The sequence below is a fragment of the Lathyrus oleraceus genome, chromosome 3 (genome assembly GCF_024323335.1).
Source record: "Lathyrus oleraceus cultivar Zhongwan6 chromosome 3, CAAS_Psat_ZW6_1.0, whole genome shotgun sequence".
NCBI lineage: Eukaryota > Viridiplantae > Streptophyta > Magnoliopsida > Fabales > Fabaceae > Lathyrus > Lathyrus oleraceus.
The window spans coordinates 85543527-85615615 of NC_066581.1; the positions used below are offsets into that span (position 1 = coordinate 85543527).

The window sequence follows — 72089 nt, forward strand, 5'->3', positions numbered from 1 at the left end:
TATTCTTTTCGCAATGCTCAGTTTGTAATAGAATCATGCTTAGTACAGTTAATTATAATTTTAAATGTTGTTAACTTCAGTTTATTATGTGTTTAAATATATATTTTATATTTCATTAGTTATTTAAATTATGTTGAGTAGATGCTTAGTGAATATTATAGATCATCACAACTTATTAACCATACACTTAATGCAATTAATCACGATCTTAAATATTATAAGTATTAGTTGAATCATTATTTTTCTGTTCTATAAAATCTATCTCTTTGTATGTGTGGCTTAAGCTAGTTAGCTTAGGATTAGTTTATGATTGTTTGAAGTTGATTAAGTTGGTTGAAGTTATTGAGTATTTTGTCACAACTCAATTGTATAGCCAAGTTTTGAATGAATAGGAGATTCATGTTAAAGTTTCTTTGAGCTTCAATCGCTTTCGATTCTCTACAATCTATTACCTAGTTCAATCTTCATCTTCTTTGTTATTGATCCTTAATCTAGCTCAATAATGGTGAATATTGAATATTCACCTGTCTCAAAAAATCGATTTTTATCTCATATGATCAATTCTCCTTTTGGAAGCTCATTCTCTTCAAACTCTTTTGGTCCAAAGCACAATTAAGTGTAAGATAACAGTTTCTTGCTAGCAAGTGTGATTTTAAGACACAAACTTCAAAAATATGTCTGTAAATTTGAAATTTTCTCCCATGTACAAGACATATACAAAACGTTTTAATAATGCAATCTCGGAGGAATATGAAATTGTCTAAGATCAATCTTTATTCATATGGATGTTTTCAATAATCTTTGAATTTGTGTTTTCAGGAGTTCTCACATACAAACGATTCTATGAAATTAGGGACAAATTCATAAACTCTTCAATGCAATTATAAAAGGCTTGTGTGTACCAATTGCACAGAGCTCAAATCTATCAAAAAAATTGAATCATTCAAATTTTAAATTTGTCCTTCGAATTATAACTATTGTTGATTCACAACTCTTAGTTGATGGTCTAATTAGTACTTAATAAGATCAAATTGATGTAGTTCTTGATGGAATTCTGAAGGAGTATAGTCCATTTGTTATATATGTGTATAGTCGTCTTTGTGGTAGTGGTTATGATGTGCTTGAATATTGACACATATATGATGAATACTTTGTTTCTCCCTCAAGTTAATCAGGCACATAAGGTGTTTGAGAAAACGCTTGTGACATTGCTTATGACATTGTTAGCTTCCAAGTTAAAGGTGACATTTTTTATGATTTTTCTAAGACCGATCCCTTAATATAATGGTTGCTACCAAAAACCAATATACTGAAGAGTTATCTCGGCCAAATGAGTTAGAGTCTCAATTATGGTTTAATGATTCAAGTGTTTCTCATTACTAATATATATCTTGATTTCTTTTTGTATAATAAAATATCATATCTAAAAAAATTATAAAGTCCCAAAATGCATTGATCAAAGCTTAGTCATTAAATTCATTGATTCCTCACCACTTACTTCACAGTAGGCATCTAACTTCAAATTTGTATTTAAAAAAGTTCTACATGTTCCTACAAGCATCAAACTTGTGCCCATGCACGCGATACTTTTTTGTGGGATGTGATTTTGAACGCGATTTGTTTGTAAACTGATATAAGAATTGAAAGTTAATTTTTTTAAAGAATAATAGTAAATTTAAATTAAAATAATAATAAATATAGAAGATGAAAACTAAATAATAATATCAAGAATAATATAATTAAAAATAAAAACTATTAAAATTTGTATTAAATAAACTATCATTCTATCATTTTAGTTTTTCTTACAAATAAGACATTATTTTATAAGAGATAATACAATTTTTAAATTTCTATTTAATATTTGTTAATAAATTCACTTAATATTTTTTACATATTTGAAAAATATGGTTGATAAAATTCTATTGTATTTTGATCAGTAGTAAAATTATTCACGTTTATAATAATAACATTTTTTCCGTATATAAAATTATTTTAATCAACAATATATTTTTTTTCATATATAAATATCATTTTTATTTTGATATTATTTATAAAAATATTTGAATTAATAGTAAGTTATTTCAGTATATACAAATATTTGAATCAACAATGTATTTTTTTCATATATAAACACTTATTTTTGTTTTAACAATATTTACAGAATATTTAAATCAATAGTAAAGTTGTCCCTGTATATAAAAATATTTGAAATAATAATAAAGTTATTCTAATATATAATTACTAATTTTATTTTGATATTATTTATAATTATTTAAATCAATAGTAAAGTTATTCTCGTATTTAAAAATATTTGAATTAATAATGTATTTTTTTTATATAAACATTATTTTATTTTAATAATATTTACAAAATATTTGAATCAATAGTAAAATTGTTCATGTATATAAAAATATTTGAATTAATAATAAAGTTTTTCTCGTATATAAAATAGTCACATTTAATCTTTTTTTATTAAAAGAAACATTTTTAATTAATTTTTTTCAATTAAAATACTTATCAACTATTATATTTAATATATTTGATAAGAGTTTAATAGTTATGTATTTTCTATTTTCTTATTTGACAAACTGAAATATATTTTATATTATTTTTGTGATAGACACTATAATTTAAAGTTTTCATTTTTTTAGGCACCACCATTTTGGTCTAATTAAAGATAACATTTACTTTTGTATAATATAAAATTTAATTGATTTTTTATAGTAATTTAATATACAAAAAATATTCATTAAAACACATACTAAATATTCATTAAAACACATACTTTATGAAAATTGTGACATAATATTATTATTTATTCTATTCTTAATTATAAAACTTTTTTGAATATATTTTTATTTTTAAATTTAAAACTTTAAAATTTTAAATGTAATTTCTTATTATGTTGTTAAATATATTCTTTTTAATATATTTAATTTGTTTTTAAATATAAAATTTCATTATTAAATATATTTGTGTTCCAAATGATGATTAAGTAATAAATATATCATACATTCGTACACATTAACTACACTATAAAATTATTTAATATATATTAAAAATATCAATATTTTATACTAAAGATACATGATATATATATATATATATATATATATATATATATATATATATATATATATATATATATATATATATATATATATATATATATATATATATATATATATATATATATATATATATATATATATATATATATATATATATATATATATATATATAATGTGATAGTTACAATTTAAACAATATAGATGATCCTGAAATCAATTCCAAAAACAAATTCATTTATCAGATGTGTGCCATGTTTGTATAAACGATTAAAGTAACCATATAAAAAAACCCAATTATAATAAGTAAAGGAAGTCTTACACTAGTTTGAGTCTTGATTTTATTCATGGGATTATTATTGACATCTTTTAAATAAATCAAAACATCTAGCAAATCTTCTTTAATATTCTTTGATCCATCTTTCGAGTTTTTGACTCTCTCTTTAATGAGATAATCATAATACTTGTTTATTATCATCATCTCATTTTTTACCTTGCCCTTATGTCCATCTAAATCAAATAACCTCAATAATGGGATATAATCAGATGCAAAGAAAGCATAAATATGGTTAAGCAATATTGCATGCACATTTCATGTCTGGAAAAGAATAACCGCAACAAATATGCATAAACAATATTTTTATACCCTTAGTACATATTCCATTTTTTCCAATGAAAAGACATATCCATTTTTTCCAATGAAAAGACAGACATTAGATTATAGAATGGAGAATACAAATGTCTTGAAAGTAAGCATTATCCCAGTTTTTTTTATACACATTGATAGTTAGTATAATGCTTTTTAATCTTTTATTCAAAAACTTGACGAATAGTTTTTACAAATCTCAAGGATGTGAGAAAAACATATTATATTTTGATTCATTTAATCACAAGAAAAGCATACTACAAAGAAACCATTAACACAATCATAAATAAGCACATTTGAACAACAACGAAAATGAGAGTTCAACACCGAACGACATTGGTTAGAACCTGAAAAGTCGATGGTGACTATTATAGCCCTTAAATGAACAATATCACACCTCTAATGAAGAAAACTAAGATACTCTTATCACTATTTTCATAATCCTTCATAAAGAAATTAAAAGGATTTTGCGACTTACTTGGGTAGTTTCAATCGATTGAAATAACACTAAAAGGCTTTGATCAAGTACAACAAAAGGAACCAAGATCTACACCTTTCATGTGAGGTCTCATGCCCTAAACACATCACAACATTAATGTCAACATAAACTCTACATACAAAATTTGGTTTGTTGATTGATACCAATAATTCTGCTTGTGTATTGGCAAACGGTAACACTTTTGACCACTAACTTACCTTGCCATTAAGTTGAAGCCATCCTTCATCAACAACAAGAGATTTATGTCCACCTCGTGAAGTACCAAAGATAGTTCTGTTAGGGGGGGGGGGTTACTAGGGAGCATTGAACATTGTGGAACTTCTTATTTTTAGAGCAATACCTTTGTGAGAGACACACCACATATTCATCCAAAACCTTAAGGTTATAAGTGAGTGGGTTCTCTCACGGGATTATTATCCACACTACTCACACTTGATACATTCTCAACACTCCCCCTCAAGTGTGAGTCCACAATGCTCCCCCTCAAGTGAAAGCTCTTCTTACTTCCACAAATTCTTGTACCGCACGGGACATTTCTTATTCACCACATTGGTGCCGTTGACACTCTTCAATTGAACATTTTTTATTCATCATCTTGGCGCCGTTGACTTTCGATACAAGTAACCCGGTCCCTTTCTGAAACCAAAGACTCTAATATCATTTGCTGGGGGAGTTTTTACTAGGGAGCATTGAACATTGTGAGACTTCTTATTTTTAGAGCAATACCTTTGTGAGAGAACATTAACACCATGGAGTTAAAACAATTGTATCCCTTATATCCTTCATTAACATCAAAACATTTTCGTAAACTAACGTAAACCAAATAAAAAATTTATGACAACAAAATTAATGTCATAACATCGATGCACCTCAATTCTGAGAACTTGAGTAACACCATACATATGGTGTAAGCCACAAACTAATTCTCTTATCATAATGTTTAATCCATAGATCTCCACATATAACAATAGAAGCTTTAACTTCATTTGATCAAAAGTACAAATGTACAACTGAATTTCCAATTTCCAAATGCAACAAATAAAAATAAAACATAAAATATATTAATAATTTCATAAATAAATTCATATAGCATAGAAACGTTCCATCTATTCTGGTTCAGTGCGACGAAAATGTGTCTATTTTCTTATTATCATATAAAACAAACACAAATTTAAAAATAAGTTTTCACAAATTCCAAATCACATATTTGAATGTAAGTACCTCTGTAAAAAAGATAGAAGAACATTTGTATACGATATATAAAATGAGATATAAAAATATTCAAAACTCAATATTTCAACTAAAATGAGATATAAAAATATTATTAATTTTAAAAAATGAACTTATTATCACATCAATAACTCATATATGCCTTTTCTTCTTCTTCGTTTGAAATGAAACCACGACCCATAAATAGATCTCCATCTTCTTCGCTTAAAATTGAATTGACAATGCAAAAGCAGATCTCAATCTTTTTGTTCGCTTGAAATCGAAACAAAAATCCATAAACAGATTTATCTGTTGAACTCATAATCCATGTTCTTCTTCTTGTTCCTTGCAATCTGGTTGTGATGTTTTCGATTACGCATGAAACATTTCAAATCCAACCAAAGAGCATAAGAGAGGAGAGAAAGAGAAGAAAGAATAGATTAAAAGAGGAGAGAGAAAAAATGGAAGAAATGAGATGGCAGAAACATGAGAAAGTGAAGGGGAAGAAAAAGGCACCCTTAAAGAAGAGAAGAAATGGGGGAAAGTGACATAAAATAAGATTTTGGAAAGAAAGAAATTGAAATAGAACTATGTGACATCATCAATTGAAATAAATCTAACTAACAAAGGTATAATACAATAAGTATGTAGTTCGAATTGAACAATGTGACATCATTGGTTGCAAAATTTATTATTTGAACACAAAAAGCCCCTAAATTGATGAAGTGACAATTTTTAAGACAAGGGCACAATTGATTTTTCCAGAAAATCAAATTTTCTTATATTATAGACGTTGTTATTTTTTAATTTCATGTTAACATGTGCTTTATGAAATCCCTGGATTCTAAATAAGTTTTACTTGAAGGATTCTTTAATGCCAATGGTTTGTATTGTCTTCCTCACATTTACTTTGAATTCTCAGATGCATATTCCATCCGTCTCATATATAAGAGAATTTGTATAAAAAAAATCATCTTTTAGAAAAAATATATGAATGTATTTAATTTTTATACTCGTTCTAATTTTACCCATAAATTTACCCCTATTTTTTGCTTTGAAAATCGTTAGAAACATATAATGTAAAAAAAAATAGAGATATATTGGAAATAGTGACGTTGAATGTAATAATTATAGATGACTTTCATTTTATTTAAAACCATTGAATTTTTTGTTGTTATTTATATTAGAGATCGGAGGGAGTATGCCTTAGTCTCTCTTGTTTTCAAGAAAAGTATATCTAGTTTTGTTTTTGATAAATGTACATGAAATTATCATTATAACTTAAGTGATTATACCATTTATGGTGATATATGTCTTTGTCATTATATATTAGGTTATATCAACTTTAACACTATTAAAATTATTTTTAATATGCATGATATCAAAGTTTATAATAAGCGTGTACCTAAAATATATAGCTCTTGTTGTTTAGTCAAGTCACATAGATTTAATTTTGAATAGGGGTGTTCATGAGTACGGGTGGATCCGTGAACCTACTGATCCAAATTGAATCAACCAATAAATTATCGAAATCCATTCATTACAAGTATACACAATCCAACTCGTAACAATCCGAACAATTTTGGTTCAGATAGATATCAAGTTTGAGTTTCTCAACCCGTAGATCCATTGATTGAACCCATTGATGTGACATTGATAATTATTTATTTTTTATTATTATTATTATTTTAAATAAAAAAATAAAATTAATATCTCACTAATAATCATAATTTTGCAAAACAAAGTTTTATTCACCATCAATAATACTATTAGACCAATTAGTTTACGTAATTCTAAGATTAAATATTATTTCTTATTTTTTTACGTCATTTTCAACAAATGTTATTTCTTATCAAATGTTATATCGTGTTGATGAATTTTCTTAGATATTATATGATGTGTTTCATCCAATTTGAATTGTTTTAAAAAAATTATATTAAAAAAGAATTATTAAAAATAATTTTTACTTAAAACACAATCCGCGAACCCAATACAACCCAACTCATAAATGAGCGAATTGGTTCATATCGATTTTAAACAGGTTAGATAAACTTCCGTCGAAATGAACCTCTGAACACCCCTCATTTTGGACCTTACACATTTTCTCTCTAATTGTCACTATCAATATTACACTGTCTTTGATGATGCTTGAATAGAGATGCAAGCAAATCATTTAAAACACTATATCAAATAAGAAATCAACGTTGCAAGAGACAAGAGACAAAAAGGTTATTAGAATATTCAATTGCACTCTGACATAAAACGTGCAAGTAAACATTTAATTAAAAAGGCCCGGAAAAAGAAGTATAAGCCACTTTCACTTTATATAAATTTAATGAGAATTTATTTTTCTATTTCAATAGATTGTCCCAAATCTTTGGTTAAAAATAAAAAAATTCTTCAGTTTCTAGAGATACATATCCAGATACACCGTTTTTCCATAAAATAAATATAAATGAGTGAGCGTCCTTCATTTTGTTGTAATTTAATTTAGAGATACATCTTCGCATATGTTTTAGGATGGTCCGCATATGTCTTCAATTTTCAATAAAACATATTCGGACTCACCATTTTTCCACAAAATAAGTATAAATGGGGCATCTCTGAAATAATCCTTATTTTTAAATTAAGAGGATTTTTGAGATATGAATCTCCGAATACGTTTATTATCATTTCACTTTTGCACTATGGATTAAACAATGACAACAAGAACAACTGAATCGTAGGCGATAGGTGCTACTAGTGATAAAGCAATTCAATGAGATATGGATGTCTTTATATATATATATATATATATATATATATTAAATGTTCTTTTTTTTTCATTTATTTCAAAAATATACCTCTCCTTTCTTGCGAATGATATATTTAACTTTGTCAGAATTAAAAAAATGTAGTTTCGGGGACAAGGATTTTAGGAAGGAGATTATCCTTCATGAATTTTTCATCCAGTTAAATTTTAAACATTAATTTATTTTAATATCTCTTAATTGTATTACTAAAATAATAATTGAGGGTAGATATATAGACTGGACTACCTCGCGGGAGTTTTCGGCGGGAGGTAATCCAAACTCGAATTTAACTATAATGTATGTCTCTTTCTGTTGTTTTTCTCAAATTCAAATGGATATGCATAATAACTCAAACTCAAATGGATATGCACAATAAATTAAATTGATTGTGTTGTTCATTAAATATGTCTAAATAATGTATCTCTAAGTAAGTCAAATATATTGTTAGCTTTACTTGCCGTGTATGTCAAAGTAAAAAATATTTTTAAGGATATATATATATATATATATATATATATATATATATATATATATATATATATATATATATATATATATATATATATATATATATATATATATATATATATATATATATATATATATATATATATATATATATATATATATATATATATATATATATGAATATATCCTATAAAATTTCCACAAATACATCTTCAGATCATCTTTTAGCCAAAACGGGGATGTGGTGATATAAGATGTGTTTTAAAATGTATCTTTAAAAATATATGAAGATAGTTTTGGGTTTTCAAAAGTGTAAGACATACTATAAAGGTGATTTTTTTTTTAAATTTATACATATACAGTAATAATTTATAAAAAACACAACTTTTTTTTTATAAATCATAAATAAAAAATATCAATTTGATTTTATTTAAGTATTTTATTTTTAAAATGAAAATTTCAAAATAAAATTAATATAAATTACATTTAATTTATTTTTTATCTCATTTTTCTATAAACAACTAATTGAAATTATATTGACATTTTTCATACTTAATAAGTGTAAAACATTGACCTTTACTTTTAGATCGTCATAGATGAAAAATAATATAACAAATTAAATGTTACAAGTATTATAAACTAATATAATATAAGTGTTATAAACTAACTTTTAGAATATTTTGTATAAAGTGATTTGATGGTAATGTATAATTTTATAACGTATATAAAATGAAATATTCACTCTATCTTCAATTATCATTTTATGTAAAATTTATATTTAGGTTATCTTCACGGATGAAATGGAATGATTTGTAAACTTAAGTTTTATTTATTTAATTAATTAAAAATGAATGAAATGTAGGTGAAGAGGATGATTCTTTTAGAGGTATATATAGGTTGACTTGAATTGAAATTGTCTTGATCTATGGATTGAGTTCGATTGAGTTTGCAGGATTTGTTTAAAATAAAATATATTTTTTGTTAATTTAAATTTTTTTAACACAACTCAATATAATTATACTTATTTATAATATTCAAATTCGATGAAACACATCATATAATATCTAATAAAATTCATCAACATAACATAACACTTGATAATCGTATAGAATTCAACGAGACATATAATTTCAATAAAATATATAAGTTGGAAATTATACAATAGAAAATTAGAAACAATATTTAATCTTAAATTTACGTAAACTCATTTGTATAATATTATTATTGGTGAATAATTATTATATATTTTTTAAATTATAATTATTAGTGAGATATTAATTTTATATTTTTATTTAAAATAATAAATAAAATAATAAGAAAATTACTAAAGTCACATCCATAAATGAACGTTTTCAGATAATTTATGTGTTGGTTTGGCTTGGATCAGCGGATTGGTGGGTCTACCCGCATCCATGAACACCCATACATTCCATTCCATTCAATCATTTTTTGTACTCTTTAATTTGGATAGAATGATAAAATTGTTCATTTAACTTGACACCCTCACTTGAAATGGGCATCCTCCATTTCGTATGAATAAATAATGCTGCCCCTACAATTTTTTTTCACTCATTTTCGAAATTTACATTTGCCAGGCGCAAATTTGATTTCTATGGGGATATCGAAAATTTCAAAATCGAGACATTTTTTTACCGCAAATTACAAAATTTCTGTGATTTTGTACTTGAAATTTCAAAATTTCTTATTTTAATGAAAATATTTTAACTGAAAATTTCAAAATTTCCAATACAAAATCATCTGGAAATTCCCGAAAATTTCAGAATTTTTGATAATTATAAAAACTTGTTTTTTATCAAAAATTTCATAATTTATGATAGTTGATAAAACTGTTTTTTTTATCGAAAATTTTAGAATTTCTGATAGTTAATAAAACTTTGTGTTTTTATCAAGAATTTCTGATAGTTAATAATTTTTATAATTTCTGATAGTTAATAATTCCCCCCCTCTTTTGCAGCGAAATACAGAGACGAAGACGACACTATTGTAGACATGTCGACAGATAGAGTTGCAGACTAGACTAGGGATGCTAAAGTTGAGTCTTCCCGGATACGGGCTGGACGAGTGGTTCGAATCGATTCACACCGGAATTCGTTGGCTGAGCATGATCAGTTCCGTGCATCTCGTTGCGCTCGATCCCGACCATTACGATCAGTTGAATAACCCGGAGATGAAGTGACAAATTAGGTGGTCCAACCAGATACTATTGTTGCAGATGATATTTTAGATCTCCCATTAATGCAACATCAACATAAACTAACATTTGACAATGAATTAAATAACTTAATCATAACTTAAAAAAACGATAATAAATAAGAAAATCTAGACAGTCTCGATAATTCTGGACGTTTCATCATCTTAATTATGTCGTCGTCGAACCTTAAAATCTTGTCATCTAACTCGACCGACAAATTTGCTAATCTAGAGCAAAATGATCTCCACATATCATTCACATCTTCATTGGTCTTCAACTCAATAAAATTGTATTTCACCCTCCCGTCAATATCAATTCAATTTTCACGAAACTCGATCTTTTTCACCTTTTTGTTTTCAATATCAGACAACAATTCATTCAACTTAGACGTCAATGCAGCGATATATATGGCGCCATCCAGAAACAGGAACTCTATGGGAGGTAAATCTATATTGAAATAAACTTTTGCCTTAATAAAAAATTGAGGAAGAAACATTTTTTGAGATGTTTTTATCAAACAACAAGTGTCCCCTATTTATACAACTTTGCATTTACTATAGATCACACAAAAATTATCGGTGCAATTACAGTCATAAAAAATTATCGATAAAATCCCGAGTGTTTAAAATTTCAAACAAATACAATTACCGGAAATTTCACTTATGTTAAAATTTCTGATTTAAAAAGATAAATTTAGAATTTTCGAAATCGTTTGCAACTTTTCAGAAATTTCAAAATTTCTGATACATCAAAAATTTACAATACACTATCGAAAATTTGTTTTGGAAATTTTGATTTTACTTACCAAAAATTTTAAATGGAAATTTTATTCAAATTTTAGTCATACACAATTTTAGCAATTTGAACAATTTGAAACTACGGAGGTATGGAGGTGTGATGTATAAATATGGGCCGACAAGTTAAATCCTCCGTATTAAAATATCTAAATATTAAAATATAATATCTTTCCACCGTGCGTTTGTTTATTTCACTTAAAAAACAATTAATCCATCTAATGTTACGTTGTAAAGCCATCTCGAGAAAAGGACTAGCGTGCCCATTTACACTTCTCACCAAAGCGGTTCAGTGCTCTGATATCTCCAACTTTGCTTCGTTGCTCAGATTATCATTACCAGAATGTCCAATTTCTTCAGCTCGTGGTTATGGCTTTCTCGCTTTCGTTCATCTTCACTCAACCACTCCTTTCACCGCGCTCTCCATAGCATCACCACCGCCACGCCTCACAAAAACGCACCCACCTCCTCCAATTTCTTCAACTCACACAGAACAAACAACCCTTGGACAAATTGGTCAATTCCTCTGGCTCTCGCTCTTTCCGCTGGATCACTTTCTCTTCAACCTCATTCCGATCCTTCTTTCTCCGACTCTCTCGATTCCGATATCAGGTACCGCTTTCTCAATTATGTAATACTGATCGCTTATTTTACCCCAATTTCAACTACTTCCATTTCATTGCTGCTAATCATACCCTAAACGAGGTCATCTTCTGGAAGCTTCTCAGCTAAAATCAGTTATGAATGAAACATACCTGCACCATGCATAAGCTAATTTCAACTTATCAAAGATGCTGTTGCTTAGAAATGTCACAATCATTGCAAGGTTTTTTGTATATATATTATTTGGATTTAATTAACATACACATTAACTGCATAGCAAGGTTTTCGAAAAAGGTCGCGGAGCTTTTGCAATTTCAGTAGGTCGACACTGATTTCTTTAACATAAAAACTGTTAATAACAGGATCGGCACCTGCTGATACTGTTTTGTCGCGGTCCTTTTTGAGGTCGCGGACTGTTTTTTAAAACCTTGGTGCAGAGTTTTTTACACTTTCAATTATAAACGTTTGATTTTAATTACTTTTAAAGTTACATATGTGATTGAGTGTTACTGACCGTGACTGAAAGTATCAAAACCAAACTTTGTTTTTTCTTCCTGGAAGTGCTTTTTGAGAAGCTATGCAAACTAACTTATAGTATTGTTCATCTTTTGTTGTGTGAGATAATGGAGTAGGTTAAGCAATAGTCAAATATGAGATTATACTTGAATTGGAGTTTTTTTTTTCTTTCTCAAGGATATATTATTAGCAACTTGTAAGCAGAAGCTGACCTGATTCTGATACCTTGCATGAAAGTTCTTCTGATAAAAGACGAGAGCTGTTATGTTTTTAATGTTTTTGGCCGTCATTATTTGTGACACAAATCTTAATGTTTAGTTTGAACTACACGTTTAGCTGTATTATCTTAACAAATAAAGTAATGATTTGATAATGATGTGAAATTTCTTATAATGGATGTTAGCGGTGTGAGTATTGGGGGCAAAGGTAGCACACAATATGTTGTTAAGGGATCACAGAAAGAGTTTCCACAAGAGCTTCTCGAGGAGTTGAAAATCATTTGTAAGGTACAAAATCCTAGCTTATATGAATATCTATAGATTTTAAGCAAAGAAAGAAAATCTAGAAAATAAATGCTCGGGCTGGTTCTAATTTGTACACCAATTGCATTTGAAAATTTCTTTTTCTGTTCTTGCTATTTCTTGTTAAGAAGATTTGGTTATTATATAATTTGCTATGTCTTTTTTGTTGATGTTAAGAATTATTTTTCTATTAAATGAGACATTGTGTTGCATCTCAGGCTTCAGCATTGTGTTTATCAGTTCGGATTTTTATAATATTTGATATCCACAGGATAACATATCACTTGATTATGATGAGAGATATTTCCATGGAAAACCACAAAACAGTTTTCACAAGGCTGTCAATATCCCAGATGTGATTGTTTATCCAAGGTGACAAGCTTTGAATCTTTGGCTTAAATTTTTTGTTCATCATTTTTTGCTCATAGTTCCAAAATGCTGCAGTGATTTAGTGTAACCCTTGTAGGTTTCCACTTCATTGCATGTTGGTACTTGCACTTAGTGTAGTCATTTTGCAAATCATATAAGTTTTGAAATGCTTAAATAAAATGTTGTTCTCTTTTTCCATTTCAGCTTTCAAAATAAGACTTTTGAATTTACTCTATTGTGCTATGTGGGCAATGTGTTATTTGTGTTTCCTTTGTGGAGTTGAAAATTGTGATAGTACAACTACTAAAGTGAATCTGCTAGTGGAATAGTTATGATGGTCATCAAAGTGATTTGGTCTAGAATCTAGCTATTTTGTTAGTAAACATTAGCATTGTTCTGAACACCACTTTGATAATATCACGGACTCTCGTAGAGTAATGCTATTGTGGTATTCATTTATACAAATAACTAGTATTTCTTTCATGTTTGACCCCACTGGTGTTTAAAATGGGAAGAGTATTTTTAGTTGATTTCTTTGTAGAAATAAATTTCTAGATAGCATGGTCATTTGTATGCTTATAAAACAAAAAATTAATTCATCTCCATCAGTTCTCTGCATCCTACAGAACCATATTTTTGATGGCCCCCTGTGTTAAGTTTTTTTTACCACATGTCTTATATCTAATATTTAATTTGTTGACAAGAGATAAAATGACTTATTTCATGTGTATTGGAGTATCAAAAGTCCAAATCATGCTCGTACACATACACACACATAGTATCTGACTTTTTTTGACAAACAAAAATGGAACACTCCTAAAAAGCACCTAGAATGGACATGAATGAACACAGGAGAGTAGGAGTGTTAAAACATTGCCGTTATGTTGTAGTGTTAAAACATTGCCGTTATGTTGTAGTGGTAAAGTTAAAGCACCCACTTGTATTTCTTTTCTTGCATTATACTTCTAGTCTCATTTACAGATCAGAAGAGGAGGTCTCGAAGATTGTCAAATTATGCAACATTCATAAGGTTTGAGTTCTCCAACTCATCTAACATTAGTGAATGGTGTGAACATGTTTAAACTAATTGTTTTAAAACCATAATACTTTTAGTGTTATGTTTTTTACACATGTGAATATTAAGAGTCATAAAGCCATTTACTGGTCGTCCCTTGATGATGAATGGTTTTGTTGAAGTGGTTTTTCGAAACCCTATTATTTTGCAAAAAAACTTTATTTTCTACTTTTCGTTCAAGTTTCACAAGGTTAGAAAAGGTTAAAAGATTGTGGTTTTTGAATTGCACGAGGACAACTTTATATTATAAAGTAGTGTGAATCTTGCGTGTAAGGTTATTCTATGTTGTCAATGGCGCGCTATAGCGGAATAACGTAGCGATGGTAGGGTTTGGCCCGAAACTTTTGGTCCACAAGATACTGTCAACTATAGCGGGTGCAGCGACCACTATTTGTGGCCTAAACCATCGTAGCCGCTATTAGGGTTTTTGAGAGAAATTCCTCTAATCTTATTTTAAGCCCTTGTCTTTTTTAAGGGTATAAATTTCAATTCGGACCCTTTTAACACCAAAATCTTGTTTTTCTTTCATTCCGTTATGTTCTTGCTCACAAACAATTGTTTTGCTCTTTCTACTTTTGGTTTAGTTCTATTATGTTTTTGTTCTCTGTTTAAGTTTTATTGCTCTGAGCTTTAGGTTCTTTAATTATTTAAGGTTTCTTTAAATTTGTAAATTTTTCTATTTTTGAATATTTATGTTTATGTTTAATATCTTTTTCCGTCTCGTATCTTGTACTCAGAGTTCATTTGGTCTCATGACTTTAAAATGATCATTTGAGTCCCTATTTTTCAAAATGTGCCACGTTAGTCATTTCCGTCTAATTTGTTAGTCAAAGTCAATGAGATAGTGTACTTGACATTGATGTGGAAGCCAGCGTGCATGCAACTGAAATGCCGCCTTTTAGTGACCAATTTTGTTAATCTTTTGATCGGTTACAAAATTAGATTTCTTTGTGGCATTCCTTAAACACTTTTCTTGCAGACACAATCATATCAAGCTATGGCACTTCCCAAACTCTTCCAAAACTCCTCCATAATCACTCAGACCACATAATAAATCACATTTATTTTCTCAAATTCAATCTTAAGCCACAACACCAAAACGATACAGGTACATACAAACCTGTTGTCTCTAAGATTTTAAGGAAAGATAATTCTTCCATGCCACTATTAGAACGGGTCTCAGCACACCACTTCTTTCTGCATGTCCACAAAAAGCTGTTTCTGGGGAATTGAGGAGTGTACCTCGGAAGCATAAAACGAAGCATCCAATGGCAGAAGATGTTATCATGATGCAAGCAGAGACACATAACTTTCCAAAATTCATACCAGCAAAGTATGATCCTGTTGTTGGCAGATTTTTTTTTCAAATTAAACTTTGTAATGATTTCAACCTACAACACAGCAGTGGATAAAGAAAAGAGATGATCAGGTAATATGGAATAATTTATCTCATCTTGCAGATAATATTATTAAAAAATATTTGTCATTTTAGTATAACAATTTCTAAAAGCTCAAACAGGAAGGTATGCTATGAGAAGACTTGCCAATTTTTTGAGATTAAGGCAACATGTAACAAGATTAAAAAACAGAGATATGACATAAAATGATATATGGGCAATCAGTGTCATGTATAGATGGACACAGATCGCACATTGAAGTGCACAGTAATACAGAGTACAAACTTTGTTCTGATGTTACATATATTGTGATTATAAATAAGAAACTTGATATTGTTGCAGAAAGGATCCGATCTTGCATTTGAATAGAAGAAACAGTGTTATGCTATAGGAAAATGTTTCACCTTTTGTTGTAACTTCTCAATCTAATTAACAAATCAGCACTGAAAAATTGGTCAATCCATAAGATGGCTAACTGAGCTGTGATATCCAAATAATGTTATTCCTGATTTACAGATTTAAAAGAAGATGAATATTTCTGCATAAATCTCATCAAACCCCAAAAACACATTTTAGTGACCAATTATAGTCTCTAAATCGGTTACAAAAGTTCAATCTAACATGTCATTTGCCACGTCAGTAAAAATTGACGTCGTTACTGACATTTAGATGGAAAAGGCTAACATGATACGTTTTGAAAAGTTGAGGAACTTAAATGGTTCTTTTTTAAGTTATGGGACCAAAATGAACTCCGAATACAAGATACATGACGAAAAAGGATATTAAGCCTTATGTTTACTTTGCACACTTACTTTTAGTCTTTGAAATAACACCTATCCCGCTCTCTGTTATATCTAACATTTTAGGGGGTTGGTGCTACGTGATACTATCTGAGATTAACAACATCGAGTTTATCCTAATTATAGTGTTATGGTCTATTCTTGTTTTACTGTACAAGTTTTCAGGATTAATATCCGCTTAACATGCATGTTAAAGAGGAAAAACTGCATATCTTACACCAATCAGCTTTTGAAAAAGTCATAGTTTTCTTTCAATTCATGGATGCATAATATTAACAATATTCTTGAGAAACTGTTAAACTTGGTTTTCATTATTTTTTTTATAACAGATTCCTATTGTACCTTACGGTGGAGCTACATCAATCGAGGGTCACACTTTATCCCCCAATGGAGGGGTTTGTATTGACATGGCATCAATGCAAGTATGTACACGTTCTATTAGAATAATCTGGTTGTCCGTGTATGTACCATTATATAAACAGTATATTTGCCTAGATTTGTTTAAACATGCAGGCTACAGTACACTTGTGCATATAAGCACAGATTGGACTTAGGAAAACTACTTTATCTGTTATACTTACTACACTTCCTACAATTGAATCTTTAGAAAGTGAAAGCATTACATGTTGATGACATGGATGTGGTTGTTGATCCTGGAATTGGGTGGATGGAGCTTAATGAGTATTTGGAACCTTTTGGTCTATTTTTTCCACTTGATCCCGGTTAGTTGATATGTTCTGAGAATATTTCTTATTGTAGATGAACATAAGAGACATGGAAATCTGGAAGAAAGCATTGATTTTTTTAATGCCTGTTCCCTGAACATTGAAGCATTTACTTGTTACAAGCAGGTCCTGGTGCAAGTATTGGAGGGATGTGTGCTACACGCTGTTCTGGATCATTAGCTGTGAGGTGCTTACTTTTCTGTTATATGTTTATTCATCTATTGCTGGCTATCACTGTCACCTGCTAGTTTAAATGTTTAACATCTCTAGGTGTTAAATTGTCAGCCCTTTCAAAGTCTAGTATTTGCTTGCTTCCTGCTTATCAGTTTAGTTAAGATTACTGAACTCAATTTTGATCAGTTTGATGTAAATCCTACTAGCCCTGATGGTTCTCCTTACTGATCTGTAGGTATGGAACTATGCGTGATAATGTCATCAGTCTCAAGGTTTGTTAATCCCAAAGTTTGGTAATGCATTGGTGTGTTTATATATTTAAAGTGATGAGCATGTTACACTACTAGGTAGTTCTTGCCAATGGAGATATTGTGAAGACTGCATCTCGAGCTAGGAAGAGTGCTGCAGGGTTTGTTATGTTCCTTACCTTTTATCTATTAATCGATTCCACTTATAATTTTCTCACCTTCCATGAATGGATGCTTCACAACTTCTTTAAGTTACATTGCAAAACACTTCATTTGAGTTCTGATCGGAAAAATAGCAAGTGTACTATTTTTATCGATGTAGTAATAAGGAGTTTTATTTCCAAGTATCGATCTCAGGGATTGCGTAGGAAATACTTATTTTATTTTGATTCTATCAGAACAAAAAGATAATGGTTTGATTGTTTTGGAATTTATAATAGTAAACACAAAAAATAGTAGAAATAACTGATTAAGATAAAATATGCTAGGGTGAGTGGTTGATTTAACCAGTTATGAATTCAGTCAAGATTTCCTTAATACATATGAAACATTCCATCTCCTAACCTCAGAATGTTCTTCCTTAAGTCCTTAAGGAAGAAACTATTAAACTACCAATTCTTACTCTAATGTCCATTCAATTAATCATTGGTTTTAATCATAAACAATATCAAGGTTTACGGTGATTTACAAAAGTTCCTAGTCCTAGGTGATACAATTATAAACCTAATTGTGTGAAAACCCTAACAATCATAGTCCTGTTATTGATAGTCATAGATCTATTTGTATTTGTCCGATACAAAAGCATAAGCACATCACACAATTGAATTGAAATTCGTAACATCGTAATAAGGAAATCAATAGTTAGAATTCATAACATCAAATCAAATCAGGACCACCCCCTAGCATTGGGGGTTTAGCCTCTCATAGTATTCAAAGAAATCATAGTATAGAAATTAAACATTACAAAGAATTATGAGATTTTGATCTTCAATGGGTGATGCCCTTGAATCTCGCCGTCTTCGAATCCTCCGTAGTAGCTATCTTCTCCGGTGCAATGTTTCTTTTCGTACGTCAAAAAGTGTTTTCTCCTTTCTCTTCCAAGCCTTCTTATAGCTTCAGATGAATCTCTTCCAAGCAAAAGGTCCAAACTACCCTTAATGAGCAGAATAGGTTCACAAAACAAAAGTAGGGGTTTCCAAGCCGCGCCCAACAACACGGGCCGTGTGTGTACACACGGGTGCCCGTGTTGCTCTCCATAATAATTATTTTCAAAACAAGCTACAGAGGCAACAACACGGCCGTGTGTCACCACACGGGTGCCCGTGTTGATGCACTGTTTTAAACAACACGACCGTGTGTCACCACACGGGTGCCCGTGTTGATGCACTATTTTAAACAACACGGCCGTGTGTCACCACACGGGTGCCCGTTGTTGATTGTAAATTTAAGTGTCGGGTTTTTGTTATCGTATCCATAGGGATTGTAAGATATCGCCGCCGTTCGATGGTTGTATTAATCTTAGCTTAAGTAACAATAAGGTTTTGGTTGGTTGTCACGTTATCTTGCATAAAAAGGTAATAAATTGCGGTAAAAGTTATGGTTTGAATAAATGAGAAATATTGTCAAAGTTAGGGTTCGATGATCACTTTGCATGTATTTGTTCGGTCGACAATCTTATAAACTCCTTTAGATGATAAATCATTTCACAAAGTCCTCCCAATATGTTTCTCTCGAACACACATTGTGAGTTTTCCCATTTTGATCCATTGTTTCTCTCGAACACAATCTATCAAAATGACAACTTTTTGGTTCAACCTTATGGTGAACAAAATCATTCATTACTATCTCTAGCTAACGAACAAGATTGGATGAAAACCTAGGTCAAGAGTTGGTAAACATCTCTCGATCATAAACCAACACAAAGAGTTTTAAATAGAAACAAAGTTTTCATCATATATTCACTATTAAAGAGTTTACACATGAAGATCCTTACATTTACACACAAAGCTAGTAATCACCTACATCTAACCTTGACAAATGGATGACCTAGCTACTCATTTTCATGGTAGCTTGGTCGGCAAGTTTCGGAAGAAGGTTGATCAACATCCAAGTCGGATAATCGATGTTGGATGGGAATCCACCTTCTTTTTGTAGAAGATGGTTCGAAGATGAAGAGAAATGAAATCTAGGGCATAAAAGATCCTAAGAACAATGCTGGAAAATATCTCTAAGAAAGTACAAAAGTGGAAAAATGCTGTAAAAACTAGGTATGGTGCTCAAAAGTGGCACTTGCTACTTATAGAGTAGTACTGGGCTGTCATGCTCGCTAGGCGAGCAGAATGGCTCGCCTAGCGAGGGTCTAATTGTGGCACACAAGGCACCTGTGCCCAGAGAAACAGGGTCTGTTGAACTGTCATGTTCGCCTAGCGAACAAACCTTCGCCTAGCGAAGGACACGCTCCAACCCTCGCTCCAGCGAGGTTGAGAGGTTTGGCTACTGTAATCCTCGCTGGGAACTCGCTAGAGCCTCGCCTAGCGAGTGAGTGCTGGCTGCGCTTTTCACCAAAACTGAACGAACTCGCTACCACCTTCGCTAGGATCTCGCCTGGCGAATTTATTGGCATTTTACTGGAGCTTTTCGCTGGAAACTCGCCTAGCGAGGCCTTCGCTTCAGCTCTCGCCTAGCGAGCAAGCTGATGAATGCAAATTCTCTTTGGTTCCTTTGCCAACTTCTTGTGTCTTTCATTTTCTATTGTTTCATGCCTTCTACCTGCACAATAACACACAAATCAAAGGTACCAAGATCGTTTATCAATGTATTGCATTTCATGTTAGAACAAAGGTGGTTTTGACAAAAGAGCAAGGAAATAGAGTGAAAAATACCCTTAATTGATAACTCAAATAAGCACTTTTGGGTATCTAACAACTCTCCCCAACTAGATTCTTGCTTGTCCTCAAGCAAAGTATGCCTCTTGAAGGACAAGAGGATTTGCTTTAAGAAAAAGGTTTCTCCGAAGTTGGATAAACGGCTCAAACACAAGCGAAATCAGCCTATACAAGTTTCCAATGGTTCGAATACAATAATACACAAGAACTAAAACTTAATAGCAATGCAAAATATTTATCTATCTACAACAATATTATTCTGAATGAATCACCCTATCTCTCCTCTTCGAATAATGAATGAACAATTTACGCGTTTGCAACCGCGGGAATAATCTCACTCTCTAACAAACAATGAAGAAATCAAATAGATTCATACAATGTCTAACAATCATAAATGGTAATGTGGAAGCATAAAGATCACTAAGGGCTTTTCGGTTGAAGCTTGGTTAGGTTAACAAACAAGGGTCATTTCTAAGGCCATTGAAACGAAAGTGCCGATGCAAAAGAGACATTCACAATATATTATTCACACATCTCGACTTTGTTTCATTTGTTTCTTATTTGAAACCTTCACAACTCATATTCCACAACTCAATTTTTATTTTTCACTATTTTTCTTCCAAACAAGCATTCATTTTCATTCTTTTTATTTTTGTTCTTTTCTTTCGCATCATATTTACAAAACAGATGTTTCTTTTCTATATTTTCATTTTCAATGCTTGCTTGGTTTTTCATTTTTATTTTCAAGAGTTGTGGTACTTACCAATTCTCCCCAACTTATTTCTTACTCACCCTAAGTGAATGCTCTTAACTTTTTACGGCAAAAGAACAATAATCAAGATTTTCCGGGTTGTAACAAAAAGATTTTTGAAATCTCGCTTTATTTCAAGCTGAGATTCAAGTGTTTAATCTCAAAGGGGTTAACGAATACTCTCTCTGCTCACAGGTAAGTTTGTTTTTGGATGTAGTTGTGCTCGATAAAAAACAAGTGCCTTGATCATTTCTAATTGCTTCCACATATTCACAATAATAAAAGACAAAGCATGAATCAAATGAATCAACAAAACTTATTAGAATCCAGCATTTAAGTGTACAATGGAGGTTTCCTCACAATTTGTGGTTTAAAGTTCTAGATGAAACATTCATTCAATTATGTTGCAAAAAGACAATATTCAATTTACCAAAAAGAGTAAAGTTCCTAATGCATTCTAACATTCTAGCCGAAGGTAACCATGTACCTTAGCCTCATTCACTTGTTTATTCTTATCATTGCCATCCAAGCTCGGATGCACCTTCATTGGGTACTTCTTGAGGAGCAACCAATCTAGAAGGTTTGTCACTTAATCACCCAAAAATTTATTAAACAAACAAAATTAAAAACAGAAATAAATAACATTAACTGAAAATATAAATTTGTTCATGGGGGACAAAACACCCCAATAGTACAACACCAAAGTCAAAATACATAATCCGAAAATACAAATAAAAATAAACATAAAAACTGAAAAATCTAGAAACTTAACCCTCTACGGGCTCAGAAATCCTCCTCACTACCGGCTTCAGAACCGGTAGCCTCATCATCCTCATCATCATCAGCTGCAGCACCTGAAGACGCACCAGCGCCCGCCCCCTCACCATAAACAAGCCTGTCCACAGGCCAGTTGGCGTTAAGCAGAAACTGCTCACGCGTCATCAAAGCATGAACACCACTTCCCTGCAGTTGTAACCGATGCATAGAGTCGTGCATATCAATCATGGCTCTCTGGGATGCTGCCATCCATTCAAAACTATAATCACACACAACCCGCAAGTAAGGATCTAGTCCAGGAGTAGAAGTACTAGGACCATCAGAAGCCCTGGTACTCTCTGTAGCAGCACTGCCTCTAGCATTCTTCGCTCTACAATATTTGGCCACATACCGGTCATCGATAGGTGGCGGGATCCTTACCTGACCCCGAGACGGAAGTCTCACCCTTGCCTGAATGCACAAACTCATGATCAAGCACAGGAAAGCTAGGGGACAATTTACACGAGCCCCCGACTTTAGCCCGCTCTCTATCACGGACTTAAGCTCATTGGCGATGATCCTCGCCACATCGATCTGGACGTTGGTGAGGATAGAATTGACCAAATGTGCCACTGGGATCGGCACTGTAAAGGTGTGGGACTTCGGCTGTATGTTGGTCAGAACCAAAAGCAGTATCAGTTGAGCCATGGGAGTCATGTCCTCCCTGTGATACCTCATTGGAACCCCAGATGGGTTCAGCTCAACAGATTTCCCGCTTAAAAGCAGGGCGACAGAAATAGCCGGAACATCCCGGTGAAGCCGTAAATCTGTATGGTATGTGTCCCTCTCTTCAGCTCCCAGCTGGAGCGGTTCCCCAAGGACTCGGTTGATGGCATCCCGATCAAATGGAACTGGACGCCCGGCCACTTTAGATACCCAAGTAAAGGGCTCGTCGTCATCGGGCAGTGCGTTAGCATAAAATTCACGCACTGTGGCTATGTCGTAATGCTCTAAGGGATTAATCAACTGATCCCATTTCTTCGCGTCAATCAACCCGGCAAAATTTCTGTTCGTGCCCTGTGGGTTGATTAGGAATCGCTTCTCTGGAAGAATTTTCCTCTTCTCCAGAGCGATGTACCTGGCGGCCTGCTTCGGGCCGACAAATTTGTCATTATCAAACTGGATAGGCACAGTCCGTGAAGTAGTCGCTCCCTTTCTTTTCTTAGACGCTCCAGACCTTGACTCCATCTGCAAAATATGAGAGGAAACAACACACACCAAACAAATAGATTAGACATCAACGCAATATTCAAAAGACTGACATGCTCGCTGCTGCTTCGCCTAGCGAAGTGGCAGCGAACGCTCGCCCCAGGTTCGCCTAGCGAGTGCTAGCGAACCTTACGGGTTTTGGGGTTTTTCTGCATGTTCAGAGATTCTCCCCCAAAACCCATACTCAAATGGTTCCAACATCAGAACCTAATGATTTATCAAGTAAATAACCGTTCTATGCTATTGGGGGTTACATATCTGCATTCAAAACCTAAAATCCCCAATTCTAAAACCTAAAATCCCAATTTGCAAAACCCTAAATACCACATGCAGACCTAAAGTTTCCCATACCACACTCATCCTAATTGACATTCAAATTGGAAATATAAAGTTCAGCATAAAGAAAATGTAGTAGGGCAAACCTTAGTTACAGTGATAGGATTTGCAATCGACCGAGTAGGAAGAGAGTGTTAGTGAGAGTGATGCAAATGAGAGAGTGTGGAGAGCTCTGTAAAAATTTTCGCAGCAGGGTTGCAAAACAGCAAATTTGTGTTAGGGAAAAAATGAGTGCCCTGCTGAGATTTAAATAAGTGCTGTCATGCAGCGCTCGCTGCTGCTTCGCCTAGCGAGCAGCTAGCGAGTCTGCTCGCTACTGCCTCGCCTAGCGAGCAGCTAGCGAGTATGACAGCAAATGCCTTTTCAAAGGCAGCAATTCATGTTCAGACAGCATGGTTAGCACTAGGAAACCCAACACAACACAACACAAAAAACAGTAAATACTTACAATGTTGGGGTGCCTCCCAACTAGCGCTTGTTTAACGTCGGCTAAGCTCGACGGTGCGATGCTCACAGAGGAGCATCAAGCGGAATTGTGCAGCTTCCGCGATCCACTTTGTTTTTAGAGCTTCCGGGATCCATTTTGTTGTGCAACCTCCTCAAGGGATTTGATGTCTTCAAGAGGTTCTTGATGAACCTTCGATAAAATCTAATACCACCCTTTTTCGGAACTATTTGCACAACGCTCACCCATTCACCGTCGGCGATAGAACAATTCATCCCGGCCTCCACTAATTTGACAACCTCCTTCTTTTTTAGCACCCGCATCAATTGATTCTCTTCGTTTGTGGACAAATTATTGCTAATGATCACGGGTTTAGCACAGTTATCATCAAGGTACACATATTTCAAATGTGGCTCTAGTTTCGGCTCCTCCACTATATTTGTCATATCCACGCCTTCCCTTGTCTCTTTATGATAGACAAGTTCTCCACAAGCTTCTAATTCATTCAACCATGCTTCAATCTTTTTTTCTTTAGTTTTGGTCGAAAGTTGGTAGACTCCGATAAAAATAATGGTGAAGTTGAAAAGAAAAAAGGTGTGGAGATTGAGAAAAATACAAGTGATGAGGTAATAGGGGAGGTAGTGAAAAAGCCTAGATGGAGGAGTTCTAGAGTTGCAAAGGGAAAGGAGGTAGTGAGCGCTACTCCAATCCAAAACCTTCCTTATCCTCATGCTCCGTCCAAAAGGGAGAATGAACGGCATTACGCCCGGTTCATGGGTATTTTTAAACAATTGCAAATCAACATTCCGTTTGCCGAAGCCTTGGAGCAAATGCACAAGTATGCCAAATTCATGAAGGACATACTTACAAAAAAACGGAGGCACACGGAACCTGAGACAATCTTGCTTGATGCACGATGTAGTGCCATCATTCAGAAAACCCTCCCCAGGAAGGAATCCGATCCGGGACGAGTCGCTCTACCGGTAACCATCGGAGACACCTACATGGGTAATGGCTTGATTGATTTGGGATCTAGCATCAATTTAATTCCACTGTCCATTATCAAAAGATTGGGAAATGTTGATATCAAGCCTGCGAAGATGACTTTGCAACTTGCTGATAAATCTACCACTGCACCATATGGAGTGGCTCAAGACATGTTAGTAAAAGTTGATAAATTCTTCTTCCCGGTTGATTTTATTATTATTGATATGGAAGAGGATGATGATGCTCCGCTTATCCTGGGCCGACCATTCATGAAAACCGCGCGCATGATGATAGACGTAGATAACGGTTTGATGAAGGTAAGGGTCCAAAATGAAGAGGTAGCCTTCCATCTTTTTGAAGCCAAAAAGCATCTCAATGATAAACATGATTCTTTCCGAATCGATGCCACAGAGGAGAAGCTAGTGGAGGTCGCAAACCAGGTCCATATTTCTAATCCTTCCGAAAGACCTCTTATCGGAGTCTACCAACTTTCGACCAAAACTAAAGAAAAAAAGATGGAAGCATGGTTGAATGAATTAGAAGCTTGTGGAGAACTTGTCTATCATAAAGAGACAAGGGAAGGCGTGGATATGACAAATATAGTGGAGGAGCCGAAACTAGAGCCACATTTGAAATATGTGTACCTTGATGATAACTGTGCTAAACCCGTGATCATTAGCAATAATTTGTCCACAAACGAAGAGAATCAATTGATGCGGGTGCTAAAAAAGAAGGAGGTTGTCAAATTAATGGAGGCCGGGATGAATTGTTCTATCGCCGACGGTGAATGGGTGAGCGTTGTGCAAATAGTTCCGAAAAAGGGTGGTATTAGATTTTATCGAAGGTTCATCAAGAACCTCTTAAAGACATCAAATCCCTTGAGGAGGTTGCACAACAAAATGGATCCCGGAAGCTCTAAAAACAAAGTGGATCGCGGAAGCTGCACAATTCCGCTTGATGCTCCTCTGTGAGCATCGCACCGTCGAGCTTAGCCGACGTTAAACAAGCGCTAGTTGGGAGGCACCCCAACATTGTAAGTATTTACTGTTTTTTGTGTTGTGTTGTGTTGGGTTTCCTAGTGCTAACCATGCTGTCTGAACATGAATTGCTGCCTTTGAAAAGGCATTTGCTGTCATACTCGCTAGCTGCTCGCTAGGCGAGGCAGTAGCGAGCAGACTCGCTAGCTGCTCGCTAGGCGAAGCAGCAGCGAGCGCTGCATGACAGCACTTATTTAAATCTCAGCAGGGCACTCATTTTTGCCCTAACACAAATGTGCTGTTTTGCAACCCTGCTGCGAAAATTTGTACAGAGCTCTCCACACTCTCTCATTTGCATCACTCTCACTAAGACTCTCTTCCTACTCGGTCGATTGCAAATCCTACTCACTTCACATTTTCAACCTATAACTAAGGTTTGCAATCCCCAATATGCAGATATGTAATCCCCAATAGCATAGAACGGTTATTTACTTGATAAATCATTAGGTTCTGATGTTGGAACCATTTGAGTATGGGTTTTGGGGGAGAATCTCTGAACATGCTGAAAAACCCCAAAACCCGTAAGGTTCGCTAGCACTCGCTAGGCGAATCTGGGGCGAGCGTTCGCTGCCACTTCGCTAGGCGAAGCAGCAGCGAGCATGTCAGTCTTTTGAATATTGCGTTGATGTCTAATCTGTTTGTTTGGTGTGTGTTGTTTCCTCTCATATTTTGCAGATGGAGTCAAGGTCTGGAGCGTCTAAGAAAAGAAAGGGAGCGACTACTTCACGGACTGTGCCTATCCAGTTTGATAATGACAAATTTGTCGGCCCGAAGCAGGCCGCCAGGTACATCGCTCTGGAGAAGAGGAAAATTCTTCCAGAGAAGCGATTCCTAATCAACCCACAGGGCACAAACAGAAATTTTGCCGGGTTGATTGACGCGAAGAAATGGGATCGGTTGATTAATCCCTTAGAGCATTACGACATAGCCACAATGCGTGAATTTTATGCTAACGCACTGCCCGATGACGACGAGCCCTTTACTTGGGTATCTAAAGTGGCCGGGCGTCCAGTTCCATTTGATCGGGATGCCATCAACCGAGTCCTTGGGGAACCGCTCCAGCTGGGAGCTGAAGAGAGGGACACATACCATACAGATTTACGGCTTCACCGGGATGTTCCGGCTATTTCTGTCGCCCTGCTTTTAAGCGGGAAATCTGTTGAGCTGAACCCATCTGGGGTTCCAATGAGGTATCACAGGGAGGACATGACTCCCATGGCTCAACTGATACTGCTTTTGGTTCTGACCAACATACAGCCGAAGTCCCACACCTCTACAGTGCCGATCCCAGTGGCACATTTGGTCAATTCTATCCTCACCAACGTCCAGATCGATGTGGCGAGGATCATCGCCAATGAGCTTAAGTCCGTGATAGAGAGCGGGCTAAAGTCGGGGGCTCGTGTAAATTGTCCCCTAGCTTTCCCGTGCTTGATCATGAGTTTGTGCATTCAGGCAAGGGTGAGACTTCCGTCTCGGGGTCAGGTAAGGATCCCGCCACCTATCGATGACCGGTATGTGGCCAAATATTGTAGAGCGAAGAATGCTAGAGGCAGTGCTGCTACAGAGAGTACCAGGGCTTCTGATGGTCCTAGTACTTCTACTCCTGGACTAGATCCTTACCTGCGGGCTGTGTGTGATTATAGTTTTGAATGGATGACAGCATCCCAGAGAGCCATGATTGATATGCACGACTCTATGCAGCGGTTACAGCTGCAGGGAAGTGGTGCTCATGCTTTGATTACGCGTGAGCAGTTTCTGTTAGTTGTAGTTTTAAGTGTCGGGTTTTTGTTATCGTATCCACAGGGATTGTAAGATATCACCGCCGTTCGATGGTTGTATTAATCTTAGCTTAAGTAACAATAAGGTTTTGGTTGGTTGTCACGTTATCTTGCATAAAAAGGTAATAAATTGCGGTAAAAGTTATAGTTTGAACAAATGAGAAATATTGTCAAAGTTAGGGTTCGATGATCACTTTGCATGTATTTGTTCGGTCAACAATCTTATAAACTCCTTTAGATGATAAATCATTTCACAAAGTCCTCCCAATATGTTTCTCTCGAACACACATTGTGAGTTTTCTCATTTTGATCCATTGTTTATCTCGAACACAATCTATCAAAATGACAACTTTTTGGTTCAACCTTATGGTGAACAAAATCATTCATTACTATCTCTAGCTAACAAACAAGATTGGATGAAAACCTAGGTCAAGAGTTGGTAAACATCTCTCGATCATAAACCAACACAAAGAGTTTTAAATAGAAACAAAGTTTTCATCATATATTCACCACTAAAGAGTTTACACATGAAGATCCTTACATTTACACACAAAGCTAGTAATCACCTACATCTAACCTTGATCATTAAGCTAGTAATCTCCACACCTTTTTTCTTTTCAACTTCACCATTATTTTTATTCTTTTCAACTTCTTCACCCTCACTCCACTCTCCTACTTCACCATCAACATTTTCCTCCAATATTTCCTCCTCAATTTCTTTCTCTTTCTCTCTTTGTTCACTCTCAACTCTTTTTTTATTCTCCTTACCCAACTCCCTCCCACTTCTCGTCATGATCGCCTTACAATGCTCCTTAGGATTTGTTTGCGTGTTTGCCGAAAAGGAAGGACCGGTGTGTTGTTCCGCGAGTTGCTTGGCAAGTTGCCCAACTTGAGTCTCGAGATTTTTTATAGCCGCGTCATTGCTCTTTTGATTGGCCATTGACATTTGCATGAATTGCGTCAATGTCTCTTCCAATTTAGAATTGACGATCGGCGGTTGTTGAGATTGATACGGATTTTGGGGAGGGTTTTGACGGCTAGAAGAACCACCTCCATAACCTTGGTTATGATAATAGTTGCTTCTAGGTTGGAACCCTTGGTTCCCTTGGAATTGTTGTTGTTGATTTTGAGGGTGCGGTTGATAAGGTTGTTGTTGTTGTTGTTGTCTCGGTTGATAGTCCCGTTGATTGGCCATGTAGTTTACTTCGTCAAAACCGGGAGGTGGACAAAATCCGGTGTCATGTTCACCTTTACAAAGTTCACAACAAGCTATTTGTTTAGCTTTTGACGGTTCTCTTAACTCTTTGATTTGTTGCGTTAAGAGTTCCACTTGTTGTGAGATGAGCTTGTTTTGGGCAAGGATGGCATCGTTCGTCCCTAGCTCAAGCACTCCTGCCTTCTTCAAAGAATTTCCTCGACTTTGACTCTGAAGATCATTTAGAGCCATTCGATTTATGATGTTTGTGGCTTCTTCGGCACTTTTTGACAATAAAGAACCACCCGAGGTCGCATCCAACAACGTCTTGCAGTTTGGTTGAAGTCCATTTTTGAAGATATGGATTTGAGTCAATTCATCAAATCCATGCCCTTTACATTTCCGAAGCATGGACTTGAATCTTTCCCACGCTTCATTTAATGATTCACTGGTTCCTTGTGAAAACACCGAGATGGCCGTCTTGGATTCCATGAATCGGTTATGGGAGAAAAATCTTTCGATGAATTTCTCTTCTAACACGTTCCAGTCTGTCATTACGGCTGGTGTTTGATCTAGGTACCAATCCTTTGCTTTACCGAGCAAAGCGTGGGGAAATAATCGTCTGAACAACGGAAGCTCCTGAAGCTCCTGAGCCTGATCCACTCCGGCAGCCAATGCTATCTCATAAAATTTTGTGAGAAAAGCAAATGGGTCTTCATGGTCCATTCCGGTGAATGGACTTCCATGTAATAGATTTAGAGTTCCCGTTTTCATCTCAGCTTGCCTTCCGGTGTGGTTGGCAAACTGAGCGGTGTTCCTTGGACTATTGATGCATGGAGTAGAAATAGGTGGTGGTGGTTGTGGCTCCATGTTTGGTATGAATGGTGGTGGATTTGTGGTCGAAGAACTTTCTCCTTGCTCTTGGCGTTGTCTAGCCTGTTGCCTCCTACGTCTCGTTTTGCTATTGAGCCTCCTTGCGGTTCTCTCGATCTCAGGATCAAAAAGAAGTTCGTCCACAGGGATTTGCCCTCGCATAAAACGTAAGCTGCACACTAAACCAAACAAATTACAAGCACAAGTCAAAAATTAACAAGCTAAAACTTAAACAACCATTGCGATGCTCGCAATATCAATTTACAATCCCCGGCAACGGCGCCATTTTATTGATTGTAAATTTAAGTGTCGGGTTTTTGTTATCGTATCCATAGGGATTGTAAGATATCGCCGCCGTTCGATGGTTGTATTAATCTTAGCTTAAGTAACAATAAGGTTTTGGTTGGTTGTCACGTTATCTTGCATAAAAAGGTAATAAATTGCGGTAAAAGTTATGGTTTGAATAAATGAGAAATATTGTCAAAGTTAGGGTTCGATGATCACTTTGCATGTATTTGTTCGGTCGACAATCTTATAAACTCCTTTAGATGATAAATCATTTCACAAAGTCCTCCCAATATGTTTCTCTCGAACACACATTGTGAGTTTTCCCATTTTGATCCATTGTTTCTCTCTAACACAATCTATCAAAATGACAACTTTTTGGTTCAACCTTATGGTGAACAAAATCATTCATTACTATCTCTAGCTAACGAACAAGATTGGATGAAAACCTAGGTCAAGAGTTGGTAAACATCTCTCGATCATAAACCAACACAAAGAGTTTTAAATAGAAACAAAGTTTTCATCATATATTCACTATTAAAGAGTTTACACATGAAGATCCTTACATTTACACACAAAGCTAGTAATCACCTACATCTAACCTTGACAAATGGATGACCTAGCTACTCATTTTCATGGTAGCTTGGTCGGCAAGTTTCGGAAGAAGGTTGATCAACATCCAAGTCGGATAATCGATGTTGGATGGGAATCCACCTTCTTTTTGTAGAAGATGGTTCGAAGATGAAGAGAAATGAAATCTAGGGCATAAAAGATCCTAAGAACAATGCTGGAAAATATCTCTAAGAAAGTACAAAAGTGGAAAAATGCTGTAAAAACTAGGTATGGTGCTCAAAAGTGGCACTTGCTACTTATAGAGTAGTACTGGGCTGTCATGCTCGTTAGGCGAGCAGAATGGCTCGCCTAGCGAGGGTCTAATTGTGGCACACAAGGCACCTGTGCCCAGAGAAACAGGGTCTGTTGAACTGTCATGTTCGCCTAGCGAACAAACCTTCGCCTAGCGAAGGACACGCTCCAACCCTCGCTCCAGCGAGGTTGAGAGGTTTGGCTACTGTAATCCTCGCTGGGAACTCGCTAGAGCCTCGCCTAGCGAGTGAGTGCTGACTGCGCTTTTCACCAAAACTGAACGAACTCGCTACCACCTTCGCTAGGATCTCGCCTGGCGAATTTATTGGCATTTTACTGGAGCTTTTCGCTGGAAACTCGCCTAGCGAGGCCTTCGCTTCAGCTCTCGCCTAGCGAGCAAGCTGATGAATGCAAATTCTCTTTGGTTCCTTTGCCAACTTCTTGTGTCTTTCATTTTCTATTGTTTCATGCCTTCTACCTGCACAATAACACACAAATCAAAGGTACCAAGATCGTTTATCAATGTATTGCATTTCATGTTAGAACAAAGGTGGTTTTGACAAAAGAGCAAGGAAATAGAGTGAAAAATACCCTTAATTGATAACTCAAATAAGCACTTTTGGGTATCTAACACCCGTGTTGATCTCTGTTTTTCTTCTCCCATCTTGCTCTGCCTGACCAACAATACGGGTGTGTTGTAGCACACGGGTGCCCGTGTTGACCTGCTGTCTCTTCATATTTTTGCTTTTCTGAGTATCCATAACTTCACGATTAATGCTTTTAAACCTGTGCAATGGCCTGTAACAATAACACTACCAAACGAAGCGTAAAAGAGATCTTTTTTGACATAAACTTGTAATCAAATGCAATGCGATACCAAACCAACAAAACATAATAAATGACTTTGAAGCAACTATAACAAACATAAATCTTACCAAAATGATGAAAATATGTCGGATTAACGGTGGGAATTCAATGGAAATGGTGACCGATCAAGTTCCATGTGAAAAAGATATGTAATGAAATGCTCTTATTAATTTTCTTTAAATTATACTTTCTAGGTATGATTTGACGCGCTTGATGATTGGGAGTGAAGGAACTCTTGGTGTCATAACAGAAGTAACACTGCGGCTTCAGAAAATTCCTCAGTGTTCAGTGGTACATTAATTCTCTCTTTTTACTTTTGGATGTATACTTTTTGCTAAGTTTGATCTTATAAATTGAAATTTGTTATTATCGTCAATTTATGAAATCTAACTGTTATGCTCACTTCTTACTTAATTTGATTGAAACTCATTAAAATGTTTCTAGTTGATTTTGATCCCTGACATGAATCAATGTAAGCTGTATCATCCGAATTCCGAACTTGGATTGCAAGGTTACTTCTTTCCAGTTTCTGTCCTGGAAAGAATCTTTAAGCTGAAGTGCTTGTGATGTGATTAGTGCAGCTTGCAAAATTCAGATGTTACTTTTTGATTCATTCATTATTATATAGACTTCATTTTCCTATTGAATATCATCCCGTACTTGTCGGTTGCTTTTCATAAAATATTGGAATTATCAAGTGGAGATTTAGAATTTTTAAAGTCTGTTTGTGTCAACATTCATGTTATATCATCATACAAAAAAGCTTTTGAGCTTCTACTACTCTGGTCTCAAACATAAGCAAAAAATCTTATTTTGTGGTCTTAAATATATAAGCAAAACCCAATTAATTTTAATGCTATTATCATCATAATACCTTTCAATGGAACAAGTTCCCATACAAAATTAAATGAAAAGAAATGGTAGTTTGGGAAATGAGATTATTTTTTAGATTACATCAAGAAAATTGTACGAGGATAACCACTATTCTTAATATGTGTGTAGTTAGTTAGCTAGTTAACCACTATTCTTAATATGTGTGTAGTTAGTTAGTTTTGCTTATCATTGAGACCAGAGAGTGTCCATAGATAACTTATTGCTTCTTCTATTCTACCAGAATGCATTTGAGCTACTGCAATAAGTGCATAATGTGAGTTATTTGAAATCATACAGATTACCTAACTAATCAAAGAACAGGTTGCAATGTGCAATTTTCCTTCTGTGAAGGATGCAGCAGATGTTGCTATTGCCACTATGATGTCTGGAATACAGGTAGGATTCTGACTTTAATTCTTTATATTGTATCATTCTTGATCCAATCATGACTTTTCTGTTTATTGTGATTAGGTGTCAAGGGTTGAGCTATTGGATGAAGTTCAGATAAAAGCTATCAATATTGCTAATGGGAAGAATTTTCCTGAATGTCCAACTTTGATGTTTGAATTTATAGGAACAGGTGAACAAGGATGTATAAAATGTGATTTTTTTAATCGTTACTCTCTCCGTTCATTTTTAAGTGTCATATTTTAGAAAAAAATTTGTTCCTTTTTAAGTGTCATTTCAAAGTTCAAAATAATATTGATAGTTGTTTTGTCAAAACTACCCCTAGTTATTTATTACAGAGAGAGAAAAAAATCAAATATATTAATAAAAGTTAAGGATAAAATAGGAAAAAAGATAATCATTGTTAAAAATTTTTAAAACTTTTTTGGTATGTGTAAAAGGTAAAAAAATTGACACTTAAAAAGAAACCGAGGGAGTATTTCCCACATGTGTTTTTCCTCATGGATCATGAAATTATAGAAAATTTATGTCCATGAGCTTAATCTTTGAAGAGGGCAAACATAACAAAGGTTACAACAACAACAACTAAGCCTTATCCACTAAGTGGGGTCGGTTACATGAATCAAATTATGCTATAATGTTCTATCCAAGACCATGTTCTTATCCAATTCGTTTATCTTGAGATCTTTCTTAATAGTTTCTCTTATAGTTTTTTTTAGATTTTCCTCTACCCCTAGTTGTTTGACTTCTCTCTATCTCTATCTGATCTACTCTCCTTACAATAAATTTTTTACAAGTCTTCTCTCTACATGTTCAAACCACTTAAAGCCTATTTCTACCATTTTTTCTACTATAGGTGTGTTACCCAACACTCTCTAATATTGTCGTTTCTAATCTTATCTCATCTATTCTTACCACGCATCCAACGCAACATTCTCATCACTAGTACACTTTATTTTTGTGTTGATTTTTAACCGTCCAACATTTTGTCCCGTACAACATCGCAGGTCTTCCCGCTCTTTGATAAAATTTTCCCTTTAGTTTGCGTGGTACTTTTGTGTCACATAAAACCCCCGAGACCCTTCTCCATTTCAGCCACTCAACTTGAATTCGATGGTTTACATCTCCTTCTATTTCTACATCATTTTGTATCACAGGCCTAAGATATTTAAATCTGACTTGTGGGATGATATGGTCTCCAACATAACAAAGGTTAAAACATGAAAATAACAATTCTGTCGGGCTATCTCATTATTGGATATAGTGTGAATCTGTTATCTATTAACTGAGAAGATTCTTGGGTTCTAATGATGTAAGTTTCTCATACCATAGACATACAAAGTGTTAATGAAGTAGGCTTAATACAGTGATCTTGTCAATAATAAATAAGGTAGTGTCCTTTTTAATGAATGCACATTTTGCTAAGTAATTGTAATACTTAGCTTACTGTTAATTTATGTATATTCTTCAGAGGCATATGCACGTGAACAAACCCAAATTGTTCGAAAAATTGTTTCTGAGCACAATGGCTCGGATTTCGTATTTGCAGAAGAACCTGAGGCCAAAAAAGAACTTTGGAAGGTACAGTTTCCCCAAGCTTTTACATTTGTTGGTTGTTTATAATTTGCTTCATCAGAGTGAATTCCATCCACAATTGACAAGATTAGGATTTTGATGAGCGTCTCTCAAAGTTACTGTGTTGCCACCCCAATTCATACTTTGGTTCTGTTTTGTTCAATTAGATGTGTTGTAATTGATTTTACTATTGAATAGTCAGTATTACTATTTATTTCTACTTTTATGTGAACATCTTGTTCATATGCAGATAAGGAAGGAAGCACTCTGGGCTTGCTTTGCCATGGCACCTAATATGGAAGCCATGATTTCGGTGAGTTAGATGTGAGACATATATTTTAATTTCTACATTGTTATTTACATGTTTAGAGTTGATAGGAACCAGTTAAAGAATTTCATCTAATCCTCAAAGAAAACGTGTTCTGTTTGATTTAATAATAAATGTGGATTTAAGATGGCATATGCTTATTGTAGATTGGAAAATGGAATAAAAAGAATGATTTATTTTCTTTCATTGAACATATTTTTCACACCTCCTCTCTTTCATTAGTAGTACTGCCTCCCCTCTGTAAACATCGGCCTGCCCCAATACCAAAAGAATAGAATACCTGACTTGAGATAGAAGCCTTTTAAAATGACATGTTTTTGGTTTCGTTCCCATTCAAATATATTCAGATTTACTGAGTTTTGCATTAGTTTCTAAGGATGTGTTTGTGGTATTCTTACTTCTGCAGGATGTATGTGTTCCTTTATCTCATCTAGCTGATATAATTTCAAGGTCTAAAAAGGAGCTGGATGCATCGTCACTGGTTTGGTATATCTGATCAGCATTATTTGAATATGGATATTGAAATAGGATTCAGTTGTATTATTTAGATTATGTTACTGATGCATGTTGCTATTATTGTTTCTTGACAGCACAGTGATTGCTCATGCTGGTGATGGTAATTTCCACACGGTAATTCTATTTGATCCCACAAAAGAAGAGCAGCGACAGGAAGCAGAGAGACTCAATCATTTTATGGTTCATGCTGCCTTGTCATTGGAAGGTATTGAGAATAATTTGTTGGCACATGTCACCTGTTAATGTAAAATTTCAGCTGCCTGTAGCATTCTTTGTTTTTCTTCTTTAAATAAAGCAATTACAGCTTTGGAATTTGGTTTATTTTTCTTCTTTAAATAAAGCAATTACAGCTTTGGAATTTGGTTTATTTTTCTTCTAAACAGGAACTTGTACCGGTGAACATGGTGTTGGCACTGGAAAAATGAAGGTACTGAACTAGTATCTATGTTTCTTAAAACCTTTACACATGATGTTAGTTACCGGTGATACTTTCCAACTTTACGTGATTTCACAAATCTTAGAAACTATGGACATAGTATGGTCTATATTTGTTTTAAAAAATGACAAGTTCTATGGTTTTGTGCAGAAAAAACACTTGAATTTTTAAATTCTATTTATAAGAATATTTGTTTTTAAGGGAAAAAGTTTTTATATAATGACACTTTAAAACCAAAAATAAAAAAGTATCAGCACATGCTTTCTTGCATGGGACCTTAGAAATAAGCCTTTGCAGTAATCTGGCTACACAGTGGCAACATAATGCTTTGCATGAATTGATTTAAACAAGAAACAGATTAATCTTTTGTTTCACAATAGGCTGTTATTATGAATCATAGTTTTCATGCCATGATTGGCAAAAGACTGTTATGTTTTGATGTTTGATAGTTGTTTTCGATAGTTTTTTTAATTTTCAAATGGAATATGTCTTTAGAATTATGAGTTTATTTTAAATAATAAAATCCTCATCCCCGGGTTATTTTTTCCAGTATCTTGAAGAAGAACTAGGAGTGGAAGCATTGAGGACAATGAAAAAAATAAAGTCAGTCCTAGATCCTAACAATATCATGAATCCAGGAAAGCTCATCCCTCCCCATGTTTGTTTCTAAATGTGTCCCTCACTCCAATCGGCAACTGTACAATACAGTCTCCTCAAATTTACAAATCAAAGTCTTGCAGTTTCTAACATCAGGTGATGTCTATTGAATCAGTTTTTTGACTATAGAAGGAGGACATGGTGCACCCTTTGTTCATTGAATTGCTCTTGGCCATTTCACAGTTTTTTTCCTCTCCTGTGTGCAAGAAAATTTATATGAGAAGATGTAATGCAATAATCCTTTAACAGTATTTTTCATGCAGTCATTAGGGCAAGTCAACAAATGAAGACATTTTAAATTTATAGTCTTGTTCTATATTAAGTTGTCATATACTTTGAATATGATTGGGAGACAATAAAGCAGTGAGGTTCAGTATACAAGTTTTATGTTTTATTTTGTTTAATTATTTATGAAACTCATAAGATCAACGACAGATGCATCTTATTTTATTTGAAGTCATACTGTTTGCATTTACAAAATTGGACAGATTTGGATATGCTCGACTACCCGAATGGTGTGCTAAAGTAGACCATTTAGAGTCGGAAATTGGTTGAGACTGATCTTACAAATGGTGCTTCTTTTATAATTATATCGGCTTGTTTCTCTCATTTGCAATGCAAGTTTGAGTAAGATTAAGATGGAGTCTTAGAGGATATCATTGCATCAGTGACACAAGTTCATAGTTATCTCAAAGATATGTCGGGTGAGTGATGTTAATATCACCACACAGTTTATGCACCCAACAACTCTTTTTAAAATTTTCTTCCATATTTAGGATTTGCACCAAAGTTCAATCCTAAGTTCCTATCATTTAATTTTAATTTTAGATATACTCACGGAGCACATCCAAGAGCTTGTACCACCGAGATGTATGTTTTTTTGCAGATGATATAATTTTACTTGAAGATTCAAAGGAGGATTTAAATGAGAGGTTGGAGACTTGAAGACGAGCTTTAGAAACACATGACTTTCGTATAAGCAGAAGTAAGACGAAATATATGAAATGTGAATTTAGTAAAAGGAGAAGTGTTTCTAACATAGAGGTGAAACTTGGAGACCATATCATCCCACATGCCATGTGATTTAAATATTTAGGGTCAATAACACAACGATGGAGAAGTAGAAGAGGATGTATACCGTCAAATTCAAGCTAGATGGTTGAAATGAAGGACTTCAGAGATTTTGTGATAGAAGGGTATCACTCAAATTGAAGGCAATTTTTTATCAGATCGCAGTATGACCTCACAGTATGACCTGCGATGTTGTATAGGGCATAATATTGGCCGTTTAAGAATCAACATGAGAATAAAATAAGTGTAACATAAATGATTATGATGTATTGGATGTGTGGTAAATTTAGACATGATAAGATTAAAAATTATAATATTTGAGAGTGTCAGAGTAGCATCTATAGTACAAAAGATGGTGGATAATAGACTTCGGTGGTTTGGACATGTAGAGAGAAGACATGTAGATTATATAATAAGGAGAATAAATCATATGGAGATCAGTCAAATAGTTAGAAATAGAGGAAGACTTATGAAAACTATAAGAGAAGTTATTAATAAAGATATTGAGATTAATAATTTAAACAAAAATATGACGGAAATTGATCCATGTAACCAACTTCACTTAGTGGGATAAGGCTTGTTTGTTATTATTGTTAAATAGTCCCACATTATTTAGGATTCGAGACTAAGGTTAACTTATATACAACACTCACATTTCTCAATCTAACGAAACAAATTTTTTAAAAGGACAAAATCACAAGAGTTTTTACACTCTGAAGGAAACAATATCTCATTATCGTATATCAACGCCTAATAATAAAATCTCTACTTTGATAAAAAAGACAAAAAGGGATTTCTTATCCCACCTTATGGGGTGGACAAACACCCTATGAAAAATCCAAGATGCACCTCAGATTTTGGAGATACATCTACCGTCGCACCTTATCTCTGTAACCGGTCAAAACAGTACAAATTAAGTTAGTCTTATGGTTACTCAGATGAAAATGACGATTTATAAATATTAAGACCTCTATTATGTGATGGAAATTAAATGATACAACTGATATACAAAAATGATATACATATAAATTCGGAGTCAAAATAAGTCATCATGATATCTACAATAAAATCGAAATATACAATGAAGTCAGAAGGGTTCTGAACGCATTATGTTTACGAAGATGTATCTTTTTTAGATTTTTCACATTAAATTAAATTTCTATTAAATTAAGATGCGAAGATGCATCTCAAAAATCTGAATATTTTTGTATTTTTACGTGGTGCTATAGTAATAAATAGGATGAAAAATTCCAAAAAATAGACCTCCATCACAAAAATAGACCTCCATCACTACTAGTATTTTTTCTCAAACATCACACTACATGCGTCTTATTTTGTTTTGTGGAGACCTCTTAGTTTCTATAATGTTGAAAATTCAAATATAACATCTACAAAATTATGTTTTTATAGATGTAGAGAATCCAAGTATAATGGTTTCCATATGTATAGAATCCAAATATAATGTCCAAAATTTTATGAAGTTGACTGTGTGAAGGATACGTGTTTACAGAATAATAGGGAGAATATCTCTTATTGAATTGAACAAAAGAAATGGCTCTTAAATAGCCTTACAGAAACTGAATCAGATAAAAAATAGCCCACTCTAACAAACACTAAAAATGTGGGATAGTGGCAAGAGAATAGGTAAAAGCAACAACTCACTAACAGCACTAACATTGCTTATTCTAACTGACAGTAAATTAACGTTAAATAAAAACAATTTTAACATCCTCCCTTAAACTGAATGTTACTTAACAATCAGTTTACTATTGGCAGTTGACACACTCCCAATAGGTTGCGCAATTTCACAAAAGCATCAAGTTTCAAAGGCTTTGTCATCACATCGGCCACTTGTTCTTGAGTATTGCAGTGAACTAGTTCTATAGTTTCATCCTTTACGAGTTCACGAAGAAAATGGAATCGAACATCGATATGTTTGCTACGACCGTGCATTACAGGATTCTTAGCAAGCTTGATTGCTGAGTTGCTGTCGCAATAAACAGTTGTTGAGCTGTTTTGAGTATGTCCAAGCTTCTCCAAAATCTTTCTCAACCAAACAGCCTGACAAGCACAAGTAGATGCAGCTATAAATTCAGCTTCTGTAGTAGACAAAGATACTACAGGCTGTTTTTTAGATAACCAGGATATTGCAGCAGAGCTCAATAGAAACACATATCCCGACGTGCTTTTTCTATCATCCAAGTCACCAGCATAGTCACTATCCGTGTACGCGACCAGCTCTTCATTTCCGCCCTTCTTGTAAAACACACCATAATCAGCTGTCCCTCTTAAATATCTTAAGATTTTCGTTGCTGCTTGCAAATGTAGTTTAGTAGGATGCTCCATGTACCTGCTTATGAGACTAACAGCAAACATAACATCCGGTCGAGTTGCCGTTAAGTACATAAGACTTCCTACAATCTGCTTGTAGTAAGTACTATCAATCTTCATGCCATCTTGATCCTTTTGAAGTTTCTCTCCAGGAACCATTGGATTAAGAACAAAATTACTTTTGTCCATTCCAAATCTTTCCAATACTTCCATCACATATTTTTTTTGACTAATGAATATGCCATCACTCTTTTGCATTACTTCAACACCTAAAAAATACCTCATTTTTCCCAAATCGGTCATATCAAACTCAACCATCATGGATTTTTTGAATTCAACATACATTGACTCATCATTGCCAGTGAATATCAAATCATCAACATACAAGCTTACAATTAGAATTTTACCTCCAGCACTTGTCTTAACAAACAAAGTGTGTTCATGAGTGCATTTTTCAAAGCCTTCCTTCAAAAAGTATGATTCTATGCGACTGTACCAAGCTCGTGGAGCTTGCTTCAGTCCATAAAGTGCTTTCTTTAACTTGTACACCTTATGCTCATTGTCCTTGATTTCATATCCGCAAGGCTGTTCCACAAAAACTTCTTCATTTAGTACACCGTGCAAGAATGCCGACTTTACATCCAACTGATAAACGGTCCATCCCCTTTGAGCAGCAAGTGCAAGCACTAGTCGAATGGTATCTAATCTTGCCACCGGTGCAAAGACTTCATTATAATCAACTCCATATTTTTGAGCATATCCTTTTGCTATAAGTCACGCTTTGTGTTTGTCTATTTCTCCATTCTCATTAAGCTTTGTTTTGAATATCCATTTCACTCCAATTTTCTTTCCACCAACCGGTAAATTTGTCAACTCCCAAGTGTCATTCTTCTCTATTGACTCTAATTCCAAATTCATGGCATTTCTCCATTTTTCACTCTTCACAGCTTCTTCAAATGAAATTGGATCAGCAGCTGCAAACATGGCCATGTTAGTCATGTTTTCTTCTTCTTCTGACAGTCCTTCTCCACTTTCATAATCCCTCATCCATGCAGGTCATCGTATTATTCTTCTATTTGAATCTTGCCGACTCTCTTCAATTGAATCGTTTGAGTCAGAGTGATCAAGTTCTCCTTGTATCTCTTCATTGATGCTTGTATCATTTTCTGCACTTGCAGCAGAGGCAGACTCATCTTGTTCATCTTCCCAATCTAAATTTTCTTTGATGTTTTCCTCATGTCTTTTATTCCAGTCCCAACTTTTATCTTCTTCAAAGACAACATCTCTACTAACAATAATCTTATGAGAAATTGGATCGTACAACCTGTATGCCTTTGATTCTTCACTTACTCCAAGTAAAACACAACTAGTACTTTTTCTGTCGGGTACGTGAACATGCGAAACACATCCAAAGACTCTAAAGTACTCAACTGATGGCTTTACATCACTCCAAGCTTCTTCAGGAGTCTTGTTTTTCACAGCAACTGTTGGACATCGGTTCAGCACATGAACAGTCCAATTTACAGCCTCGGGCCAAAAATTCCTTGGAACTTGTTTCTCATACAGCATGCAACGAACCATGTTCATAATGGTTTTGTTTTTCCTCTCGGCTACACCATTTTGTTGTGGTGTATATGCAGCCGTCAGTTGCCTATTTATACCATTCTCCTTGCAAAAGTCATTAAATGCTTGTGATGTAAATTCACCACCCCTGTCAGTACGCAAGCATTTGATGAATATACTTGTTTCTTTCTCCACATGATTTTTAAAGCTTCTAAAAGTGTCAAAAGCTTCAGATTTTTCTACTAAAAAATATACCCATGTTTTACGACTATAGTCATCAATGAAAGTAATTAGGTACCTCTTTTTGCTATTTGAGGCTGGTGTAATAGGTCCGCATATGTCAGCATGTATCAACTGTAGGATTTGAGATGCTCTCCACGTGCTCACTTTAGGAAATGGATCCCTCTGTTGCTTTCCCGCAAGGCAGTCTTTACAAATTTTAGAGGGAGTTTTGAGTTGTGGCAGACCATTCACCATCCTTTTTTGCTCAAGTATCCTTAAGCCTTTAAAGCCTAAATGTCCAAATCTACAATGCCATAACTGAGTCGAGTCTTCAGTAATTGTGTTGAAACAAGCCGATACATTTGACTGAGGCTTAACCGGAAAAATGAACATTCTGTTTGAGGACATTGTTGTTTCCATGATCAAGCCCTTCTCCTTATGATAGATCTTGCATTTTCCATGTTGAAAAATGATAGTTAACCCCTTTTCTTGTAGCTGACCAATGCTCAACAAGTTGTTCTTTAGCTCAGGTACATAGAACACACTAGTAATGATATGTGAGATTCCATTCAATTGAAATCTTACATTTCCTTTTCCTTTCACAGCCATGCTGGAATTATTTCCCAACTTCACAGTTTCACTAAAATTTTCATCCAAATCAGAGAATACTTCCTTCTTACCACACATATGATTACTACACCCTGAGTCAATGAACCATGCTTCTTCCTTATCTGATTCTTTATTTTCCATGGATGCCATCAAAAGCATTTCATCTTGAAATTCTGCATAATTGACTTCACTCTCCTTGCTTGGACATTCATATTGAAAATGTCCAAGTTTATGGCAGTAATAACACTCCACAGTGGACTTGTCAAAATTTGGCATGCCCCTTCCTCCTCCTCGTCCGCGAAATCCTCCACGACCACGACCGCGACCTCTTGTTCTACTTTCATAGGTTACTTTCAAGGCTTGCTCTTCAATAACAGGAACATTCATGCGTTGCTCATGCACCAGCAAGCTACTTTGTAGTTGGTCGACTGATAAGGCGTCAATGTCATTTGACTCCTCAATGGAGCAAACCACATAGTTGAATTTTGGAGTCATGGACCGCAAATTTTTTTCAATAACAACAACATCTCCCATAGTCTCTCCATGAGTTCTCATCTTGTTGGCTATGGTGAGGGTTCGAGAAAAGTACTCGTTCACCGATTCTCCAGCTTTCATCTGCAAGATTTCAAATTCCCTTCGAAGTGCTTGTAGTTGTGCTCGTTTAACCCTTGCCGTTCCTTGATACTTCTGCTTCATTGAGTCCCAAATGTTCTTTGACGTTTCTTTCTTCAAGATTGTCTCCAAGATAGATCTATCAATTGCTTGAAAAAGATAATTTTTTACCTTTAAATCCTTGAGTTTCTGATCTTCAACAGTTTTTCTTTGTGCCTCAGTTGATTCTGTACCCCCAACTGCTGTAGGGATCCCATTTTCAACCAAGCTCCAATATTCTTTGGATCGAAGGAAGTTCTCCATGAGCATTGCCCAATGATCATAGTGACCATCAAACTTTGGAATTGATGGTTGAACAAAACTGCTGTTTTCTGCCATCTGCTTGAAAAGACTGCTGCGTTTCAAGTATTGATCAGGCCCCTTCTAGAGGAGCTCTGATACCAATTGTTTAGGATACGTGTTTACAGAATAATAGGGAGAATATCTCTTATTGAATTGAACAAAAGAAATGGCTCTTAAATAGCCTTACAGAAACTGAATCAGAGAAAAAATAGCCCACTCTAACAAACACTAAAAATGTGGGATAGTGGCAAGAGAATAGGTAAAAGCAACAACTCACTAACAGCACTAACATTGCTTATTCTAACTGACAGTAAATTAACGTTAAATAAAAACAATTTTAACATGTTGACTGCAGAAAGTTTTAAGGTCAAGAAAATTCAAATAAACTGTCAGAAAATGAGACTTTCCGGATATTAGATAATCCAAACATAACTTCCAGAAATTTAAGTTTCCAAATGTAGAAAACTCACCTGAACGATGAAAGCATTTTGGAATGTGAGTATTTTTACATATGTTCTACATTTACGTTAAGACTAGAGTGGCGGAAATATGAGAATTGTTGAAGGGTAGGAAACATTGTTCTTGTTTAGTTTAAGAAGACTTTTTATTGTTGGAATAAATTTAAATGTGTATGGGGGAGTTCAAAAGTTTATTCTCTTGGGTAATCAAACTATCCTAGGGACCTGATAGTATTCATTACTGCATTTAATTACTTGTCCTTTCTTGTCTGGCCTTATCTCTATATAAGGACCAGACCTCTTTGTAAAACATTAAGACATTTGAATATAAGTGAAGATTGTAGAGAAAAGTCTGTTTCTCCTCCCTCCGTCTAAAACCTTATATTTTCTGTCTTCAAATTGGTATCAGAGCTCATGGCGAGCCTGACCAGTCAAATGCCGTTGCCACGGCTGACGAAGTCCAATTATGAGAATTGGAGCATCCAGATGAAAGCGTTGCTGGGCTCATTGGATGCGTGGGAAGTCACCAATGATGGCTTTGAAGATCCAGGTAACACAACAGGTCTCAATGCCGCCCAGACGAAGGCGTTGAAAGAGACGCGGTCGAAAGACAAAACAACATTATACATGCTGTTCAGAGCAGTGGACGAATCAGCATTCGAAAAGATTGCTGGTTCAACCACGTCGAAGGGGGCCTGGGACACTTTAGAGAAAGCGTACAGAGGAGCAGACAGAGTGAAGCAAGTTAGATTGCAAACTCTTCGAGGGGAGATGGAGAGGATGAAGATGAAGAAGACAGAGTCCGTAGCGGACTATATTACGCGCGTGCAGACAGTGGCGAATCAGATAAGTCGAAATGGAGAGGCAATGACAGAGGGCCGAATTGTCGAAAAGATTCTAAGATCTTTAACGGACAAGTTCGAAAACATTGTGTGCGCTATAGAGGAAGCAAAGGATCTTTCGACAATCACTGTCGAAGAGGTTGCTGGGTCGCTCGAAGCACATGAGCAGCGAAAAATGAAAAAGAAAGAAGAGGCAATCGAAGAGGCAGATTCGAGCAGAGATGAAAAGGCACTCTTCTCTCAAAACTGGAGAGGGAGAGGACGTGGTCATGGAGGACGTGATGGCGGTCGAAGCTACCAAAACTATAGTTTCGACAGAGGACAATCTAGCCAACAAAACTGGCATGGTAGAGGTCGAAATCAAAGAGGTGGAAGAACAAATTACAACAGTATCGAATGCTATAAGTGCAACAAACAGGGGCATTACGCGAAGGATTGCAATTCCTACAGTTGCCACAACTGTGGAAAGATGGGACATCTTGCAAGAGACTGTCGATCGAGGAGGAGAGTTGAAGAAACGTCTAACTTTGCCCTAGAATCAGAATCGAACTCGGGACCTCCTGCACCCAAATCGAATGAAGGATTCTTGTTAATGGCGCAGAAGGAAGAAGATGCAGAGAGTGACACAATGTGGTACCTCGACTCAGGTGCAAGCAATCACATGTGTGGTCACAAACACCTGTTCAAAGAATTAAAAACTGTCGAAGATGGACACGTCTCATTTGGAGATGCCTCGAAGGTGAAGGTCGAAGGAAAAGGAACTATATGTTTCTTACAGAAAAAAGGTGTAGTAGGATCAATCGAAGGAGTCTACTATGTACCAAATCTCAAAGCAAATATCTTGAGTTTGGGACAACTAACAGAGAAGGGGTATTCGATACTCATGGAGGATCGAAACCTGCAGCTGAAGGACAAGACAGGACGTCTAGTTGCCTTAGTCGAAATTGGGAAGAATCGAATGTATAAGCTGAACCTGAAGAGCATTCGAGAGAAATGCTTGCATGTTAATGTCAAAGACCAAGCATCCCTATGGCACTTGCGTTTTGGACACTTACATCAGGCTGGACTAAGAAGACTGTCGAAGAAGAATATGGTGCATGGACTACCAGACGTGGAGTTCGATGAAAAATTCTGTGAAGACTGTGTTTTTGGCAAGCAAACCAGAACATCCTTTCAAAAGAAGGCAGAATATCAGGCAAAGCAAACTCTGGAACTAATCCACACTGACATATGTGGACCAATCACTCCAGAATCATTCAGTGGCAAGAAATACTTCATTTCTTTCATCGATGACTATTCGAGAAAGACTTGGGTGTATTTTCTGAAGGAGAAGTCTGAAGCATTCGAGACATTTAGAAAGTTTAAAGTGATGGTTGAAAATGCAACTGACAGACGCATCAAAGCGCTTCGATCAGACAGAGGAGGAGAATATACTTCGACAGCATTCATGAAGTACTGTGAGGAACAAGGCATAAGAAGATTTCTGACCACAGCATACTCACCTCAACAAAATGGAGTAGTTGAGAGGAAGAATCGAACAGTGCTTGATATGGTTCGATCAATGCTGAAGAACAAGAACATGTCGAAGGAATTTTGGGCAGAAGCTGTACAATGTGCAGTTTATGTCCAAAATAGATGTCCTCACTCGAAGCTTGGAGACATAACACCTCAAGAAGTCTGGAGTGGACAGAAGCCAACTGTGTCTCACTTTAGAATTTTCGGAAGCGTGGCTTATGCACATGTGCCTGATCAAAGGAGAACGAAGCTGGAGGATAAGAGTCAGAAGTATATACTTATTGGGTATGATGAGAAATCGAAAGGCTATAGGCTTTTCGACCCAATAAACAAAAAGGTGATTGTAAGCAGGGACGTTCGAGTAAATGAAGCAAGCAGATGGGACTTGAGCAGTTCGATTGAAGCTCTCGTCGAAGAAGAAGAAGCAGCACCAGTTGTTGTGCCAACAGACACTTCGATAGAACCTGAAGATTCCGATGATGAAAATGAGCCTTCACAACCCAGATTAAGAAGTCTGCAAGATTTGTATGAAAACACAGAAGAGGTACACCTTGTATGCTTGCTGGCAGATACTGAAGATGTGAGTTTCGAAGAAGCTATGAGAAATCGAAACTGGAAGAATGCAATGGATGAAGAAATCAAAGCCATCGAAAAGAACAATACTTGGGAACTAGCAGAGTTACCAAAAGGAAGTCAGACTATTGGCGTGAAGTGGGTATTTAAGAAGAAGATGAATGCTGAAGGCGAGATCGAAAGATACAAAGCAAGGCTGGTAGCGAAAGGCTATAAGCAGAAAGCAGGAATTGATTATGATGAAGTGTTTGCGCCTGTTGCCAGAATGGAAACTATTCGATTACTCATTTCACATGCAGCTCAATACAAATGGCCAATACATCAGATGGATGTCAAGTCAGCGTTCCTGAATGGTGTGCTCGAAGAAGAAGTGTACGTCGAACAGCCACCAGGATATATGAAGATCGAAAGCGAAGGCAAAGTGCTGAGATTGAAGAAAGCACTCTATGGGCTGAAGCAAGCGCCAAGAGCGTGGAATACTCGAATAGACACGTACTTCAAAGAAAATGGCTTTCAGCAATGTCCTTATGAACATGCTGTATATGTAAAGAAGGCTGGAGAAAGATTGCTGCTTGTTGCCCTCTACGTCGATGACCTGATTTTTCTGGGCAACAACAAACAGTTAATTGAAGAATTCAAAAGAGAAATGACACAGGAATTCGAGATGACAGACTTAGGTCTGATGAAATATTTTCTTGGACTGGAGGTTCGACAAGAAGAAGATGGCATTTTTGTCTCTCAGGAAAAGTATGCCAAAGATATTCTGAAGAGGTTCAACATGGATAGCTGCAATCCAATCTCGACACCAATGGAACCTGGAGCAAAGCTTTCGAAATTTGATGGGGGAGAACGCGTCGAAGCAAACAAATTTCGAAGCTTGGTTGGAAGCCTCCGATACCTTACTTGCACAAGGCCTGACCTCGCACTAAGTGTGGGAATTGTGAGTCGATTCATGGAGGAACCAGTCCATGCTCACTGGAAAGCTTTAAAGAGAATTCTTCGATACGTCCAAGGAACTATGTCACTTGGAATGTTTTATTCGAAGGCAGAAAAGTACAAGCTGACTGGATACTCAGATAGTGATTGGTGCGGAGATGTTGATGATCGAAAGAGCACCTCAGGCTATGTTTTCTTCATGGGAAACACTGCTTTCACATGGCTTTCGAGGAAGCAGCCAATTGTGACTCTCTCGACGTGTGAAGCTGAATACGTTGCAGCATCTTGGTGCGTGTGTCATGCAATTTGGCTGAGGAGATTTCTAAACAAAATAGAATCGAAGCAGGAAGACGCAACATTGATAAGAGTTGATAACAAATCTGCGATCGAACTGGCGAAGAATCCAGTAAATCACGAAAGGAGCAAGCACATTGACGTCCGCTTCCACTTCATTCGAGAACACGTGAAGGAAGGAAGTGTCGAACTAAAACATGTTGCAAGCAAGGACCAAGCAGCAGACATTTTGACCAAACCACTGTCGAAGGAGCTGTTCGATAGAGGCAAGAAGATGTTGGGCATGATTGATCGGAAGAGCATTTAAATTTATGGGGGAGTTTTGTTGGAATAAATTTAAATGTGTATGGGGGAGTTCAAAAGTTTATTCTCTTGGGTAATCAAACTATCCTAGGGACCTGATAGTATTCATTACTGCATTTAATTACTTGTCCTTTCTTGTCTGGCCTTATCTCTATATAAGGACCAGACCTCTTTGTAAAACATTAAGACATTTGAATATAAGTGAAGATTGTAGAGAAAAGTCTGTTTCTCCTCCCTCCGTCTAAAACCTTATATTTTCTGTCTTCATTTATTTTATTTTATTTATTTATTTATTTATTGTTCATTACATTCTATATATTTGTCACAAACTTTATAAATATCCGAAAATACAATTATCCTCTCAATTATTTCACAAAATTTGTCTCCCACTATTTACACATCTTGTACATTCATGTTGGTTTACCCTTTTTTCCCTTCCTCTTCTCAATCTTCAATAGAAGATTTATTTTATGCTAACATAATTTTATAATTTTGTGATCTTATTTTTCATAGTCAGTGTTTTAGAATTAAATAACATTTCACCAATGTCTTCAAATGATAAAAAGGTGAACATCAACCTGTTACTTTCTCTTCTCTCATATCTAACATTTATATCAAACATTTCTCTTCATAGTTTTTTTAACGTCAGAAAACTAAATGAAAATTTCGCCAAAGGTTAATTTTCGAAAATAGGTGTGATTGGATGTTATTTCTTGGACACACTTCTTTGAATTTTTTTGTGTGAGATCAACCCAATAAAAGTGTACGGTATGCGTTCAGGCACATTTCTGAGTTTTTTTCATGAGATCAATCAAACTGAATTTTTCTGTGTGAGATCAACTGAATAAAAGTGTACCGTATGTGTTCGGACACATTTCTGAGTTTTCTGCATGAGATCAATCAAATTGAATTTTTCTAGTTGAGATCAACTCAATAAAAGTGTACGGTATGCGTTCGGACACATTTCTGAGTTTTCTGCATGAGATCAATCAAACAAAAATAACACACTTACGCTTTTTTTTTCATGAGATCAATCAAACAAAAGTAACACACTTCTGAGTTTTTTTGCATGAGATCAATCAAACAAGAATGTTAGATGCATGCCAAAGTTAACTTTTAGATCGGGTAATTTCAGAATTTCATTAAGTTTGTGAGTAGTTGTGTTTTTTTAGGCAAAATAAATATAATGAGCCCATACAGTAAATGCAATGAAGAGATGATAAAAGATTACAACAACTTTTTGATTATATATATAATTCTATAAAATAAAAAGGGATTGCATATCCCATCTTAAGTGTTGAAAATGTTTTTCAGATTTTGAAAGTAAATTTTCTGGTGCATCATTTCTCACCAAAATATTTTTTAAATTGAGTCTTACTCCATATATTTAAAAAAAAAATTAATTCAAAGATACATTTTCAAATTCATTATATACGCATTATATGTATTTTTAATTGAGTCACATTCATTTTGATATAAATTGATCCGGAGATACATCTCCTTATTCATTCCAAACAAAATATGAAGATGCATTTCCATACTCACACCATAAAATAAATTTTGGCTTTATTTTAAAGATACACTAATGTAATTGATGATGTATTATAACTATACTATCATCTTAAATTTTATATAAATTAAACCATACACTTATCAAATATTATGAAAATGTCATATATAAATAAATAAATCTGGAATAGATAATGAAGTCAAAATAAATTAAACAATAATAGTGCTCATAATACAAATATTATATACTATTGCGTATGATGGACTCGGGCCCCCCCTGTTTCTATGCTGCCTCATGTACTGCAACGTTGTCTGTGCCTCATCGATGATGGCATCTAGAATGTTCATCGTCTCAGAGCCTTCCGTAAAAACTCATATGTTTATATTCGTATGCGCAATATCCATGGTACGTCATCTAGACAACACATCAACATGATCTTCTATAGCCTGGTCCTCCTCTAGTATCTCATGATGAGTTGGCCTAGACGGATCATCGGAGCATCAGATGTCATATAAGGAAGTGACACCTGATACCTGAAATACCATTGGATGTATCCATATGCAACCCTATTCGTTAGGAGGTAGGGTACCACGTGCCCCATCCGGTACCAGACGATTAAGGTAATTATCATGCATGACACCCAAATCTATGCGTGTCATAGCGAGAGGAGCAAACTCAGAAGGGTCTCCGGGACTACCGCATGATGCACTCAGGCAGATGAGGAAACATCATACGTGGTCCGCAAGCCAACCATATAGAGTAGAAGGCTATGTTGTTCAAGGGACGCGTCTCACGGTGATCTACGTATGCTTGAAAGTGTATATCATATGCTACCAATCAATTAATATACACTCTGAATGACTCTGTCACCCGATTCCTTATGAGCGGGACATATGCAGAAGCACACTGCATATCCTCTGTGTAGGGCAGAACACATGACTAGCCAGATATGCGTAGGAAGGACTGGAGGATCCAAGCCTGAAATGGGTACATATGAATCATTAGTAATGACGTATCATAAGTGTTATGAAAATGACATAGAAACACTAAAAGATGCAAATATATTATCGTCAACAGTATGCGACTTACTGCCATCTGTTTGGTCTTTCACATACAACCTTCATCTAACTTGGAGTACAGGTAAACCAAACACGCGACCCCATAGTTGTACTCATGGATGCGCTCAAAGTCAACAAAGTATCTCAGGTAAACCACATCCATTTAAGTTGCACTCTTGTCCACAAAAATGGACGTGTGAGCCAAGTACGACAAGCACTTTCTCAATGCGTGTGCTCTATATTGCATAACCTAACCATCATCACAAGCGGCCTGCTTTGTTGCATATAATTGCTGTATATACAACCTCTTCAAGAATCGAAACCTAGCATGACACTTCAAATGGCTTTTAACTCCTGAATGAAATCCACTGGGTCAACTCCTAGACATATCTCCATCATCTCTAGTGCCTCATCTCTGTTAATCCCGGCGTGGTCTAAGAGCCTTCCCCTGATTGGAAGATGCAACAAGCATGAGACATCGTCCAATGTGATGGACATCTCACCATGTGGAAGATGAAAATATGACGTCTTCGAGCGCCATCTCTCTACATACTTAGGAAACATATCATGGTTAATCGTAACATAACTGATGCACAAGTTTCATAACCCAGTTAGTTGCATCACATCCTAAAACCACTACTCAGGAGGTTGTAACAGACCCATAATCTTCTGGCCATGGTTGGTGCGTTTTAAAGCATCACGGTCTTGCATAAAAATAAATCCTCGTCAGAAACTTCAAATATTATAACAAACGTGTTTCAAAGAATGAATACAATTGAATTTTACATATCCATCCCACACATGTTTGGTAGCATGGTCCAGATATACAAGCATCAATGATAAGTCAGACGAGCCTCTTCCAAAATCCCTCGGGTACCGCCTCGGGTGCCTTTACCTGTATTGATGGGGCTTCTAGGGCATCATGAGGTGACATTTTCCTCCTACTAGAAGAAAAAGGAGGAGATGCATGAGCCCCACAAGTTGACGCATATGCATTAACCAAATTAGAACTAACTAGTATCTGTGATGATCAGGCTATTTCCCTCTGAACGGACGCATGTTGCGCAACTCTGTTGTGCCTCATTCTATCTTGATTATCAACATAATACTTATAATTAAATTGCACAAGCATTATACAGATAAAACACAATGAAATGAAGCCAAATAATATAGACATAAAAAAATCAAGAAATGCATCTCTGGTGGAAAAACATTGAACAAATCAGAAGATGCATCTCCGTAATATTCTGCAACTCAAAAGGACAAAAATATAGTTCAATCCAACATTAAAAAATGAATTGATCATTTAAATCATCTATCAAACACATTGCTAATTTAAATAGCATATACAAACTACCTATAACATAACTTAATATTCAATTTCTACAAATGTATATTGAAATAAAAAAAGTATAGAGAAATGATTTTTTTTTACCAAATTTGAGTTTGATGCTGAGTTCTTTGATCGATTGGACGTTGATGTGGAAATTTGGAAGTGTGTTGAATGAGTTTGAAAGTTTGTGAGTTGAGAAGTTTTGAGAGTTTGTAAGTTTTGAGAATATTTTGAGAAATGGGGAAGGAGAAGAGACTCAAATGCGTATTTGATTAAAATGGGGTCTGAAGGTGCATCTTTATAAGTTACATGGAGATGCATTTCCAAATTCTATGGATAGTTTTAATTTTTCAATAAGATGAGAAAACAACGTTTAAGGTGTATAAAGCAATCCCCAAATAAAAAGTGATATAAGTAGTCCTGATTTTGCAATTGAACATAAGAATTAGAAATAAAAACATTCAAATCAAGAGAATTTCATAATGCACCATATATTTTACTTACACACCACACGGAAATACTAAAATGCCCACAGTTTTCGGAGATGCATCTCTGGACGTATCCAATACACACACAACGTAGGCCATTATGAGTGACACTCTATTAGTTGGTTTTTTTAAAGCCAAAGGCGCATCTCCAGAATTTGTCTATAGATGCATTTCCGTAATATATGCACAATAGTATCAGAGGTAGAAACCAAAAACTTGTAATTTTACAAAATAAACTTAACATTCATAACATAAAATAAACATTACATAGATTATTTCAACATAAAATGCTACATTCCACTTCAATATCCAGGTGGATGCTTCAACATCTTTACAATATCTTCGATCAATCTTAAAATCGTCACTTTCAACTCGATCAAAACTTTTGTTTCGAAACAGAAAAAATGTATTCCACACAGCCCTTACATCTGCATCCTTCTTGAGCTCAAAGTTGTTGAACTTAATCTTCCCTCCGTTGTCAATCGACGGTGAACAATACTCGAGCTTCACAATTTTTTGATTGTCTCTGTAAGGTAGGAGATTATGGACTTGGTATTTCAGATCTGCAAGAAAGGCGTACTCGTTGAGTTTAAACTTTCGCCTGGGTGTCGTGCTGGAGAAGGAGACATTTGAAACATACCAAATGATGTTTATTTGTGATATTTGAGACATTTTCAGGTTGTGTGAAATAAAAAACAAGAGCACCTTAATTTATAGAAGCTGTAGAAAAATGTGGACCTCACAAAATCTAGCATGCTGACTTTGAAGATATATCTCTGGTTCCACACTCTATTATCTTGTTTCGGAGATACATCTCCAGAACCTCTCCTGAACAAGCAAAAAACACAACCTTTAAAAACATAACCTACATGATGACTTTTGTTTGGCAAATGAACAAATGTTTTGGCAAAGATAAAAATGCATTAAAATATTAAGAAATTGAATATATTACACTTCATTAATATTGAAACACAATTACATTCACTTATTTGTCTAAGTAAACAGAAAATTAAAACGAATCAAAATATTTGTCACCGACTAAATTTATGGGTGGTACCCCCTTTTGACTTTTGTGCATTTGATTCTCTTTTAATGTTGCTCAATTTCTCTAACTCTTTCATCCTTTCCATAAAATGGTCTGACCAAGTCTCGAATTTTGTTGTTGATTGAGCTGTCCACTCAGGTGATGCAAGTGGTATAGGGCATCCTGGTTTCAAGTAAACTTGAACAAAAAGTCGTGATTTTGAAAGCCATCAAATGCACATAATACGATCATTTGAATTTTGAGGTGGGACAATGCGTAGTGGGAAAAAGATTTCTGAAAAATCACATCGTGTAAGATTAATACATACTCTATGATACACACATGCTACGAGGTGACCCATTTCAGGGAAGAACATCCATTTTTCCTCTGGTGCCGGTCCACTAAGGCAAGTAATAAGAGACTCATAAATTGCATCAAAGTTTTCTTTCTTTCTGTATAATCGTGTGTATGATTCTTTATAAGTCCTTAACACTTGGGTAAGTTGACGGGTGACAAGTGTATGACTATCTTCTACTTTACCAAGTAAATTCGAAACAGCTTGATAACCATAATTATTGTCCCCCCTCAACATTGACGATTCGCTCGATGTATTTGTGCGTAAAATCCGTCATCTCGTCAATGAATGAAATCTTTGGTGAAGCAGGCGAATAAGGTGGTTTTCTAATGCGAGCTCCTTTGAAAACACTTTTTTTAGATTTTAGAGTTGGTGAGTTCGGAAGAACTTGGTCAACATGTTCAAAATATGATGGAGACCGTATCTTTGAATTGTCACTCGAGGTAGGCTTGAGCTTCTTCGGAGCATCTTTTATTTTTATGGATTGAGAGAGTGGTTTCAAGTCGGTGGTTTTCGGATAAGCAATCTTCCTCAGTTGTTCTTTAATATGGATTTTCATGTTGTCATTGGCTTTCAAATCTCTCTTGTATCACTTCACGTTCAGTCAAGCTAGAGATATTCAATTTATCGTCTTTCATGACACCATCATCATCAAATGAAAGCCTCTTCCAGTGAGTGCAAACCTCATCTATTCTTATTTGGATACCAAGTTTCACCTTTTTTTTGCAATAACACAAGCACAAGGGAGACCATATGTTTTTACAACTGTGCATCCACACTTTGCACTATCGGAGCCTACATTATCAGCTTGTCTAGCTTCGTAAAAAATATAATTCAAACCTGCTCGATATATGTTACCGACTAGCTTAGAATAAATATTGTTGTCTTTAAATCTAAATTGTGATGCTCTGACCAAATGATGTTTGTATCTCATTATGCTGGTTCTGAATCATTTGGTTCACACAGGCCCAATCTCTACACAAATCACCCTTACTATTTTCCCAACCAATTTTTCAATGTAGCATGGGCAGACTCAACTCGGTTAGTTGTTGTATTTCTAAGGTGTCTAACCTGATCGGTCAAAACACAAACAATTATCTCCTTCACCTGGTCAAGAATTATGCTTTCAACATATTTCAACAAATCAAGATATTTTTTTGCACACTTTCCTGAAATGCATAATGAAATCGGCATTAAATTCTTTAGTGAAATAATTTATTATATGATTCCATGCATCTATTATTTTTTCCACAACCACACCCGCCTTCACCATTTTTCCATCTTCAGACTCTATCTATTTCGTCCCTACCACGAGTTCAACCCGACTTCTCACATTCTTTGTTATGTGATAGCTATAAAGTATTGCATAAGAAGTAGGAAATAAGTTTGCAACCGAATTCATCAAGGCGGTATCATGGTCGATAACAATCACTTTAGGTGTCTCTTATTGGTTCTTCAACATTTCCCTACACACCTCTTTTTCATCTTTTTCTCTCTATAGAAATGCAAACCCGACATAATAGGTCTTCTCAGTAGAGGTAACACTAACCATCTTCAATAATGGAAGTCTGTACTTGTTGGTCTTGTACGTTGAATCAATTATGTGCACACTAGGAAACGCGTTGAACAACATGGGATCAAGATGAGTTTAAAAATATCTCTAACAGTAACTCCATCCTCGCACGTTCGGTACCTAGACATATAAATATTGTCATCAAAAAATTTCAAGAGTTGTTGCATTTCAATATACCACTCCGCAACGACTTGTTAGTTTGGCATCGAATATTATACACTTGCTTGATATTTGAGATATTTTTGGGTCTTTTACGTTTCAAAGTTGCAAGTATATTTTTCGGTTGAACCAAATTCAATGTCATGTGAGCAACGCATTCCCTCTCTTCTGGCATGAAGCTACACAAAATTGGATTACTGACTAACTTTTCACACAAGTCATGGTCATATAAACCACATATGACATTAAATATTCATTTATTGTTTGCCAACATATAACCACACAATATAAAGGGACAATCACATTTTCTTAAACCATTGTCGTCTTGTTTAAAATTTTGGAGAAGAGATCTATATTTCCCGCTTCTTTCGCACATCATTGTCACAAAAGCACATCTTCTATGCGAACCATTACCAGACCTTCCGATAACCAGACCAAATCCCAGTTTGGAGGTCTGCGTACGAATCCATTGAACCATGTGATCACGAAATTCAAACTCTTGCTAATTTTTAAATTGGTTGCCAATATTTACCGCCTTGACAACAACACCTTTGACATTGGGAGACACAATTTATTTGGTGAAAATATCGGGGTACACCATATCTAATGAAAACAATTACAATAGAATAGTAAATAAGTGCTAATTTTGTAAACATAGTTGAAAGCATGAACACATACAGATACCAAAAATGTATTTCCGAAAATGTATCTCCGGAATAAATGCACGTTTTTCAGATAGAAAACAAGATTAATGTGAATAATGAGGCTTGAAATAAATGATCTTTACTTGGAATTCCAACTTCTTTTTGCTTCTTTTGATGTGATGAGACATAAGATTGAAGATTTGGAGTAAAAATATGGATTGAGAATGAAATGGTTTTTGGTGAGTGAAAAATAAGTATGGTTGTGTGATCATACAACTCACTATTTTATCAAATTATTTTGGAGATGCATTTTCGTATTTTCTTTTAATATTCATCTAGGATGACACTCACTTAATACACCGTAATATTGGTGCATGATGCGTCTTCAAAATTTGATAGACAATTTCAATTTTCCATAATGTTTTCCATCGTCATAAGAAATTCTCTCAAATCAAAATAGAGTCCAATTGAGGTTCGGCTCATGTCACACTCACAAACTTTCTAAACAAAACGTTTGTAAGATATTGGTGCTCTACTCAGATGCACTAACTTTATAAAATTATAAACCTTTTATCGTAGAGAGATCACGCTCAATGGCTGCTAGGTCATTTTTGTTTTCTCATGAAATTTCTTCTTGTTATAACATGCACGATGAATCTCCCTCTATTGGCTTCTTAAATATTCTTTTGGAGATTTATATTATCCAATTTATAATTTTTAACGTTAGATATTCACATACATCTAACTTTTCTAACACAACATCTCAAAAGAATTTAAAACATAGGTCCCACCAATATATGGATGCTCTCGTGGTAGTAATTTTTGGTACCTTTTCCATTCGAAAACCAACACGTGCTCCTTTTACTTTTCAAACTTGATCCAAAGTAACACAGAAAGGACAAATATTCTCAAGTGGACAAGACAAAATAGAGAGATCCCTCCCTTTTTTCTTCAAGTTGTGGAATGCATGCAATTAAACTATTCATATTGTGGCTTTGAAAATGGCCTATTTGACCAATAGAAAGGGTGACCCGTGATATGGGGAGGAGCCTATGGATTTTGTTTGTCTTGTTCAACTAGGAGTCTATGGATTTTGTTTGATAAGGATGAATAAGAAAGAACAAGTCAAGACAAAAATTGGGCATGCTTGGTTGGTTCTAAAATCTAAGAGATTCTCGAGGAACTTCTTTTTCCTTTCTTATTTGGGTCAATTTACACATGCAACTTGCATGAAGATTTGATACTACATTACTATTCAAATTCATTTGTTCTATCCACTATACTCAAGTTTTTTTTATAATTATTTTTCTCTCCATCAAAAACTTGTTACAAAATATAAATGTATAATGAAGAAAATATGTCAGAATACAAATGTATAATGAAAGAGAAAATGTCGGAAGTACTAACTACTAACCGAGCATAGAATATGTTTAACTTGACCTATTTATCGAAAAGGTTAGACTAATGTTTTTGATTTTTTTTATTTAATTAGTTAAATTTAAAATATTAAAAAGTCTATAACTCTTAACAGACCCGTCTATTTATACATAAACATAATATATATAAAATATTAAAATTAAAATATTAATACATATTTTTTATATAAAATATTTTTTGTGAAATGCTTGACATCAAGATTTTTTTATCTAACATCATACAGTAAAATGTAAATTTAGAAGTAATGTTGTTGTTATATACACATCTTACTATTTGTAGTTTACAAAATTTTTTAATGTGAGATTTATGAGTACGTGTGTCTAAAGTAGAGTAAAAATTTGTGTTTACAAATTCATAAATTATAAATATGTAATTCATTGTGTTAAGCATGTTTATAAGATATAAGATTTGATAGAGTCGAAGTCGAATATAGTTTGTAATAGTTGAATATGCATGTATTCGACAGAAGGTCGAATACAATTTATAGTAGACAAGATACATGTATTCGACAAAGAGTCGAATATAAGTGGTCGAAGTCGAATAACAACTTGTTGAAGTTAGTTAGTCAGTTTAAGATTGCGAGATGTGTACGCAATCTCATTATAAATAGGGAGGTACTATGCATTTGTAAGAGGCATACCAATACATTTTTTATTCAATTCAATGCATTCTTCTTCTCTTCTCCCAAACCTAATTTTCCCCCTATTCTCTTTTCTCCCTAAATTTTTTACTGTCTTCAAATTTTTGTGCGGGGGAATCATCTTGCAACCAAGGTGTGGTTGAATCACTCGAGTGAAGAGTGAGAAATGAGAATCTTGAATCAATCAAGAAAGTGAATGAATCTTGTTCTATCAAGATCGATTCATACATCTTGTATCTAGAGCACTGATTGCGATTCTTGAAAAGTATAGAGAAATGACTTCTCATCCAAATGAGAATTTTTCCAGCAAATATTCTCATCTTAAATGGCAATAATTATGATAATTGGTGTAAGTAGATGAAAGTTGTCTTATGCTATCAAGACATTTGAGATCTTGTGAAGAATGAAGTAACACCAATTAGTGAGAATGCTACAGATGAATAAAAGTTTGCACATAACAATTTGAAGAATAAAGACTATACAACTCTCTTCATAATCCATCAATGTGTTAATCCAAACAACTTTGAGAAAGTTGGTGATGTAGACTCATCGAAGGAAGCATGAGACATCCTGAGAAATCTTTTGGAGGTGTTGAGAAGGTAAAGAGGTGAGGTTACGAATTTACAAAATAACATATGAGTTGCTTGGAAGAAAATAAAAATGTTGATGATTTCTTCACTAGGATAACAAGAATGGTGAATCAAACCAAGATGTGCGGAGAAGAGTTTACATCAAGATTGATATTTGCAAAGATCTTGAGGACATTGCTTCCAAAATTCGATCATATGGTTGTAGCCATAGAAGAATCGAAGGACCAGTCAAGTATGAAAAAAGAATAGCTTTATATGACACTTAAATATCATGAACAAAGAATTGCTAAAAGATCTGCAAGCAAGACGAAAGGTAATGTAGCTCTGCAAACACAATCAAAAAAAGAAAATAAAAGCAAAGAAAGATGGAATGACAACAAAGATAGACGAGGCTATAACAATTAGAATGGTAGAAGTCACCAACAAGAAGGAAGTTTGTCAAACTAGAGACAATCCACAAACTAAAGAAATCACAGAGGTGGTGCTGCAAGTAGAGAAAAAAGTGGTGGTAGGAAACCTGATAAGACTCATATTCAGTGTTTCAATTGTCAGAAACATCGTTACTATGCTAGTGATTGTCCAAAAAATAAAAGAAATGATCAAGAAGGTGATGCAAGACTTGCAATACATGAATAAGAAGAAGTGTTGTTGTTGGTCACTGTTGGTGTAAGCCCTAGAGGCCAATACTTTTGGTACTTGTATCGAATTATTTATTAATAATAAAAGACTTTTTCTTTATTATGTTTGTTTAATAAAGTCCCTAGAATAGCTAGTCCGTTTAATGTATCAAGTATGACTTAATCATGAGATCACATTAGACATAAGGACACTATTCTTAAAGTATCCGTAGTCAAGCTTTATTGTGAAGTGGGATAACATTAAAGCATGAAGACTATTATGTTTAGAGACTGATGATCACATCTCATGGATCATGGATAAAGAGTTATCAAGTCTTAAACATAGGTATGAATGTTAAGAGTAATATTTATACTGGATTGACCCGCTATGAGAATACTATATAGAATGTTATGCAAAGTGTCATAAGTTATTCTCATGGTGATAATGGTGTATACCACCCTTCGACCTGAAACCACTATGGACCCTAGGTGTAGAGTCGAGTGCCTTATTGCTGATCAAACGTTGTCCGTAATTGGATGACCATAAAGACAGTTGATGGGTACTCCACGAAGCATGCTAAGGGACATGAGTGACCTAGATGGAAGTTTCCCATCCTGCGTAACATGATAAATGTCTATGGGCCTAATATTGAACTGGACAAGGATGACACGGTCTATGCCTTGTGTTCAATATAGACATAAGGGCAAAAGGGTAATTATACACATAATTATTATCACAGAAGGATTTGTCATATCACATGACATTCTCGTGTCTTGGGTAGCAGTGATGTGTTGCTAGATACCGCTCACTGTTTATTATGTTAAATACGTGATTTAATATAATTGTCAATGCCGCGAAAACCTATAGGGTCACACACAAAGGACGGATTGATGAGAGATAGAGTAATTAAGGAACACCGTAATGTACGGTGCCCTTAAGTGAATTATAGAACATCGTAAGGTACGGTGTACTTAAGTAGAATACGAAATATGGTAAGGTACCACGAGCTTAAGTGATTTTGGCATATTATAAGATATGGGCCATATACACTTGAGTGGGCTTTTTAGCTTGCAGCCCATACAAGTGGTTATATAAATAGAACCCTTGTGTAGAAGCATTGTCACACTTGAAATTTCATTTCTCTCTCTCTCTCTCTCTCTCTCTCTCTTTCTCTCACTCAAAGCCTTCATTCGTAGCAGCTAGCACTGAGATTGAAGGAATCCGTTCGTGTGGACTGAGTAGAGGCGTTGTCATCGTTCAACGTTCGTGATCGCCACAAGAGGTAACGATTCTATCACTAATCATGCCCATTCGTAAGGATCATTAAAGGAGAAATTTTAAATTCCGCTGCGTTTTGGATCGTCAATCTCCTTCAGTCACAACAAAATAAGAAGAAAGATTCAAGGACCAATAGTACTTAGACTCGGGATGCTCATCACACATGACTGGAAAGAGAGATTGGTTTGTCAACATCAGTCCCTCAATAAAGAACAAGGTAAAATTTGCAAATGATAATACCCTAACTATTGAAGGTATTGAGGTTGTTTTGATCATGAGGAAAGATGGAAAACAGTTAGTAATTTCCAATATATTGTACATACCAGGCATGAAAAGAAATTTTCTAAGTATATGGAAACTGATTGAGAAGAATTACAAAGTATTAATCAAAGATAAGATGACGAGAGTACCTAATTCAGGTGGAAAGTTAATCTTGAAGGCACCATTGTTTTAGAACATAACCTTCAAGATTAAACTCGATGTGATGAAACACAAGTGTCTGGAAACTGCAGCTAGCAGAGATGAATGACTATGACACTACAAACTTGGTCATCTCAACTTCAAAGACATAAGAAATCTTAAGTGAAGAAATATTGTTTCAAGTTTACCAGAAATCGACATTCCAAATGAAGTGTATGAAAAAATGTGTTCAGGAAAAGCAACACAAGAACAACTTTAGCAAAGATGCAGGAAGTAAGTCGAAATCCACTCTTGAGATCATATACTCAGATGTGTGTGGTCATCTTCAAGTAGATTCAATTGGAGGTAACAAGTACTCTGTTACATTCATAGATGATTTCAGTCAAAAGTTGTGGGCATACCTAATCAAGAAGATAAGTGATGTGATTGAGTTATTTTCCAAGTTTAAAGCTATGTTGAAGAGACAAAGTGGCCATAAGATCAAGACTTTGAGAACTGATGGTGGTAGAGAATATGTGTCGAGAGACTTCTATGCATTATGTGAAAGATAATGGATTGTGCATGAGGAGGTGCTACCATACACTCCTCAACAAAATGGTACTGCTGAAACGAATAAAATAGCCATCATGAACATGGTAAGAAGTATGTTGAAGGGAAAATATCTACCAAATGAATTATGGGATGAAGTTGTGTCGACTATAGCATACATCTTGAACAGATGTCCAACCAAGAAGCTAAAGTGAATCACACCAGAAGAATGTTAGTCTCATGTCAAGCCTATCTTAAGTCACATGAAGGTGTTTGGATCTATAGCACATAGACATGTGTCTGATCAGTTAAGGAGGAAGCTTTGATGAAAAGTCAAGCCTAATGATCCTAATAGGACCATTCGACTGGATGTTACAAATTGTTCGATTTCTTGAACAAGCAAGTTATGATCAACAGAGATGTGATCATATATGAGCTGTAGGAGTGGGATTGGAGTGAATTGTCAAGAACGATTCAGTAAGAGTCCTATGTGATGAACCAAGTAGTGAAGCTAATAATGGAATTCGACCAGAAGAAGGTGGCGTTAAAGATGGCACAAGCCGATCTCAAAGGACAAGAAACATGCATGCAAGGCTTTAGGAATGTGTGATCATATTAGATGATATGGTAAATGATGAAGGTGAGCTGGTACACTTGGCTTTTTATGCAAATAGTGGTCTAGTCAATGTAACTGAGGCATTGAAGGACTCGAAATGGATGAAAGCCCTGATGGAGGATTTGAAATCCATATAAGTCAACAAAACTTGGTCATTAGTCGAATTGCCATAAGGTAAGAAGGAAATTGATGTGAATTGGGTGTAAAAAGTGAAGTTGAATCCAAAAGGAGAAATAACCAAACACAAAGAAAGACTTGTAGCCAAAGGATTTCTTTAGGGAGAAAGAATTGACTTTGATGAAGGATTTCTCTAGGTTGGTTATTTTCCTAACAAACATCAAAAACTGGTATATGTGTCAGATGGATGTTGTAACATCCAAGACTGCTTTCAGGATTACCGACTGACCCCACAAACCAACACATGTCTTTTCAGCATACTTTGTCTTTTCTCAAATGCTTTCTGAGAAAGTTCCCAGAAGGTCATCTATACAAACACTACTCCAAGTCAAGCACGCTTAACTATGTAGTTTTATTTGTTAGGTTATCAAAAAGAAGATGAATCCTGTTGGTATAGGTAATACCAATCATTCCTTTTAAACCTACCTTCAACCATGCAGTCTCATACCTGTATAGCCTTAGAATTCTCTCACTCCTATGTGAATTTGGGTGACCACTCCCCACCCTTTTCGGCCTCGGGTGTTAAAACGATTTTTTCCCTCTTTGGCCTCAAGTGTTACATGTCCACCAACTTCCGCTTGGTACATCTCAGAACCACATCATATTGGGGGAGGTATGCTCTAATACCATTTGTAATGCCCCATATTACTTTCAGGATTAACGACTGACCCCACAATCCTACACAAGTATTTTCAGCATATTTTATCCTCACTCACACGCTTTCTAGTAAACTTCTTAGAAGGTCACCCATCCAAATACTACTCCAAGTCAAGCACGCTTAACTACGAAGTTCTTATTTGTTAGGCTACCTAAAATAAGACACATCTTATTGGTATAGGTAATACCATTAAATCCTTATAAGTCTTCCTTCAACCATGCAGTCTCATACTTGCACATCCTCAAGATGCTCTCATTCCAATGTGAACTCGGACGACCGCTACCCGCCCTCTTTGGCCTAGTGTGTTACAAACACTCTCCTCCATTTTCGGCCTCGGGTGTTACATATGTGACATGTGCATTTTTTAATTTTCTCATTAGATGAAGAATTTATGTAGCACAACCAGTCATTTTTGTGAAGCAAGGCCAAGAAAGCAAGGTATACATGTTACATAAACCCTACATGGAGTCAAACAAACTCCAAGAGCTTGGAATACGAAGATAAATGGTTTTATAATGGAGAAGGAGTTTGTAAAGTGCACAACTGAGCATGATGTATATGTTAGAAGAAGCAGGAGTGAACTGCTTATACTTTGTCTCTATGTAGGTGACATGTTGATAATAGGAAGTTGCAAGACGAAGATCGAAGACTTCAAAAGCAACCTGAGTAAGGAGTTTAAAATGTATGACCTAGGCAATATTCTACATTTCCTTGGTATAGAATTATACAAGAGTGGTAGAGGCTTGTTGAATGTAATTTTAAGTGTCGGGTTTTTGTTATCGTCTCCACAGGGATTGTGAGATATCACCGCCTTTCGACAGTTGTTTCAATTCTTAGCTTAAGGTAACAATGGGGTTTTGGTATTTGTCACGGTATCTTGCATAAAAGTGTAATAAAATGCGGTAAAAGTTTTGGTTTGAATATTTGAGAAATATTGCCAAAGTTAGGGTTCGACGATCACTTTGCATGTATATGTTCGATCAACAAAAAGTATAAACTCCTTTAGATGATAAACTATTTCACAAAGTCCTCCCAATGTGTTTATCTCTAACACACATTGTGAGTTTTCCCATTTTGATCCATTGTTTATCTCTAACACAATCTATCAAAATGAAAACTTTTTGGTTCAACCTTATGGTGAACAAAATCATTCATTACTATCTCTAGCTAACAAACAAGATTGGATGAAAACCTAGGTTAAGAGTTGGTAAACATCTCTCGATCATAAACCAACACAAAGAGTTTTCAATAAGAACAAAGTTTTCACCATATATTCACCATTAAAGAGTTTACAAATGAAGATCCTTACATTTACACACAAAGCTAATGATCATCTACATCTAACCTTGACAAAATGAAGGACTTAGCTACTCATTTTCATGGTAGCTTGTTCAACAAGTTTCGGAAGAAGGTTGATCAACATCCGAGTCGAATAATCGAGATTGGATGGGAATCCACCTTCTTTTTGTGAAAGATTGTTAAGAGATGAAGAGAAATGGTTTCTAGGTCACAAAAGATCCTTAGAGCAATGCTGGAAAATATCTAACAAAAGTATAAAAGTATGGAAAGTAAGGTATGGCTCCAAAAAGTAGCCCTTGCTACTTATAGAGCTGCTACTGAGCTGTCATGCTCGCTAGGCGAGCAGACTGCTTCGCCTAGCGAGCCCCTAAATGAGGCACCTGAGCCCAGAGAAACAACCATTGCCAGACTGTCATGTTCACTGAGCGAACAAAACCTTCGCCTAACGAAGGTCACGCTTCAACCTTCGCTCCAGCGAGCTTGAGAGGTTTTGCTACTGGAATGCTCGCTGGGAGCTCGCTAATGGCTCGCCTAGCGAGTGAGTGCTGGCTACGCTTTTCACCAAGTTTGGACGTGTTCGCCACACACCTCGCTGGAAGCTCGCCTAGCGAGTGTGGTGATGTTTGCCACTGTAAAATACTGGAGCTTTTCGCTGGGCTCTCGCTGGACGCTCGCCTAGCGAGTCCTTCGCCACAGCCCTCGCCTAGCGAGCAAGCTGATGAATGCTTGTTTTATTTGATCCTTTTGCCAAATTTCTTGTGTCTTCATTTTCTATTATTTCATGCCTACTTCCTGCACAATAACACACAAATCAAAGATACCGAGATCGTTTATCATTGTATTGCATTTCATCTAAAACAAAGGTGGTTTCAAACACTTTAGCAAGGAAATGGAGTGAAAGATACCCATATTTGATAGCTCAAATAAGCACTTTTGGGTATCTAACAACTCTCCCCAACTAGATTCTTGCTTGTCCTCAAGCAAAGTATGCCTCTTGAAGGACAAGAGGATTTGCTTTAAGAGAAAGGTTTCTCCGAAGTTGGATAAAATGGCTCAAACACAAGCGAATCAACAAATACAATTTTCCAACGGTTCGAATAAAATAATACACAAGAACTAAGACTTAGTAGCAATGCGAAATATGTATCTATCTACAACAATATTATCTTGAATGAATCACCCTATCTCTCTTCTTCGAATAAGGATTGAAGAAATTACGCGTTTGCAACCGCGGGAATAATCTCACTCTCTAACAAACAATGAAGAAATCAATTCAATTCATACAATGTCTAACAATTATAAATGGTAATGTGGAAGCACGAAGATCACTAAGGGCTTTTCGGTTGAAGCTTGGTTAGGTTAACAAACAAGGGTCATTTCTAAGGCCATTGAAAACGAAATTGCCGATGCAAAAGAGACATTCACTGTACATTATTCACACATCTCAACTTCGTTCCATTTATTTCTCATTTGAAACCTTCACAACTCTTATTTCACAACTCAATTTTTGTTTTTCACTATTTTTTTTCCAAGCAAGCATTCATTTTTATTTTATCTATATATTTTTTTTCTTTCACATCATATTTACAAAACAAATGTTTCTCTTTTCTATATTTTATATATATATATATATATATATATATATATATATATATATATATATATATATATATATATTTTTTTTTTTTTTTTATGCTTGCTCGGTTTTTCAAGAGTTGTGGCACTTACCGATTCTCATTTTCGTTCTCCCCAACTTATTTCTTACTCACCCCAAGTGAATGCTCTTGACTTTTTACGGCAAAAGAACAATTATCAAAATTTTCCGGGTTTCTAGAAAAAGATTTTTGAAATCTCGCTTTATTTCAAGCTAAGATTCAACTGTTTAAGCTCAAAGGGGTTAACGAATACTCTCTCTGCTCACAGGTAAGTTGTATTTGGAACTGGTTGTGCTCGATAGAAAACAAGTGCCTTGATCATTACGACTCGACTCGACCGACTATGCTCTGATACCACTAATGTAACACCCTTCTAAAATACCCCAAATATTTAATTAAAATAGTAATATATCAATCAGAGTAATTATGCAATTAAGGGTGTCACACAATCATTTCACACCATTCACCAATTAACTGTCATGCTCTTTTATTAATTCAAAACATAAAGCATTTGCACAATACGCAGCGGATAGAAATCAAATCAATCATTGCAAAACATGTAACACATTACATGTAAAATTATTCAACAAGGTAAAACATCCCGTCCCGATGTTACATCTATCAGAGCATGACCCACTAAGGAGACTACACTAGACTCCAAGCACTAGCTTCTACTCAATCACTGCTCGTTACCTGAAAAATAGTTGTAAGGGTGAGTTCCTCAATCGATATAATAAGCATTATAAAATATCATGTAATGCTAAGTAATTTAACACATATCATCACCCTAATCAGATCACACATATTCAGTAACGGCAATATCTACTCATAATCATCATCATCATCATACTCAAACTCAACACAACCATAAAACACCCGTATAATATTGGAATACATCCATTCATATTATACGCCATACATACATATTTTATGCAATGAGACTCCATGCATGCGGTACCGACTATTCGTGAACATATAGTTCAACCTCACCGATCAAATCCAGATACGGCTACCAAGCTCACTAGTCCCACTCATTTGAGACCTAGTGACTCACTCACTAATTCCTCACCATGGGAATTAGCTACCACCCCAAGGGCTATGATATGCACGCTAATCACCTAGCATGCAAACATCAACAACAATCCACAATACTAACTCACTAATTCCTCACCATGGGAATTAGCTACCACCATAAAGGCCACAATATGCAAGCTAAATCACTTAGTCATGCAAACATCAACAATCATCCACAATGGACATATGCTCACACTCTAAGCCATAAACAGTCCATTCATAATTCCATACATGATAGATACATTCACAACATTATGCATATCATCATACATCATCAACATATTCACCACATAATCATATCATGTCATACCATATAATCAATCACAGCATTAGCACACTCTACTAATACCTATACTACTCAAAACAACGGAAAATGATCCCTACTCTATCATACATCAGCTAAATTACATTACTCAGCTGAACAACCAAAAACTGCACAACAACAGCACAGAAAAATCACAATCCTGCCCATACGCGTACTGCTTAGTCCCATACACGTATGGCCCATTTCTACGCCAATCCCATACGCGTATCACCTGTCTCATACGCGTATGCTACGCGTACCACTTCCTCATATGCGTACCAACAGAGACAAAACTACGTTAAAATCATCATCTTCTTCATCCATACGCGTATTGCCTAGTGCCATACGCGTACCAGACCATCTCATACGCGTATTGCCTAGTGCCATACGCGTATGACCAGAAACCAGAATTCCAAATCTGCTATGGTTTTCTCTGTTACGAGCTTCTTCAGATCCAACCTCCCACAGTCCAATTTTACACAGTAATCGTTCATATCATCTAACACGAATTATCCCCTATTCGATTTCACCAATTCTAACATTTTTACATCTAATTCCTACGAATTCCTTTCAATCATAATCCAATTTCGTTCATCCAAAAGTTCACAATTTCATCATGCATCATTCCAATTAGAGTCAAATCAATGGTTTATCACTACCCATCACATGTTATCCCATAATACCCATTAAACGATGATAAACCCCCCTTACCTGAGTTAATCCGGCAAATCCTGCAGCTTCAAGCTCTTCCTCTCTCCAACCCTTGTTCTCTGGTTCTCTTTGCCCTTTTTCCACTTTTCTGCCCCTTTTTCCTTTTCACGTGAAAAATAAACCTTTTTACTAAATGGGACCTTTTCTAAATTCCAACTTTTATTCCAATAAAATAATAATCCAATAATAAAAATTCCAATTATTTAATTAAATTAATAAATATATTATTAACTTAAATTAAATAATTATCTTGTTTTATCGGGGTGTTACAGAGGAGGGACGAGGTCCCAAACCTCATTTCTGGTGAACTGATTAAGTTCCTCCTGCATTGATAAAAACCAGTGTTCATCGAGTAGGGCTTCTTTAGGGTTTTTAGGTTCCATCTGCGAAACGAAAGCGAAGTGATAACAGAAATTACTTAGCTTAGATCGAGTTGTTACACCCTTTGATATGTCCCCGAGAATGTTGTCTATTGGATGGTCTTTGGAAGACTTCCAAGCTTGAGGAAGATCATCGTTTGAAGGCGAATGAACTACCTCGGTTTCCTCATGGTGTACATCTTTGTCCTCCTCAATTTTGACTATGTCGGGTTGATCAATCCCCGGCTCGCCACCTTTGAGTATGTCTTCAGTAGATGTACCTGCACCATGTAAAACACTACCCTTTCCGACATTTCTCGGATTGGATTCATCAAAAGTGACATGTACAGACTCTTCTACAGTAAGTAATCGCTTGTTGTATATTCTATATGCTTTGCTAGATTGGGAGTATCCGAGGAAGATACCTTCGTCGGCCTTGGAATCGAATTTCCCTAAGTTTTCCTTTCCATTGTTCAATACAAAACATTTGCAACCAAAGACATGTAAGTGAGAAACATTTGGCTTTCGCCCTTTTAAAAGTTCATACGGTGTTTTGTTTAGAATGGGGCGAATGAGCACCCTATTCAGAACGTAACAAGCCGTACTAATGGCGTCAGCCCAAAAATATTTCGGTAAGCCACTTTCATTGATCATTGTTCTTCCCAATTCTTCCAAAATTCGATTTTTACGCTCCACAACCCCATTTTGTTGAGGAGTACGTGGAGCGGAGAAGTTATGATCAATACCATGGTTACCGCAATAATCTTCAAATAAGTGATTTTCAAATTCACCTCCATGATCGCTTCTAATTGCAACAATGTTTGTATTTAGTTTATTTTGGGAAAGCTTAGCAAATCGTTCAAAGGCGGCGAATGTGTCACTCTTACTTACTAAGAAAATAGTCCAACAAAATCGAGAAAAGTCATCCACTATTACGAAACCGTAATAGTTTCCTCCTAGACTTTTAATCCTAGATGGCCCAAATAAATCCATATGGAGAAGCTCGAGAGGTCTCGTTGTTGAAACGATATTTTTGGATTTAAAAGAGATCCTCGTTTGCTTCCCCTTTTGACAAGCATCACAAAGATGATCCTTGGTGAACTTGATTTTGGGAAGACCTAGGACTAGATCTTTTGAGACTACTTTGTTGAGTAAGTCAAAGTTAACATGTGCTAAACGCCTATGCCATAACCATGAATCTTCACTCATTGTTACAAGGCATTTGTCACTTGTTAACGATACTTCATTTAAGTCAAGCATATAGACATTGTTCACACGAAGACCATTAAACATGCTCTTCTTATCATCATTATGTACAATTTTGCAACAATCTTTTGAAAACGATACATTGTATCCTTTGTCACATAATTGACTGATGCTAAGTAGATTGTGTTTAAGACCTTCGACAAGCAAAACATCAGAAATAGTAGTAGAGGAGGGATTACCTACACTACCTTTACCAAGTATTGCTCCACGGTTGTTGTCACCATAAGTTACATATCCCTTCTTCTTAGCCACAAAGTCAATGAAGAGAGATATGTCACCTGACATGTGCCTTGAGCATCCACTGTCGAGAAACCATCTTCTCTCGGTAGTCTCGAGGCATTGTACCTGTGACAAGATAATTAACAAGAGAAGGTACCCAATTGCTTATTGGGTCCTGAGTGGTGAGGAACGAAATGGTTGCATTTGGGCATCCATTGATAAATGCCTTTAGGAACTAAAAACCTCCTAAATCTACATTTAGCAATGGAATGGCCTTTCTTGCAACAATAGAGACAAGAGAAAGTTACATTTGGATTGCTTTTGCTATCTTCATCTTTTATAACATATTTATATTTTTGATATGGATTAACCATACTTTTTCGAAAATTAGATTTGTTGATAGCAAAAGTAATCTTGGGCTCAAGAGCCTTGTCAAGTTTGGCTTTTAGGTTTCTTACTTCACCTTGCCAAATGTAACAAGTATCACACCCAAAGTTCATCATTCTACTTTTAAGGTCCTCATAACTTGTTTTTGTGCTTTCCACTATGGAAGCTTTAAGTGCCTCAAGTTTCCGTTCGGACTCTTGAATTTTATGTTCCAAATGAGAAAAAATTTTCTTATTTGAGGCAAGCCTTTTAAAGGCCTCTTTCGCTTCATAGTGTAAAGTATCAAAAGCAGTTTGCAATTCATGATGAGACATACTAGAGGATTTTTCATATTTAGCATGTCGTACCTGTTTCTTTTTGTTCTTTTGATGAGCAGAAAGACATAGATTTGCATTTTCATCTTCATCACTAGAACTTTCATCATCGGAGGAGTCGCTATCGCTTTCCCAAGCTATGTATGCTCTCCTTGGATTTGATGGTTTCTTGTGTGATTTGTATGAATCTTTTTCTTTTGTCTTTTTGTTCATAGGACAGTCCGGTTTGTAGTGACCCGGCTTTCCACACTTATAGCACGACCCTCTAGTTGTTTTTCCTTTTGAGTCATCATTTTTGGAGAACCTAGATTGCTTCCGGAAGTTTACCAAGTTCTTCTCGGAATGTTGGATGCCGTTCTTTCTCACGTAACGGTTGTAGCGTTTGACGAACAGCCCCATATCTTTACTCTTGTCTTCTTCTTCTTCGTCACTCGATGAATAATCACTTTGCTCTTTTGCTTGAGACTTTGAGGAGGAAGTCTTTAGA

General features: G+C 35.4%; 2 protein-coding genes across 5 annotated transcripts in view; both read left to right on the forward strand.

Annotated features, from left to right (window-relative positions):
- LOC127125489 (probable E3 ubiquitin-protein ligase BAH1-like) overlaps positions 1–79 on the forward strand; it is a 7244-nt gene extending 7165 nt beyond the window's left edge. For all 3 annotated transcript variants that reach the window (XM_051054276.1, XM_051054275.1, XM_051054274.1), the window contains exon 7: positions 1–79. This exon is cut by the window's left edge and continues 301 nt beyond it. The gene's annotated coding sequence lies outside the window, so the exon portion shown is untranslated.
- An 11821-nt stretch (positions 80–11900) lies between these two features.
- Positions 11901–37641, forward strand: LOC127125491 (D-lactate dehydrogenase [cytochrome], mitochondrial). Of its 2 annotated transcripts, none has more exons than XR_007804666.1 (18): positions 11901–12300; positions 13211–13313; positions 13600–13700; positions 14679–14727; positions 17299–17391; positions 17577–17691; positions 17821–17881; positions 18104–18140; positions 18216–18277; positions 32639–32735; positions 33639–33713; positions 33789–33897; positions 35197–35306; positions 35551–35613; positions 36035–36114; positions 36224–36349; positions 36528–36571; positions 37131–37318. XR_007804666.1 is itself a non-coding variant. In XM_051054277.1 (18 exons), the coding sequence occupies exons 1-18, from the start codon at positions 12032–12034 to the stop codon at positions 37248–37250; spliced, it is 1719 nt and encodes a 572-aa protein (XP_050910234.1). In that variant the 5' UTR covers positions 11903–12031; the 3' UTR covers positions 37251–37641. The 2 variants fall into 2 exon arrangements, 1 of the variants encoding a protein (XP_050910234.1); XM_051054277.1 differs by having other exon boundaries at positions 11903–12300; positions 36219–36349; positions 37131–37641.
- The last annotated feature ends 34448 nt before the right edge of the window (positions 37642–72089 follow it).

What these genes read in the sequence shown, in the direction of transcription:
- LOC127125491 (XM_051054277.1), top strand. Translation starts at nt 12,032, where the DNA reads ATGTCCAATTTCTTCAGCTCGTGGTTATGGCTTTCTCGCTTTCGTTCA. An exon ending in GCTAGGAAGAGTGCTGCAGG is followed by an intron (nt 18,278 to 32,638) that starts GTTTGTTATGTT and finishes TATACTTTCTAG; the next exon opens with GTATGATTTGACGCGCTTGA. An exon ending in TTGGCACTGGAAAAATGAAG is followed by an intron (nt 36,572 to 37,130) that starts GTACTGAACTAG and finishes TATTTTTTCCAG; the next exon opens with TATCTTGAAGAAGAACTAGG.